This window comes from Eretmochelys imbricata, chromosome 20, assembly GCF_965152235.1.
Source record: "Eretmochelys imbricata isolate rEreImb1 chromosome 20, rEreImb1.hap1, whole genome shotgun sequence".
Lineage (NCBI taxonomy): Eukaryota > Metazoa > Chordata > Testudines > Cheloniidae > Eretmochelys > Eretmochelys imbricata.
The window spans coordinates 19,118,535-19,186,082 of record NC_135591.1 but is presented as its reverse complement, the minus strand read 5'-3'; the positions used below and the strand labels follow the sequence as shown (position 1 = coordinate 19,186,082).

At 60.8% G+C, this 67,548-nt stretch overlaps 4 protein-coding genes across 4 annotated transcripts; all 4 read right to left on the bottom strand.

The window, feature by feature from the left end:
* Positions 1-10,301: 10,301 nt before the first annotated feature.
* ZSWIM4 (zinc finger SWIM-type containing 4) lies at positions 10,302-33,080 on the bottom strand. The gene is made up of 14 exons (XM_077838772.1): positions 32,916-33,080; positions 29,264-29,465; positions 20,146-20,502; positions 19,156-19,304; positions 18,610-18,760; positions 17,854-18,033; positions 17,185-17,499; positions 16,749-16,886; positions 15,955-16,218; positions 15,680-15,815; positions 15,078-15,235; positions 14,201-14,364; positions 13,659-13,740; positions 10,302-13,255 (listed from the first exon to the last, which is right to left on the bottom strand). Exons 1-14 carry the CDS (start codon positions 33,078-33,080, stop codon positions 12,381-12,383), a joined length of 3,336 nt encoding a protein of 1,111 aa, XP_077694898.1. The 3' UTR covers positions 10,302-12,380.
* Positions 33,081-40,964: 7,884 nt separating this feature from the next.
* On the bottom strand, positions 40,965-48,936 carry C20H19orf53 (chromosome 20 C19orf53 homolog). Its single transcript, XM_077838645.1, has 3 exons — positions 48,798-48,936; positions 46,096-46,151; positions 40,965-41,942 (listed from the first exon to the last, which is right to left on the bottom strand). The coding sequence occupies exons 1-3, from the start codon at positions 48,886-48,888 to the stop codon at positions 41,799-41,801; spliced, it is 291 nt and encodes a 96-aa protein (XP_077694771.1). The 5' UTR covers positions 48,889-48,936; the 3' UTR covers positions 40,965-41,798.
* A 614-nt stretch (positions 48,937-49,550) lies between these two features.
* MRI1 (methylthioribose-1-phosphate isomerase 1) lies at positions 49,551-52,822 on the bottom strand. The gene is made up of 6 exons (XM_077838451.1): positions 52,536-52,822; positions 51,937-52,178; positions 51,690-51,859; positions 51,105-51,281; positions 50,005-50,229; positions 49,551-49,844 (listed from the first exon to the last, which is right to left on the bottom strand). Exons 1-6 carry the CDS (start codon positions 52,710-52,712, stop codon positions 49,711-49,713), a joined length of 1,125 nt encoding a protein of 374 aa, XP_077694577.1. The 5' UTR covers positions 52,713-52,822; the 3' UTR covers positions 49,551-49,710.
* Positions 52,823-54,002: 1,180 nt separating this feature from the next.
* On the bottom strand, positions 54,003-62,316 carry YJU2B (YJU2 splicing factor homolog B). Its single transcript, XM_077838777.1, has 10 exons — positions 62,253-62,316; positions 60,606-60,654; positions 60,205-60,258; positions 59,494-59,576; positions 58,935-58,990; positions 57,795-57,855; positions 56,738-56,880; positions 56,473-56,645; positions 55,789-55,927; positions 54,003-55,218 (listed from the first exon to the last, which is right to left on the bottom strand). The coding sequence occupies exons 2-10, from the start codon at positions 60,606-60,608 to the stop codon at positions 54,788-54,790; spliced, it is 1,143 nt and encodes a 380-aa protein (XP_077694903.1). The 5' UTR covers positions 60,609-60,654; positions 62,253-62,316; the 3' UTR covers positions 54,003-54,787.
* Positions 62,317-67,548: the final 5,232 nt, after the last annotated feature.

The following is a 67,548-nucleotide window of genomic DNA, read 5'->3' as shown; positions in this document are numbered from 1 at the left end:
GGCGCGTGGGGGCGGCTGGGATCTCTCTCGGGGTCGGCGGGTTTGGCTGGAGGCGCGTGGGGGCGGCTGGGATCTCTCGGGGTCGGCGGGTTTGGCTGGAGGCGCGTGGGGGCGGCTGGGATCTCTCGGGGTCGGCGGGTTTGGCTGGAGGCGCGTGGGGGCGGCTGGGATCTCTCGGGGTCGGCGGGTTTGGCTGGAGGTGCGTGGGGGCGGCTGGGATCTCTCGGGGTCGGCGGGTTTGGCTGGAGGCGCGTGGGGGCGGCTGGGATCTCTCGGGGGCGGTGGGTTTGGCTGGAGGCGCGTGGGGCAGTGTGAGGTGCGTGGGGGCAGCTGGGATCTCTCGGGGTCGGCGGGTTTGGCTGGAGGCGCGTGGGGGCGGCTGGGATCTCTCGGGGGCGGTGGGTTTGGCTGGAGGCGTGTGGGGCAGTGTGAGGCGCGTGGGGGCGGCTGGGATCTCTCGGGGTCGGCGGGTTTGGCTGGAGGCGCGTGGGGGCGGCTGGGATCTCTCGGGGTCGGCGGGTTTGGCTGGAGGCGTGTGGGGGCGGCTGGGATCTCTCGGGGTCGGCGGGTTTGGCGTGGGTGTGGTTTCGGTCTGAGTGTGCATGTCAGGAAGCGCAGGTGTGACGTGGTTTTGTGCCTACGAGGACGCACGCTGCAGTCACCTGCCAGCCGCCCGAGAGCCGTGGTGAGCAGCCGCGCCCCGTGTCCCAGGCCTGCAGCACTCGCTGCTCCGGGGCAGCTTGGTCGGGGCTCCTCCGAGCCCCCACTTCCCGCTCTCACCGACCCCAGCCGTTTCCCGCCTCCCTGGGGCTGCCTGGTGTCCGAGATCCGTTGCTCGCCCCGCCCCAGGACGCCCAGACACAGGCCCCCCCTTCTGCAGCGGGGGCTCAGAGGCCCAGATGGCGCAGGACCCAGCCAGATTTCACAGCTGCTGGAGTGGAAACCAGAAGCATCCTCCTCTTTACGCTCCTTGATCTCTCCTCTCCCCGCCCCCCAGCCCTAAGGCCATTCGGCATGTCAGGCACTGCAGTGGGGACATTGGGTCTGTGCTCCTGTGTGGGAGGGGCAGGGAGAAGGGGGCAATTTCCCAGCCAAGAGGGATGTGAACCTGGCCTGGGGCCTGACTGCAGCGAGTCCATTCTCGAGGCAGGAGGAGATGGGGAGGGAGAAACTTGGAGCCACCTTTTTACTCCCAGTATCCTGGGGGATCTTGCCCAGCCCCTGGTGTAAGTTAGAGCAGCCTTGGAGCTGCTGGAACTTACGTTCTGCCCCCCATGACCCCTGGGAGGTAGAGAATGGCCAGGGTTCACCAGCCTTGTCCCCAGGCCCCTCTGCAGCCAGAGTGGGGAGGCCCCCTGTCCAAAGGGATTCGCAGAGGGCTGTTTCCCCTGTGTCGAAGCTATAAGGAGAAGGCACGCTCCTCGCTGAGTCAGTGCAGGCCCCATTGGTGCACTAGGGGGCGCTGTGCTGCGTGCCAGGCGCGGGATCCCTGTATAAACAGCCCCCACCCCAGAGACAGCTGCATCTCCGCTCTGGGTGAGGGAACCCTGTGTAAACAGCCCTCATGCCCCATCTCACCGGCAGGCCAGGCGAGGGATCCCTGTATAAACAGTCCCCATGCCCCACCCCAGAGGGGACCGCAGCTGAGCACAGGGTGCAGCGCTGTGGGGCGGAAGGCGCCCTGGAACCGTGTATCCGACCTGCTCTTTGCTCCGCAATCGCAGGTGCCGGTGTAACGTTGACCGGAGACTCCAGGTCTCCTCCCCGGGTGCTGACTCCTTCCTCTCCTGTCTTTTCAGCGGCTGGATGGGGTGTGGGGTCCCCCCAGACTCTCCCACCCAGCAGGGACAGCAGCCATGCTGGCTTCTCCTGCCCCTGCCAGCTGGGGTTCCTGGTGATGCGATTTTTATCCTACCACCCAAAATCACATTGCCAGGGATTTCCAACGGGCAGCGGGCCGCAGCGCCCAGGAGACGGCTTGGCGAAGGGGGTGGGCCCGAGCCATCCCCTCCTTCTGCCGCCAGCAGCAGGCGCCCGGAGACGAAGAGGAACAGCCCAGCCCGTCACGGTAACAGCTCAGAGCCGGGCCTGGGGCAGCTGGGGGATTCCTCTACAGGAGGGGGAGCTGAGGGCAGGTAGGGGGGTCCAGGGCAAAGGAGGAGGAGCTGTGGGTGGGGAGGGGGATGCATGAGGGGCGCAGAAGCTGGGGAGGGAGCTGAGGCCGGGGGTGTAACCAATCCCTGAGCTGCCCCGTGCCCGTCCGACACCGGGGTGCAGGGCTTAGCTCACTTGTGAACAGAGTTCGCATCCGCATCGTGTTCACAGTGGCTAAGTTCCGCCCCCTGGGGTCCGTCTCCCGGGGCTCTGCACCCCCTCCACAGCTAGACAGAGGTGGGGTCTAGTGCTTAGCGTTGCCGGGGGCGCTCAGGACTCCTGGGTTCCGTTCCCAGCGCCACTGTTGTGTCCGGGGGCCCTGCGTGCCGCGCTCCCGGGCTCTGCCTCCCGTGCCTACTGAGCTGATACTCCGTTGCTTTGGTTAAACTGGCTCAGTTCAGCAGGAACAGGAGTCCGGCCCCAGCCTCGCGCCGGCCAGGAGCCCCCGCTGCCGCCGGGGGGGCACAGCACAGGGGAGCCCAGAGAGCCTCGTGGGCAAGCCAGGCGCCAGGCTGGGGATCAGCATCACCAGATGATTCCTCCACAGCCAAGGAGCTCCTCCTTCCTGGGGGTGGGGGGAATCCTGGGCCCCACCCCCTTCCCACCCCTCCTCTGCGCCTTCCCCAGTCCCTCCTTCCACCCCTCTTCCCAAGCTATTCCTCATTCCCTCCTTCCACCCCTCCTCTGCGCCTTCCCCGGTCCCTCCTTCCACCCCTCTTCCCAAGCTATTCCCCGGTCCCTCCTTCCACCCCTCCTCTGCACCTTCCCCATTCCCTCCTTCCACCCCTCTTCCCAAGCTATTCCCCGGTCCCTCCTTCCACTCCTCCTCTGCGCCTTCCCCGGTCCCTCCTTCCACCCCTCTTCCCAAGCTATTCCCCATTCCTTCCTTCCACCCCTCCTCTGCGCCTTCCCCGGTCCCTCCTTCCACCCCTCTTCCCAAGCTATTCCCCGGTCCCTCCTTCCACTCCTCCTCTGCGCCTTCCCCGGTCCCTCCTTCCACCCCTCTTCCCAAGCTATTGCCCGTTCCCTTCTTCCACCCCTCTTCCCAAGCTATTCCCCGGTCCCTCCTTCCACTCCTCCTCTGCGCCTTCCCCATTCCCTCCTTCCACTCCTCTTCCCAAGCTATTCCCCATTCCCTCCTTCCACCCCTTCTCTGCGCCTTCCCCGGTCCCTCCTTCCACCCCTCTTCCCAAGCTATTCCCCGTTCACTCCTTCCACCCCTCCTCTGCGCCTTCCCCGGTCCCTCCTTCCACCCCTCTTCCCAAGCTATTCCCCGTTCCCTCCTTCCACCCCTCCTCTGCGCCTTCCCCGGTCCCTCCTTCCACCCCTCTTCCCAAGCTATTCCCCGGTCCCTCCTTCCACCCCTCCTCTGCACCTTCCCCATTCCCTCCTTCCACCCCTCTTCCCAAGCTATTCCCCGGTCCCTCCTTCCACTCCTCCTCTGCGCCTTCCCCGGTCCCTCCTTCCACCCCTCTTCCCAAGCTATTCCCCATTCCTTCCTTCCACCCCTCCTCTGTGCCTTCCCCGGTCCCTCCTTCCACCCCTCTTCCCAAGCTATTCCCCGGTCCCTCCTTCCACTCCTCCTCTGCGCCTTCCCCGGTCCCTCCTTCCACCCCTCTTCCCAAGCTATTGCCCGTTCCCTTCTTCCACCCCTCTTCCCAAGCTATTCCCCGGTCCCTCCTTCCACTCCTCCTCTGCGCCTTCCCCATTCCCTCCTTCCACTCCTCTTCCCAAGCTATTCCCCATTCCCTCCTTCCACCCCTTCTCTGCGCCTTCCCCGGTCCCTCCTTCCACCCCTCTTCCCAAGCTATTCCCCGTTCCCTCCTTCCACTCCGCCTTTGCTCCCAGGGTGCCGGGGGGACCCCATGGAATTGGCGTCAGTGGGGCGAAGTGCCTGGAGCGCCCCCTGTGGCGGGGGTGGGGGGTGGGTGTTGCTGTCTGCACTGGGGGACGCTAAGAAGCTTTGAGCCCAGCCGGGTGCTCCTGGAATAAACGCTGCTGACCAGTCACAGCCTCCGAGCCATTTCTTGCGGGATGTCCGGGGGCTGGGGGGGGACAGTGGTGGAAGTGTCATGTGACCTCGTGGGAGGGGCTGGGAGCCAGGACTCCTGGGTTCTGGTCCCAGGAGGGGAGTAGGGCGTAGTGGTTAGAAGAGGGGTGGGGGATGGGAATCCTGGTTTCCGGGCCCATCTCAGGAAGGGGAGTAGGGACTAGTGGTTAGAACGGAGGGGGTGGGGGATAGGAGTCCGGCCACCTGGGTTCAGCAGAGCCATGGGGGGAAGGGCTCACGGCCCGACCAGCAGAATTTAAGTGGCTGGGGGGGGGGGCGGAGTTCCCCTCCCTGCCAGGCAGCTGGGGCCGGAGGGTTGGTGTTTACACGTTATTACAAACACTGGGGGCTCTCTGCTGTCAGGGGGATGGGACCCAGCTGGCCCCTGCCCAGAGTTGAGCACACGGCTCACCCCCCCCCCACCCCCGCCCTCAGCGGAACATTCCCCAAGCCAAACCGGGGCGGGCGCTGCCCTCCCCCCTGGCAGCCGGGGCCGGGCCCCAGTGCGGCGCTAGGGGGCGCTGTGCTGCCGGGAGCAGGGCGGGGGGGGTCTCCGTGGGGGGCGCTCTCCCCTTGCAATCCGTGCTGACCCCCACTGTGGTGCTATGGGGTGCTCTGCTGCGGGGGGGAGGGCAGGTGTCACTCAATATGGGGTGCTCTCCCCTCTGAGTCACCGGCTAACCCAGGTGCCCGACCACACATTTTACAGCAGGCATGAAAGAGTTAACAACGTGGCCGTTTAAATGATCAGCTGAGGCCACCTCTCCGGGAGCTGAAGGCGGCAGGTCCCACCTCTCCGGGCCAGGCTCAGGCTCTCTGCAAACTCAGGCAGCCCTGGGGGCCTTTCTGAGGCCGTCTCGCAAGCGTGGCGGTGGGAGGCTTCTTCCTGTCATTTATTTTGCGAGGAAAGCTTGAGGGTCTGGAGAACAAGCTGGCAGCTTGAGCTGGACACCGGCGGGCGCGGGGCCTCCCTGGGCTGAGCCAGTCGGAGCAGTGGGCCCAGACCTTGTCTGTGCAGCCGAGCCGCGTGGTTTCGGACTCCGATTCCCCACCTGAGCTCCAGGCCACCCAGCCGGGCCGCTGGTGCGCCCAGGGAGCCCCAGCTCTCACGTTGGGTGTTTCTCCAGCCTTCGCCCATGGATCTGTGCAAAGGGGACCCACAGAAGGGCTGGGTTCCCTCGACCCCGGGGCAGGAGCCCAGGTGTGGCCCACATACGCTGACGAACATCCCCGGAGGAGGGGAATGGCTGGGGATCCTGCTCTTCCTGGCTGCCCAGGATAATGAGAAGAAATTGAGGGGGTGGTTTCCCATGTTCCCCACAACCTTCCCCCCGCCCCCCAAAGCCTGCAGGCCCTCAGCGCCACAGCAAAGACCCAGCCCAGCAGTACGGCCTCAGCCCTGCATCCCAGGGGGTGGGGTGGGGTATCGCTTCCTCCTTTGCAGCTCTGTTAAGAAACCAAGTGGTGGGAGGAAATGTGCAGTGGCCATGTCCCTCGCCACCCGCCACATGGAGCCTGAGCCGAGGAGACGGTTGGGAGAACCACAGGCTTCCTGGCGTGGCCTCTTACGGGAACGCGGAGCCGCAGGGCTATTGTGACACAGGGAGTGGGGACGGGCAGCACCCATGGGATGGGGTTGGGGGGGGGCTCAACGTGGGTAGGGACCACTCGCCCAGCACCAAGACACAGCGGTCTCCGGGGTCAGGTACAGGGGCTCTTTATACAAGGGTTGCTCACCTGGCACTGAAATGCAGCCACCTCTGGGCAGTGGCATGGCACTGCACTGCTGCAGAGCTCTTTAGGACAGGAAGTGAAGGAAAAATCAGTCCCGTCATGAAAACAGGGAAATTTAGGGAGGCGGAGGAGCTGTTAGGAAAGGATGCTGCGGCTAACACACTGACCATGTGACCTTGGGGGGGCCAAGTCACCCCCCCTTTGGTGCCTCAGTTTCCCCCTCTCTGAAACAGGGGTGATGATTCTGCCCCCGCGCAGCTGGCGAGTGCTAGGGGCAGGGTGGCCACCACTCAAGTGCGGGAAGGCTCATCTCCCCGTGGGCTCTGACACTGAGCAACGTGAAGCCCATGATGGCAGGCGTGCGAAACAAGCCAGGACAAGGTGCGGAATTGAATGAGAAGTTCACAGCGCTGAGCCTGGTCCCCGCCCGCCCAGCTCAGCCCCGGCCCACGCAGTCCCTCCGGGGCAGCCCCATGGGCGAATTCCTGACCCAGCGCAGCTCAAAGGAACGTTTCTCAGCAAGTCGAGGCCTCGTGGGCAATTAGCGGATTAAGGGGATCCGCTCCCACCCACTCTGAGTCACTGGCTCCCTGGCTGGTTGGCGCCTAGACCCGTCTGGCCTGCCCCCCGCGCAAGGCAGGCGGTGGGGGGGCTGGAATGTTCATACACAGGATACGTTGCGGGGGGGGGGGCACATGCCAGGCTAGCAGGTGACCATGTGGCCTTGCCCGGTAACACATGGCGCTGTGGCTAGCTGAGGGGAGCGGGGTATGGAACCGGTTGCCTCTGGGTTGCTGGTTCAAAGCCTGGCCAAGTCCCAGGCTCACTAGCCCTGCCTGGCTGGTCACTGCCCCCTCTGCCCTGCATGGAGTGAGTTTCAGGGGGCTCAGCACAAGCCATAGCAGGACCCGTGTCCACATTACAGAGCCGACCCCAGCCAATGCCACGGTTTAGCGCCTTAGCTCCCCTCCCCCCATGCCTGGAGGGAGTGTGGCTGGGGCGGGGGGGCAGAGGGGGCACGCAGAGCTGTGCCTGACACACCCCCTCCAATTTGCTACAGCGGGCCCTGAATTCAACTGTGCTTGGGAGGAGGTAACAACCCCACAGACAGAGGGGAAACTGAGACATGGAGCGGGGAAGGGACTTTCCCAAGATGATACAAAGAGAACCCAGGCGTCCTGACTCCCACGCCCCTCCCAGAGCTGGGCTGGGACTAGAACCCAAGTGCCCGGACACTCGTGCTCCCCTGCTCGAAGTACGAGACCCAATGCCCAAAGCTGGGGCCAGACCCCAGGAGTCCTGCCTCTTAGACACCACACCCCTGCTCCCGCTCAAGCCCCCTCCCTCCCAAAGCTGTCACCCGAGGCCTCCACCATGCATCTGCACCCACCCACGTCCTGCCCCTGGGTTCCTTTCCCACCAGCCCTCCCCCGGCCCACCCACCGAGGGGGGGGCCACCAGTTTAAAAAGGGGTGTTTGATCTTGTGCAAAATATTAGAGACGGCTCACTGAGGAACACCACACGCGCGCCCAGGCCTGGGCAGCAGCGGGTAGGTTGGGGGTGCTGGGGGGCTGCAGGGGTCACTCGCCAGCAGCCTGTCAGGAAGTCGTCGTCTGTCTGGGCCGCTTTGATCTGAAATGTCAGCTAGAAATAGCAGCAAAGGAAATGGAGTTATCCTGAAACCGTATCCTGGTCAGCCCCCCGCGCCCGCCCGGGCTCCAATCCCAGTCAGTCACAGCTTGCGCCTGCCGAGAGCCAACAGCCTGGGGGATGAAGGAAGTGGGGGGGAGGCTGAGTGGCTGGCGTAGGGATGAGGCCGGACGCCTGGGTTCCAGGAGGGGCAGAGGGGCTAGTGGCTGGCGCACAGGATCTGGGAGTCAGGGCTCCGGGTGAGACGCTCTGGCCTGTGTCCACAGCAGGTCCGACTGGCTGAGCAGTATAATCCCGTTCTCACTTTCCCGGCTGTGAAACCTTCACCGGCGTCTCCCGGCACAGACAAGGCTGGAATAGCCAGTTGGGGGGGGTCGGGGGTCTGGGATGTGGCGAACTCAACAGCGCCCGCTTCCTCCCTGCATCAAAACCAGCCCCATCCCTGGTCGCACCCCAGCCCCCTCCCTCTCTTACCCCTCCTGCCCCCATGACATTTGGGGCCAGGCTGCTTTAGAGCTGTCCTAGCAGCATCTGCCAGAGCAGGCCCCACGGCGAGCCAGGCAAAGCCGAGCTCTGGTTTCAAGCCGCCGGGGAAAACCCTGGCGTGGCTATCGCTCCAGCAAGTGGCCCATTGGAGCCAGCCCCAGCCAGACATCTTCAGGCCACTCCCCACCCCCCACATCTAATCTATCTTCCCAGCCAGGGGAAGCTCAATGCCTGTTATTAGGTATATTACGGTAGCACAGAGCAGGACCCCCTCCCCAAGCAGTGCACAGACCCTGGTTGATGCGGCAGCGCGGGGGGGGCCCATTGTGTCCCTCCCGCACTCACACCAGCCACCGGCAGGCTCATTAGTGCCACTGAGCCGCTGGGGAAACTGAGGCACAGAGCGTGCGCGCGCCCGAGGACGTGAGGTGCACAGAGTCGCCCGCAGCCACACCCATGCGCCCCACACTCCCCTCCTCCCTCCCCAGCATTGACTCACCCGGACCCCAGGCGCCCAACCCCCCAGCACAGGGCCAGGCCCCCCCGGCCTGCATGTTCCTCGCTCGTTTTCCACCCCGTACGGGTCTGACCAGGCCCCCCCCAGCCCCGGCGATTGCAGGCAGGGCGGGGCACCCCGGGGCCCGCCGCGCTGGGTCACGCAGTGGAAAGGGTGAGTCTTGTTCCCATGATGCCGCCACAGGCATCGGTCACGTGACCCTCCCGCCCCCGCGTGGCTTTTCTGGCCTCTCACCGGCTCCCTGGGTTGGCAGCGGCCTCGCGTGGGCCAGAGGGGGAAACTGAGGCAGGGAGCCGGGGTGGGAAGGGCAGCGCGAGAACCCAGGCGTCCTGGCTCCCCCGGCCCGCAGGCCGGGGAGGAGGCCGGCAGGGCTGCGTGGGCCGGCGGTGCAGGCTCCGAGAACAGCCCCGGAGCGAAACCCAGCCGCCGCCGCACGTAGCGCACGGGACTGGGCGCTGCCGGGCGCCCGCGGGCTGGTCGGCGGGCGCCCCCTAGCGGGGCACGCGGGGCAGGAGCCGCTCGGCTTTGCGAGCGGGCGGGGCCCGGGCTGAGCCGAGGGCGGCGGCCAGGGCCGGGCTCACATGAGGGTACCCAGGCCGGAGCAGAACCCGGGCGTCCTGACTCCCCCACCACAGCTGGGCTTAGAACCCAGGCGTCCTGATTCCTACCCCCCCCCCCCCGCAGCTGGGTGTAGAACCCAGGTGTCCTGACTCCCCCCACCCCTGATCTAACCCCTACCCCTCACAGCTGGGCATAGAACCCAGGCGACCTGACTCCCAGGCCCCCCTTCCCCCCCCAGAGGTGGGCATAGAACCCAAGCATCCTGACTCTCACCCCCGCCCTAACCACTACTCCCCCCTCTTTCCACAGCTGGGCATAGAACCCAGGAGTCCTGACCACCCCCTCTCCGGAAACCACTGGGCCTTGGTACCCGACCTGGCCTCGGGCTGGAGTGAGGGCTACAGAGGGACACAGCTTGGCCCTGGGGGAAGGTCAGTGCGTCTCTGACAAGCTGGTTCTATCCCCAGCTCTGCCTGGGCACGTCCCTTCCTCTTCCAGTGTTCCCGGGGGTAGGTAATTAAGTTCTTTAGCACCGCAACTGTTAGTGACTCCCCCAGCACAATGCTCCCCCCATCTCACCCTGGGTCAGGGCAATGCCCGGCTCAAGTGGCAGCAGGTGCCCCAGGCGAATGACGCATGGGTGAGAATGTGTTTCCTTTGATCAGTTTTGAATTTGGCCCCCCTCCCCGTTTCCTTCACCAGCCCCACCTCGTAAGGAGGCCGGGACGCCCCACCTCGTAAGGAGGCCGGGACGCCCCGTGCCCAATGATCCCTGCAGGGGGCCCATGCCTCCTAGCAAACCGGGGAGGAGCTGCACGTCCCTGGCCTCCTGCCAAGCAGCCATGTGCGTAACCAGCCCCCCTGGGCTAAGGAGCTCAGGGCCTGGCCCCCGCTGCTCCCAGCAGAGGTTGTTCCACCTTCGTCCCCCTCTGCTAGAGAAAAACCTTCTACATTTCCATCCTCCAGCGAGCCCGGCCCGGCTTGGCGATGCCCCGAACAGACTCAGCCGCCCCCACCGCTGGCACCAAGAAGAAACCAAAAAAGTCGGTTTTTTTAAATGTTAAAACTTTTACAAAAAATACAATACAATAAACAATTCAATAAATAGAAAAAAATTACAAAATTACATGTTTTTTGTTGTTGTTGTAATATAGGCAAGGAAACAAACAAACCAACAAACAAACCCACAATGACCGGTAAGTAACAAACCAGATCAGGAGGGCTCCTCCCCAGAGCTGTGCAATATAGAATAGGATCGGCTGCTCCTCCTCGGCTATTAAGGGACATGGAGTATTAAAGTCAAACAGCCCCCCGCCCCCCAGTCACTTCAGACCCTCTCTTCATATATATTAATTTTTTTTAATTATCTCATCTTCACAATAATCGAGTCTGTAACGTGCCCGTGCGGGTCTTTCCTGAGTAGAATTTAGCCAGAGGAAAATGGAATTTTGGAGAGGGGGGAGGGCACCCCCTGGTGGACACTGAGAAGTTACCCCCCCCCCCACCAGGGTACAAAAAGAAACAAAAAACCCTCCTAGGAGTCTTGTTCTGGCCTGAAGCAGGGGGAGGGTTTGAGGTATGAGCTACGAACCAGGAAAGCATTCGGCCCCCTGCCCGGAGCCTTGTGCTGGGAGAGACCAGATTAGGACTCCTTCACTTGGGGGTGTCTGCAGAACCGATCGCACCCCCAGCCACACAGGGGCGCAATACAAGCTGGATCAGGGCTCCCCCCTTCTTTACTGGGATCGATTTAGCTTACCACCCCCTCAGAGCTGGGTCCTGGATTCATCTACATCTTCCTTCCCCCCGGGGTTGGAGCAGAAATGGGGGGGGGGGAAGAGAACAGGGGACAGACAGGACCAGAGATAACAGGGGGGGTGTTGGTCCCTAAATATTCAACTGGAAAGAACTGCCCCCCCAGCTGGAAAGGAACTGAAGAACTGCAGGAAATCCACCAGGCTGGCAGGCGGGCGATTGTCCCCCTCGGCCGGGTGCCCCATGCTGGGCAAGAGGCAGCCCAAGAGCTCGGAGGTTGCAGGTGCTGGGCCCAGGGCCGGAGCCACTGGTTCCTGGAGACATTTTTGGGAGGTAGGGCGGGAACGGCCAGGCTAGAACCAAGGGCAAACGGGCCCTGCAGCTTGGTCTCCCCTGGCCTCTCCCAGCTCTGGACGACGACTGGGCCGGCTCCCTTCTCGCCACAGAGCCAGATCTGACCCGCTCAGATACCACGGGGAGGGGCACTGCAGGAAAACCCAGGTCCCCTCTGGCTTCCTGGCTCCTGCTGGGCTGGTCCATCCCCCCTCAGAGACAGCAACCGGGGCCACCTCGCAAGGGGTCATTTAGCCCTTCAAAAGGCTGGGAACAGGTGGGGCTAAAGGAGCTGAGGGCCTGGCCCCTCCCCGGGGTTACAGCTTCGGCTCCTCGCACTTGCAAGACGCCAGCAGGGGAAACAAATCCGCTATTGGCGTGGCCCCTGCCCTGCTTCCCCCCACTTCACTGCTGGGGGGAGTGGGCGGGGCAGGTGTGGTCTTCTGCTGTCACGGGTTCAAATTCCAGAGGGGGAATTTATGGACAAAAATGTGCGGACGGAGGGAGAGCTGGGGAGGAGACAGGGCTGATTTCCAAGGATTACGGATCCCCCACCTGGCTCAAAAGTGGCAGGAAACCAGCAGTGCCGCCCAGGTGCTGGCTGAAATTGCACGCGTCTCGCAGCAGCTGCCGAGCCCAGCTCCAGGGCCCCAGCCACCCCCCATTCTGTGCATCACACCCAGGCCGGCCCCCACCCCCAGCCGCTTCTGCCCAGCTCCGACCCCCCGCTCGGCTCTCACAGATGATCCTTCAAGACAGACGGCTGGTAGCCACAGCCGTCCAGCGGTAATACTGAAATCTGCGACTCCTACAACCCCACCATGAGTCCGCCCCCCCCAATATAAATTGAACACTGGAGAGAAACGGGGTCCTTCAAATGGGTATAGAGTCCCCCCCATTGACCAGGTCCTGGCCTAGGGACCCCCGTTCAGATGGGGCCCCTGGCTAAGGGCTCCCCTGAACTGAATGATAGGGGGGCCCTATGTCAAACCAACTGTCACCCTCAGGGGGCAGCAATGTGGGGGTTCTCCAGCTGAATCCATAGACCCCCCCCACCTGAGCCACTCCTTTCCCAAGGCAGGGGGAGGATCAGCCTGTGGCCCCCCCAAGGGGGAGGGATCAGCCTGTGGCCCCACCCCCTAGCCAAATCGCTCCCGCACCAGGAGCATGAGTTTCTTCTTGCCCTTGTAGGTCTGCTTGAGGTTGTCGAGGAACTGGCCGAACTGCAGGTGCCCGTCGGGGGCAAGCAGGAAGGTCTCGCGGGCCTTGCACAGGAACTCGATGAACTCGCTGTAGTGGCGGGGGCTGATGTGGGTGAGGCGGGAGTGGGTGGTGCTGACGTAGGCGGCGATGGCCGCCTCCAGCAGCTGGCACAGGGGGGCTTTGTCCAGGCCGGGGGCGGCGGGGGGCTTGGCGGCGTGGCGGCGGCCCGAGAGGGCGGCCAGGCCGGGCGGGGGCAGGCTCCAGCGACGCAGGATGTCGGAGAGCATGGGGGCGCACTGCACGCTCTGGATGATGAGGGGCACGATGGCCGAGAGCTGGCTCTTGCCCAGCGAGTGGCTGAGCGAGCAGGCCCAGAGCACGTCGTTGACGGCCGGGTGCGTGTCCTGGTTGAAGGCGATGCTGAGGTGGGAGAAGGCCAGGGTGGCCAGTTTGTAGGCACGGAGGGGGAGCCCCCGGTGCTCCATGTACCGGGCCACGGTGAAGAGGTGGGAGTGGCCCATGCCCGCCGTGGCAGCCGAGTCCAGCACGATCTGGTAGGCGGCCTCGAAGGCAGCGTGGTCCTTCTCGCACAGGGTCAGGGCAGGCAGCGAGCAGTTCTGAGGGTCCTTCATGGCACACTGCAGGGCCACGGCCCGGGCCCGGGCCCACAGCTCGTCCCGCTGCCCGAAGGCCAGGTTGAGGCGCAGCAGGGTGGCCGGGGTGGTGCCCGTCACGGCCACGATGGTGGTGGCTTCGATGGGGGTGAAGAGGCTGTACCAATTCTGCATGATGTTCATCAGAGCCTGCACACCTGGGGGGGCAGGGGCGGGCTCAGTGCAGCTCACGGGTCTCCACCCGCCCGCCCAGCCTGCGAGAGCCCAGGGGAGGGGTCAGCTCAGGTCACAGGCCTCAATTCCCCCACCCAGCCTGCGAACGCTGCAGCGGGCAGGGATCGTCCCCATCAAAAGAGACTGCAACTTGCCCAACTCCAGCTGGGATGAGAACCCAGGAGTCCAGGGACCCTACCCCTCACCTGGTCTCACCCCTAGACCCCACTCTGCTGCCAGGGCTGGGATGAGAACCCAGGAGTCCTGGCTTCCATCCATGCTGGGTTGCCGGGAACACCAGGTGCCATGTCAGAGGGGTGGGGGTCAGTTGGGCAGAGGGCCATTCGTGGGGTATCCATGCCCCCCCCCCCCAGCTCACCCACTCACCGATCTCGGTGGCACAGCTCACCAGCCAGCGCACCATCTCTCTCCGGCGCCAGGTCATGGTGTTCAGAGTCATCCGCATCACCTGTGGGGTGGGGGACGACACAGCTCATGAGAGTGGCCGGGGCACGGCCCCAACAAGACAGAGCCTCCACGGCGGGAAACCCATCTACAGTTGCCGTGCGCTCGGATTATAGCTCTTACAGAGCCTTTCACCAGAGGGGCTGAGGGCACATGGGGTGGGGTCATGGCACAATGGGAAACTGGGGCACATCAGGGGAAGGGACTGGCCCAAGGTCTCACAGTAAAACTGTGGTAGAGCTGGGAGTAGAACCCAGGTGTCCTGACTCCTAGCCCACCCCTACTCTAACCACTAGATGCCACCCCCTTCCCACTGTGTGCTGTTAAGCAGCTGCTGCGCCCCACCCCAGAGGTGGCTGCATGTCAGTGCTGGGCAAGCGACCATAGCAACAGGGTCTGTCAAGATCTTCGCACTCCTCCCGTCAGGAAGCAGCCGTCCCCCCACCCCCCTCCGCCCCACATACCTGCAGGCCGAGCTCCAGGGAGATGTTGAGCAGCGTGGAGTCTGGCGGGGCGCTGGCCGGTGTTGCAGTCTTACAGGCATCCTGGGCCAGTTTGAACAGGAGGGCGGGGGAGTGGATGTTCTGCTGGATGGACCCCAGGACCGTGTGTAGCCACTTGGGGTCTCCTAGACCAGGGATGGGGGGCAGGGATTAGCCCCAGGGGTGGCTGGGACACCCAGGGGGAAAAGATCTGCAAGCTGCAGGGCTAGGAACGGGGAGGGGGGACGACGACTCGAGCCCCCTTGGGGCTGGCTCCCAGTGGGGCTGATGCCCACAGCTCCCAGCGATCACAGGGGCCCAGCTTCTGAGCCTCAGGAAGGGGCTACAAAGACTTCCCCCTCCAGGGGGCGCTGGCTCTGATCTGGCCCCAGGGTGGGGACTGGCTGGCTCAGGGGGGTGGGGAATGGGACACAGGGCCTGTCCCCTCTAGGGGGCACCGGCTCTGATCCGGCCCCAGGCTGAGATCTTGCGTCCTTTCCCATGTGAAGGGGATCCGGGGGCCCTGCCTGGCCCAGAGGAACAAGTGTCTATCACAGAAGCTTAGGGCTCTGTGGTCCCCTCGTCCTCCCATGGGATCAGCATGGGGCCGTGTGAGGGACTTGACTTGGGCACTCAGTCAGTGGCAGAGGAGGGAGTAGATCTCAGGAGACCTAGTGCCCAACTCTACCCCTCTGCACTGTAATGATTAGAGCCCACTCCCTTCCCAGCGCTTGGACAGAACCCAGGAGTCCTGGCTCCCAGCCCCCCTCTAACCACAGGGCCCCACTCCCCTCCCAGAGCTGGGGACGGAACCCAGGAGTCCTGGCTCCCAGGCCCGTGCTTCAGTGTCTGGCTTCACCTTTGGCTGCGGTGAGCATGGCCGATGCCAGCTCGCACTGGCGCGTCTCCAGGTGGCCCAGGATGAACCAGCGGGGGAAGCGATTGGCCATCATGGAGTCCAGCGGGTTCTGGTGCAGGATGTCCCCGGCCGGCATCACCGTCTCCAGCACGGGGAGCCTGTGGATGGGAAAAGGGGGCTGGTCAGGGCAGGTCCCAGCATCCCCAACCCCGGGCTCAGCAGGATAGCCAGCAAAAGAACCAGGAGTCCTGGCTCCCAGCCGCCGCCCCCCAGCTCTAACCACTAGACCCCACGCCCCTCCCAGAGCCAGGGAGAGAACCCAGGAGTCCCAGCCCCTCCCTGGTCCCAAAGGCGACAGGAGGGGAGATACACTGGATATCGCCCCCCCACATCCCCCATGGGAGCAGCTCGTTCCATGGCAGTTGGCGGGGGGTAGGGGGGTAGGGGTGTGGATCGGCCCCTCCCCATGCAGCCTCACCAGGTATCCCTGTGCCCCCCTGGCACAGCTGGGTGACATGGGGGGGGGGGAAGCGGCTAGGGGTACCCAGGCTGCGCGGCAGGGTGGGGGGTGAGGTAGCCGGGGCCGGTGGGTGGGCACATACCTCATGGCTCTCAGGGCCAGGCGATAGGCCAGGTCGGCGTCGTGGGGCAGCAGGGCGGCGAAGAGGTAGCGAGCGAAGGTGTGCATGGGCACGCTCTCCCGGAACACCACCTCCCCGAAGCCGCTGAACGGGCCGCCTGGCAGGGAACAGACGCCAGGGTGAGGGGCTGGCCGGGCCGGGCGCCCTCCCCCCACCCCACCGGAACCCCAGAGCCCAGCTGGGCCCCCACCCCGGAGCAGGGAGGGAAGCCCGCCCGGGGGGACGCAGCCCGGTACCTGCCAGGAGCAGCGCGGCCTGCTTGCGCAGAACCTGCACCAGCCTCTCGTCCAGCTCCATCTCGTCCAGCAGGGCGATGAGCTGCTCCTCGCTCCGCACCACCTTGTCCTGGGCGTGGAGCCCCTCGGGCAGGGCCCGCTGCTGCCCCAGCCCCGCCACCGCCATCTCCAGCGCCAGCGTCAGGTACGACGTGCCCGAGCCGGGGCTGCAGGGGATGGGCACATGCTGGTACAGCACCTTCTTCTTCCCCTCCGCCGCCACGTCTGCCAAGGGGGGGGGGGGGGCGTCAGCCACGGCCGGCGTGCCCCGCCTCCCCCGTGCGGGAGGAGACGGGGGGGGGGGCGTCAGCCACGGCCGGCGTGCCCCGCCTCCCCCGTGCGGGAGGAGACGGGGGGGGGGGGGCGTCAGCCACGGCCGGCGTGCCCCGCCTCCCCCGTGCGGGAGGAGACGGGGGGGGGGGGGGCGTCAGCCACGGCCGGCGTGCCCTGCCTCCCCCGTGCGGGAGCGTCAGCCACGGCCGGCGTGCCCCCCCTCCCCCGTGCGGGAGGAGACGGGGGGGGGCATCAGCCACGGCCGGCGTGCCCCCCTCCCCCATGCGGGAGGAGACGGGGGAGCCCTGGACTGAGCCGGAAGTACAGACACCGATGCCAACCCCCCCCCCACCCCAGTCTGTTCCAGCACTGCCCCCGCCCCACCGGTCCCCATTGCCGAAGGGGGAGGGAGGGGGGTCGACGGGATCTCTGCTTGCGACCCACCCCCCGGCCACAGAGCGTGGTACACCCCCCCCCCGTACCTGGATAGAGCGACAGCCCCTCGTGGTCCGTGCGGCAGGGCTCCAGGAGGGTCCGACACAGGCAGCCGATGGGGTCCAGGGGGTGGCCCACCCAGCCCTCCAGGTTGGTGATGGACGTGCTGCCCTTCTGCAATATCTCTGCGGGGGGGGTGGGGAGGGCCCGTGAGACACTGGCTCTCCCCCCGCTCCCCGCCAGCTGAGACTGGCCACGCTCGCTGCACGGGGGCCCCTCCCGGCCCAGAGCCCCCTGCTCCTCCACACCTGAGTCAGGGAGCCCCCCAGCTGGCGCTGGCAGGTCCACCTCCCACTTCCGTGAGCAGAGCGAGCAACCCAGGCGTCCTGGCTTCCAGCTGGCTCCACCCACTAGACCGTCCCCTCCCCCGCCCCAGGACTGGGAATAGAACCTAGGCATCCTGCCCCCCAGGACCCCCCCCACCTTTCTTCTGCTGCTCGTAGCTCTCCAGCTGGTGGTGCCGTTGGAGGTGCATGGTGGTGCCGAGGGCGGTGGCCAGGCGCAGGGCCTCTCGGGGGTAGCCGTGGGAGCGCAGGGCGTCCACGCGGGCGCAGGCTGTGGGGAAGGGGTCGCCCAGCCAGAGCGGGCGGCCCTGGGGGTCGAAGCAGAGCTTGTCGCCTCCCGTCTTCATGCCCAGGCCGTAGCCCTCGCTGCTGAGGATCTTCTGCAGGTGGCAGTCGCCCCAGCGCAGCTCCCCGGCCTTGATGGCGCGGCCGAAGACGGTCTGGCGGGCGGCCGCTGCCGGGGAAAAGCCGGACTCAGGGCAGGGCAGCAAGACCCAGGGCCTGGCCCCTCTGGGGGGCACCAGCTCCCATCCAGCCCCAGGGCAGGGGCCTGGCTGCCTGGCGAGGCAGGGGGAATGGGGCTCAGGGCCTTTCCCCTGTAGGGAGCGCCAAGATCTGAGCCATGGGGAGCAAACACTCCCCACGCTGCCTTGGGGTCCAGGGAATGGGGAACTGCTCCCAGCTCCATCCATCCCTGCCCAAGGGTCCCTCCAGCGTGCCCCCCTCCCGGCGGGATGCCCTGTCTCTGCTCCGAGTTCCCACTCCTGTCCCCTCCCTGGGGCCCCCATTCTGTCCCCCCCCCCAGTACCTGCACTGGGGACCGAGGGGGGCTGCAGGGCCACGGTGGCTCCAGGCACATCGAAGGAATAGTTGCCCTCCTCCAAGGGGCAGACATCCAGCTTGTTCCACTTCTTCAGCAGTGCCAGCCACAGGGCACGCTCCTCCGGCTTGCAATGGGGGTTCAGGACCACACATACCCACAGGGCCCCTGCAGCGGGGAGAACAGGGTGATGCAGGCGCCAGCAAACCAAAAGTTCACCCAGGCTGCAGGGGCTGCGGGTCGGGAGCGAGGGGCACCGGCAGAGGTGGGGGGCCCAGGGCTGGGACAGCAGGGGGCTGCGGGTCGGGAGCGAGGGGCACCGGCAGAGGTGGGGGGCCCAGGCCTGGGACAGCGGGGGCTGCGCGTCGGGAGCGAGGGGCACCGGCAGAGGTGGGGGGCCCAGGGCTGGGACAGCAGGGGGCTGCGGGTCGGGAGCGAGGGGCACCGGCAGAGGTGGGGGGCCCAGGGCTGGGACAGCAGGGGGCTGCGGGTCGGGAGCGAGGGGCACCGGCAGAGGTGGGGGGCCCAGGGCTGGGACAGCAGGGGGCTGCGGGTCAGGAGCGAGGGGCACCGGCAGAGGTGGGGGGCCCAGGGCTGGGACAGCAGGGGGCTGCGCGTCGGGAGCGAGGGGCACCGGCAGAGGTGGGGGGCCCAGGGCTGGGACAGCGGGGGCTGCGGGTCGGGAGCGAGGGGCACCGGCAGATTAGCCTGGGAGGTGCTAGTCTAAGAGGCTCCCTCCTTTACCCAGCTCGTCCCACAGCTGCCGGCACTTGTCCGTCATGCCGGCTCCCTGCTGCCTCCACAGGGCCAGGCGCGGGTCCTCCAGGAACTGCTCCGTCATCAGGATCAGCATGCGGGCGCCGTTGGAGTCCCGCATCCGCAGCATCTCACGCACCTGGGGGGTGGGGGGGTGCGACTCAGGGGGGGCTGGCGACCGCTGCAGCCCAAGGCAGATGGTGCGGGGAGCCCAGGAGGCCTCCAGCCCAGGGTTGCTCCCCCCCAGCTCCAGCAGAGACCCCCGCACTGCAGGGCAAAAGGGGGCAGGCAGCAACACGCCCCCCCTCCCGCCCCCCAGGAAGAGGGGCCTGAGCCAGCTCCAGCCAAGGGGCTGAGGTGGGACATGGCATGGGGGCAGGAGTGATCAGCAGGGAGCCCTGTTCTGGGGGAAGCCATGGGGGGGGACGGGACCCCAACGTGGAGGGGGGAGGGAGGGGACACAGGCCAGGCCAGGGGGCAGGGCGGTTGTGGCCCTGCTGAGGCTGGGGAGCCCTTGGCGGGGGCAGGAGTTACCTTGTTGAACATGGACTGCAGCTGCTTGCTGGCCCCGTAGTAGCCGCCGTTGGACAGGAGCTGCCTGACCTGCTCCTGGATCTGCTCCTCGTCCAGGTGCCAGCAATTGGCGTCCTCGATGCCGGCGCCAGCCGTGGGGTCTGGGGCGCCTGGCGGGGGGGAACGGGGGTGGGAGACAGAGTCAGCAGGGCAGAACCCCACCCCCGCCCCCGGGACTCCACCTCCCTTCTTGGGCACCGGGTGGGGGAGGGAGCGACAGAGGCCCCTGCTCTGCTCCCAGTCAGGAGGCAGATCCCAGATTCCAGCCACCCACGGGTCCCCCCACTCCGTAGCCAATGGGAGGCGGACCCCAGGGCCGAGAGCGACCCCCCCCACGGGTCCCCCCACTCCGTAGCCAATGGGAGGCGGACCCCAGGGCCGAGAGCGACCCCCCCCCCCACGGGTCCCCCCACTCCGTAGCCAATGGGAGGCGGACCCCAGGGCCGAGAGCGACCCCCCCCCACGGGTCCCCCCACTCCGTAGCCAATGGGAGGCGGACCCCAGGGCCGAGAGCGACCCCCCCCCCACGGGTCCCCCCACTCCGTAGCCAATGGGAGGCGGACCCCAGGGCCGAGAGCGACCCCCCCCCCACGGGTCCCCCCACTCCGTAGCCAATGGGAGGCGGACCCCAGGGCCGAGAGCGACCCCCCCCCCCACGGGTCCCCCCACTCCGTAGCCAATGGGCGGCGGACCCCAGGGCCGAGAGCGACCCCCCCCCCCCACGGGTCCCCCCACTCCGTAGCCAATGGGAGGCGGACCCCAGGGCCGAGAGCGACCCCCCCCACGGGTCCCCCCACTCCGTAGCCAATGGGAGGCGGATCCCAGGGCCGAGAGCGACCCCCCCCACGGGTCCCCCCACTCCGTAGCCAATGGGAGGCGGATCCCAGGGCCGAGAGCGACCCCCCCCACGGGTCCCCCCACTCCGTAGCCAATGGGCGGCGCCCCCCGTACCGTGCACGCGGTTGATCTCGGAGCCCAGCAGGAGGATCTCGTCGGCCAGCCGCTGGGCGGTGGGCAGCACCTCGGTGTGGTGGGCGCTGATCAGGTACTGCACGAACTTCTGCAGCTGGTCGCGGTTCATCTGGGAGAGGGTCTCGGAGATGGGCAGACGCAGTTCCACCTGCCGGGCGTTGCGGATGCGGCAGAGCGAAAGCGCCACCACGTGGGCGCAGTAGAAGATGTCCCGGCTGCCGCAGGCGCAGCTCACCGACGTGATCTTGCACCGGTCAAAGCTGATGGAGACGTGGAAGCTCCGCTCCGGCTCGCTGGGGCCGGCCGGCTCCGTGACATTCCCACTCAGGTGGAAGCCTGGGGATGGGAGGGGACAGGGTTGCTGCGGGGAGGGGGAGGCGGCCCCCCTGCTCCAGCCACTAGTCCCCGCTCCCCTCTGAGAGCTGGGGTAGAGCCCAGGAGTCCTGGCTCCCAGCCCCCTGCTCTAACCACGAGACCCCTCCTGCCCACTGCCTATGGAGCCTGGGAGCTCTCTGGGGGAGGGACCATCTCTCCCCGTGGGTCTGGGCAGCACCCGGCGCAATGGGGCCCCTGATCTCGGTCAGAGCCTGCGCAGGACCTGGCCCAACAGGGGGCCCTGATCCTGGGCGGTGGAGCAGGCGTGGGGAATCTGTGCAGCGCTTGGCCCAACAGAGACCCCAGCGGAGATTGGGGCCTTCAGGTGCTGTCAGAGTCCAGATCCCGCTGCCAGGGAGTTGGCCCCAGGCTTCCCCCTCAGCTTCTCGGTCACAGAATCACCAGGTCAGTCGGGAAGGTGCCTCGCGAGGTCACCACCTCCAGCCCCCTGCGCCGAGGCAGGGCCAAGAAAACCTCGACCACCTCTTAAACACTCCAGTGTCCGGGATCCTACAGCCCACCGCGGACACCCAGACCGGAGCTGCCCTGCCCCGAGAGTTAGACGGTTCCCCTAATATCCAGCCAAAATCTGCCCTGCTGCAGAGGAAGCCCAGGGCTTCTTGTCCTGCCTCCAGCAGCCACGATGCCCCAGCCCTGTCCCAGCCACGATGCCCCAGCCCTGTCCTCTGGCTGACCAAGTTTCCAGCCTGCAGGAGGCCAGGAGCGCCAGGGCACATGACAAATCCACACCGGCAATTCCCCCGTGCCCGACGTTATCCCCTATCCTCGCAGGCCAACACTTGCCTCCGGACTCTCCCCGACTTCCCCGCGTCTTCCCTCCACCGCGGCCCCCGGAGCCGGCCGAGGCCTTCCCAGCACCGAGCGGAGCCCAGCACCGACCTCCCAGGCCTGACACCCCCCGCCTGCCTCTGCACCTCACTTCTGTACGACCGCATCCCATTGTCAGCCCATGTTCAATTTGTGACCCATGGTCACCCCAGGCCCCTTTCGGCAGCATTGCGGCCAAGCCACTTATTCCCCCTTCAGAGCCATCCCTTGAGTTCGGCGAAGTGGGACGACTGCCCTGGGCCCCATGCTCTGGGGGGCCCTGGGCTTCTATAAAACCGTGAGGAGGCGGGCGGGAAGGTGAGGCGAGCGGCAGACGGGCGGGGGGGGGGGGGGGGCGCGAAGAGGAGCCCCCCTACCAGATCCTCCCCCACCAGCAGGCCCTGCCCAGCGCCTCCCACAGATCAGCTGTTTCCTGCCGCAGGGAGGGGACAGGAGTGAGGGCTCAGAGCACTTGGGGGAAGAGCCGGGGCAGGGGCAGGGCCTTGGGGGGAAGGGGTTGATTGGGGGCGGGGCCCAGGCAGAGCCTGGGGGAGGGGCAGGGAGCAACCCCTGGCAGATTAGAAACAGTGCGCCTACGTCCCAGGCCCCGCACACCCCTAGTGATGGCCCGGTCCCCGGCCTGTAGCTGGGCCTTTGCATTTCCCTTCCTCCGCGCGGGACTTTGCGCTTCTCTTGCAGATTTCAGACCAATTCTCTGACCTGTCGCGGTTGTCCTGAATTCTAATCCTGCCTCCAAAGCGGGGCCAGCCCCTTGCAGCTCGGAGCCACCTGCATCCCCTCCATCATCCGAGTCATTAACGAACACAGCAAACGGTGCCAGACCCAGGGCTCAGCCCTGCAGGACCCCACCGGATCTGTCCTCCGCGTTGGAGGGCAAACCCGGGTAACTATTCAGAGTACAGTCATTCAAGCACCCACCTTATCGTAATTCCATCTAGACCACGCACCCCTAGTCCGCTCATGAGAGCGCCATGTGGGACTGCATCAAAAGCCTGCCTAAAATCAAGCTACATCACGTCTACTGCCCACGCCCCCCAGGCCAGGAACGCGGTCGAACGAGGACATTGGGTTGGCTTGGTACGGTCTGTCCAGTACCAGGGTCAGGCTGACTGGTCTATAGCTCCCAGGCCTCTTCCTTCCCCTTCTTAAAAACACGGTTGCCCGGCTCTGGTCCTCTGGGCCCTCCCCCGTCCCCCAGGAGTTCTCCAAGACGATTGCGGACGGGTCTGAGCTTGCTGTGGCCAGCTCCATCAGTACCTAGGGCGAGTTCGCCGGGCCTGCCGCCATGCGTGCAGCTAACTCATCTCCGTCTCCTAGCACCGGTTCTTCCCCCTTCCTGTTAGTATCACCGGTGCCGAGGACCCGGTCGCCATTAACCGCTGAGGTGATGACTGAAGCAAATCAGGCATTAAACACCTCAGCCCTCGTGAGGTCGTCAGTTATGAGCTCTGCGGCCCCGCTGAGTAGTGGCCCGGCTCTTCCCTTCCCCTTTCTCTTGCTCCTGTCACATTTAAGGAATTGCTTGGTATTGCGGCTTGTGTCCCCCGCCGGGGGCAACTCGTTTTGTGCCTTAGCCATTCTCCGTTTGTCCCCACCGGCCTGGGCTGTTCTTTTGTGCTCCTCCGTAGTACTGGTTTCCACTTTTGGCAGGAGCCCTTTCGGAGTTTCAAGGCATTAAAAGCCCTCCTCCCCCCGCCCCCGGGTCACCTGCAGCCCCTCCCCCCGGCCGGAAGGAGCAGGCGTTTGCAGGTGAATCCCCGGGAGGCTGGGCTGATGAGAGCCGGCTTGCCCGGAGGAAGGGGCAGGGGAGGCCAGCCTGCCTGGCACACACCCAGCACCGGGGTGAATCACACGGGTGAGACGGGTATTGGGGAGGTGGGGACACAGACACCCTGATGGAACCAGTCCGCCAGCAGCGCCCCGCCCCCGGCTGCGTCACAGCCCAGCATGGGTGGCAGGTGCTGACGTCTGACCGAGACTGGCCCGGGGCCAGGCGGTGACTCACGGTGGCACAGCTCGGGGTGGAACCCGTGGCTGCCGGCTCACGTCACCGCACGCCGCAGGCTGGACCGGAGCCAGCGGCAAACGCGGGAGGGGCTAGAAATAGAAAGAGGAAGAGACTGTGGGTGCCGGGAACGGGGCCGCGCTGCAGCTGGGGCCTGCCCGGACGGGGTCAGAGACACAGCAGGCCCCAGGCCACCCTCCCCTGACTGAGACTGCAGGGAGTAAAACAGAGAGTTACCGCCCGGGCACAGTGCTTCAGCCCAGCTGGAGTCCCCACGACCCAGAGGGGCCCCGTCACCCCCAAGGCCAGAGAGAAATCCAGGCACTTCACCCCGCCCCCCGACTTCCCATGGAGAAAGGGAGACACCACCCAAAGACCTGGGCTGGGGTCCCGCGCGGCCGGCTTGGAAGGACGGGCATGGGCTCGGGGAGATCCATACTCAGTTCCCAGCTCTGCCAGACTCTGGGTGTTGTCCAGCAAGTCACTGGCAATCTGTGCCTCAGTTTCCACCCCACCCCCCAATCTACAATACGGGGATAATAATCCTCTACCCAGAGCGTGAGCTCTGTGGGGCAGGGACCGTCTCTCACTAAGAGAGCTCTAAGGCGTTGGGGGGCGGGGGGCGGGAGTTGCAGCACCCAGAACCCAAGGGATCCCTAGCACTGGGACAGAGAACCAAAATCCACAGTGGGGAACAAGCTTATAACCTTCACTCGAATGCAGGATTCTTCACTTCCGGTCTTAAACAAGGGTGTGGCTTGTACACAGCTGCTGCCCCCCCCCCCCCCAAAGTGGTGGCTGCATTTCAGTGCTGGGTGAGGAATCCCTGTACAAACAGCCCTGCAGCTGCTGCACCCTGCCCCAGCAGTGGCTGCATTTCAGTGCTGGGTGAGGACTCCCTGTACAAACAGCCCTGCAGCTGCTGCACCCTGCCCCAGCGGTGGCTGCATTTCAGTGCTGGGTGAGGACTCCCTGTACAAACAGCCCCTGCATTCCACCCCAGAGGCAGCTGCAGCTTGGCCAAGGTCCTCTAACCATTGCCATTACATAAATAAATGCTAAACTTTCTAGAGCTGTTCAACAATCCCTCACTGGTCCTCAGCTCCACCAGCAAGCACCCGTTAATAAAGCTCCTTCCTCGACGAGGGCAGCGTGAACCCCAGCTCCGTTTGGGACGGATTCGGACAGGCAGCTGCACTGCGGTGTCCACTCTAGTGCTGTTTGAGTATGACCCCCCCCCCCCATCCTGACCTGTTGAGCAGCGCTGCTGGGCGCCGCCCCAGAAGTGGCTGCATCTCAGGGGCAGGTGAGATTTAGATTGTGGGGTCCTTAGAGGCGAAATACACAAACAGACCCGAGAAGCTTCCAGCCTGAATACGGAAACTCCATTAAATGTCTCACTCCCCCAGAGCCTGTGACCCGGGACACTGGATTTGTGTTACAAACCCTGTAAAAGCCACGGCCCTTGCTCGGAGATCTCGGGGAGGAGGAGAGCACAAAGGGGGTTATAAATACACAGTCCTGGCCGTAGGGGCCAGCCAAACTGAGCTACAACCAGGCTGATTTCAGCAAGCACTATTAGGGAAACTGAGGCGCGGGGCAGGGATGTGCCCAAGCTCATATGGCAGAGCCAGGAAAAGAACCGCGGCGTCCTGCCTCCCAGCTTGGTGCCTGGGCCAAGCTGCCTCTGGTTCTACTCCAGACACTGCATCAAATCAGCAGTGGGAGTCGCATCTCGGCTCCAGTCGCACTCGAAGCTGCCCTGCCTCCGACTTGGAGCAGGGAAGTGGGACAAGCTGAGTCCTGGTTTTCACCCCGTGGGTCCCGCCCACTCCACTCGCACGAGGTGAGCATCCGGGGGCTGCTCCCCCCCACTCCGGGACAGCACGCCCAGAGATCCCCAGCACCCACGGGAGCTCTGGGGCAGAGGGGCTGGGGACAAGCAGCCGACTGAGGCTATCCTCCATCCCCACCCCTGCACACACAACCCGGCGCTCCTGCCCACAGCCCCCCTCGGAAATCGGCCACCTTTCCCCTCCCAGCCCCGGGGGGAGCCGCTCACCCCTTTGCTCCATAGCCACCTTCGCACTTCCACGAGCGCCCGGTGCCACCCCAAACCAGACCTGCGTTTATCGCCCCGGGGACAAGCGCCCGAGGGGCCCGGCAGCTGTGCCAGCCCTGGCCCGGCAGCTGTGCCAGCCCTGGCCCTTTCTGGCCCGAGAGCGGGCGGGTTTCTAACCGAGCGGCACGAGGAACCACGCAGGAGGGCAGGCACCAGGACGTCTGGCCTGGGACCCTGCGCTCCCCAGGGCGTCGCCAGCCTGCTCAGGCGGCAAAGGGCCAGGATCTCGAGGCAGCTGATTTCAAACTCGTCAACGTTGCTGCTCAGCCCTTCGGCGCTGGAACGAGAGGGGCACGGGGACTGCCTGCCCGGAGCGGAGACCCAGCTCCACGCCTCCCTGTGCTTCCGGGGACAGTGCACCAACCCCGCAGCAGCCCCCGAGGGATACCCCACCCCCTGCATGAGGTCTCCCCAAGGGCGTGTCTCCACCGCCCACTAAGCTGGAGGACCCAGGCTCAGGGACGCCGATTCCACACTGCAGCGCAAGCCTGGGTTTACAACGGCTGGACCCGGGCGTCACAGCCGTGCTGACGCTCCACTCTGTGCCGATCTTCTGCCTTGGATCTGCACCTCGCCCTGCGTCCACACTGCGAAACGACAGGGCTTGGACCGGAGTCACAGCAGGACTTGGGCTGAGACCCCCCACAGCAGGGTCCCAGGACCCAGGTCTGGTGCCTGACCAGAGTCAGACTGAGGTGTGCTGGGCCCAGTGCCGAGAGTCAGACCCCAGGCTTAGGCTGTAGTGTACACAACAGTCAGAGCTTGGCTTCGGCTCTGAAGAAAGAAGTCATCCATCCCTTCCTAGATGGCTGCTAGCACTAACTGCGTCTGTCGTTGTTAACCATGTAAAACATCCAATCCCTCGGACCCTTGCTAAATTCTCAGCCCCGAGGCCATCCAGTGGCCGTGGGTTCCGCAGGCTAACGCAATGGTCAGACAAAGCCTTTCCTTTGAGCAGTTTGAAGAAGATACCTTTTCATTTCACCAACGTCCCCTTGATCTGGTGCTGCAAGACAGAGTCCCCACAGCCAAACGCTTTTCAGCTCAGACATCCGCTAACAGACCTGGGTGACGCTTTCTGGCCCTGATCTTTTACACCAAGAACACATGAGCTTAAGCCACCCCACTGGCCCCAGCAGTAACTGCATTACGAGGACACAGCAGCGTCTTAGACAGGCAGGATGGAGCCGGCCCCAGCTCTGCCAATTCCGCTAGCGGGAAAGGTGCTGGGTCCGGCACCCACCTGGCTATTTCACATCAGCAATCCTGTCTTGAATGCAGGCACGGGCAGGTCAGAAGAGCTGGGAATCAAGGCCATGCGGCCCTGCAGGTCCAGCTGCATGCAAGTAACTGGCTCCACATGGCTTTCCAGACACAGCTCTGTAATAGCACACAGGCAGGCCCCATCTCTAAGTGTCCCTGGGCAGACCTGGGCTGGAGCACAGCCCAGAGACATGGCTAGGACCGGTCTACACTCAAAATCGCAACCGGGGGACTGGAAATGGGTCCTCTGCCAAGGTGGCTGCATTGGCCTGTGTTTCTACAGCGTGTGAACAGCAAACCCCCAGCTTAGCAACTCTCAGTGCCATGTCGCAAAGCACTTCACGAACAAGGTCGGAATTATTAGCCCCATTTTACATATGGGGAAACTGAGGCACAGAGACAGGACCTGACTTGCCCATTGTTATGCAGCAGGCCAATGGCAGAGCTGGGAACAGAACCCAGAACTCCTGCGTCCTGGTCCAGTGCTCTAGCCACGAGGTCACACTGCCACCCCATTCAGCACCTTCCACACTGCATTCCCACGTGTACAACACTGACCAAATAAATTGGCCTTTCCATTAGTAGCTCAGGGATGCTGGACACACAATTGGGTCCTAATACAAAGCAGTATTAGGAGCTGATTCCTTCCACGCAGCTGCACGTACAGGCTCACAAGGCCTTAATTCCCAGGTCTGCCTGGGCCTTTCCCCAACAGAGGATTGCTGGCGTGAAATAGCCACGCAGGTGCCAGACCCAACACCTTCCTGGGAGCAGAATTTGCAAAGCTGGGTGTTGGAGATGCTGCTGTGTCCTCGCTCCCTGGAGTTACTACTGAGGACAACAAGCGTGGGGGCGAAAGCTTGCAGCCTCGTGGCACGCAATCCCCCAGAGAGACGCGGCCGGAGCTGCTAGCAGACGTCAGCGCAAGACAGAGAGCCTTATGTCCGTGGGGTCTCTCACTGCAGGAGCCCCAGAGGGCATCCACTTCTACAACAATGGGACTCTGTTGAGCACTTTCAGACCCTCTGAGATTCAGTGAGGAGCAAATTTCAAACCCACCCCCGGAAAAATCCCACAGGAGCATCTGATTCTCAATACACACAAAGCAAAGCCATGCTGCGGGTGCCCTCACCCAGTTCTGAGAGTTTATTCCCAGACAATTTCCCCCGGGGCAAGGGGAAACATTTGGAGTGATTTTCCCCACTGGGGTGAAGGGGATCAGACTTTCCACCAAGGTGGGGGAGAAGAACCAGATTTCACACCACACCAGCCCCAAATGGAACCACATTTGAAAAAGACAAACAGACTTTTGTTGCCGAAATGAGAAGGGGACGGGAAGCCCTGGAAGTTGGTTGAGGAGTTGCTAGTGCAGACACACAGGCACCCCCCCCCAGCTGCCTACAGTTTCTCCTGAAGGGCCTGGAACAGCCCTTGTGGGGTGGGACAGAGTCGGATGGGGAGAGAACTCAGACAAAGGCAAAGCATGTGTTTTGGGCTAAGCAGCCTGCCGTTCACAGGCCCAGGAAGACAACCTGATGCCACACTAGAGACAGGGAGTGGCCGGTCCGCAGCAGGGCAGATGAGGCCAGGACATGGGGCTTCTCCCAGGGACCTGGCCGGTGCCGATCTGAAGGTGCTAGTGTTGGGACGGCAAAGGGCTTGGGATGTTTCAAGCCGGACGGGACCGAGCCCCTGGGGAACGGGACCGAGCCCCTGGGGAACGGGACCGAGCCCCTGGGGAACGGGACCGAGCGAGCAATACTGGCCGGGTTAAAGGACTGGATCCCAGGGTGTGGGCCCGTCCCATCTCAGCAGCTGAGACTTCGCCTGGTCCTTAGGGCAGCAATCGTCCATGTCACAAACCCCAGCAGCGACCAGTCCCTGGAGTCCCCGTTCCTCCCCCGTCCCCGACCGATTGGGGTCTCTGTCGTACCAGGCGCTGCACACGGGCATGCACAATCCTTGATCACAATTAGGGGCCTGGGATGGGTGCTGCACAGACACCCCCGACATGGGGGTCCCTGTGGTTCTGGGTGCCACATGGGGCCCCCTGTCATGCCAGATGCCGCACAGGTGTGCCCCCAACCATGATCCAGACCCCCTCATGCCTGGCACCACACAGATCCTCCCCCTCCAGCTAGCAGGGGCTGCACGGACACAGAGCGACAGCTAAATAGAGAAGACAGAGGAAGGATCAGACCCTGTTTTAGATCTGGGGAAACTGAGGCCCAGAGAGACGCAGTGACTTGCCCAAGAAGTCCATGGCAGAGCCGGCAGTGGAACTTGGGTCCCAATCCTGTGCCAATCCCTCTCTCTGGGGCAGGCTCAGCAGAGGGACCGAGTGGCAGGGCAAGCGTAGGGGCTCCCTGCAGATGCCCTCCCAGTGAGGATCTACCTATGCAGCAGCTTTTGCCAGCCCCAACTGCCCTCTGCCCCGGCCCCCACCCTGCCCTGCTCCCAAGCCCCCAGCGGGCGACACTCACCCACTTGCAGCACCCGGTCGACAGCCCCAGATTGCAGCAGGTGCAGGCCGCGGTTGAAGGGCACCCGGGAGTCGCGCTCGCCTTCCGGGGGGTGGCAGCCGAGGGACGAGTACATGCAGATCTCACGCTCGCTGCGTGGGAAGGACCAGAACACGATGCGCTTCTGCACAGGCTCCGGGACGCGGGAGAATCGTTCCTCCACCTGCAGGACACGGGGGCAGGGGAGGAAGGGACACGGCATCAGCCACCCACCTGGGCTCAGCCAGCGACTAGCTCTTCCTCACCTGGGCGCACAAAGGCCGGTGGAAACTTATAGGCCAACATCTTCCAAGTGCCACCGGAGTAGCAGGGATGCTCCAGTCACTGGGCCATCCCTGGCCGCTGGCTAGGATGAGCCTGCACCTGGGAGCCAAGGCTGAAGAGATGCCCTCCCCCCCCCCCCCCCGCCCCCGGAAGCCGGTTTGGTGGAGCAGGGAGGCAGATCAGCCGCTGTTTCTAGACACACACACACACCCCCGAGCACAGACCCCTCCGGAGCGAGGGGCATGTGGGGGATCTCTGAAGCGTTCTCCCCTAAGCATGGCAGGAGGGAAGCGGGATCTAGTGGCTAGAGCAGGGGAAGACTCATAGATCCTGTGTAATGCTCTCCATCACTAAAAGTCCGACCCAGCGGCCGCTGGCTAAAACAGCCACCGGGGCTCTGCTGGCTTGGAAGACTCAAAGGGGAACGGAGCCAAGGCGTGTGGGGAGCAAGGACCATGACACGAACCCAGGCCCCAGAGAGACACCAGGCGAGGGAATAAAACAGCAACGAACCATCAGTTTCCCCTCGGTGAGATTTTCAAACCTGACCATTGTTCTCATGGCTGGGCTGACGCCAGTGCCCCACCGCACCCGGCGCTGCACAGCCCCAGGCCGAAGGCCCGCCCCACACCATGGAACAGAGACACAAGGGAAGGATCATGCCCGCCCCCCCACACTTCACAGAGGAGGAAAACAGAACCGCAGAGAGGGGCAGCAACTTGCCTGAGGTCACACAGGGGAGGCTGGGTCCAGCACGTTCGCAAGCCCCTAGACTCAACACCCTGCCCCCGTGATGAGCTCATTTCTCATGGTGGGCCTGTTGCCTTCATCAGGCAAAGCTCCTGGGAGATCCCCCCAGAGAGGGGTGCAGGATCAGGGCTCCTTGCGACCAGCCCTCCGTCCGTTAACTGGAAGGCAGGGCTACTGCATTACACTAAAGCCCCATAGTGTGTTATTTTCAAGGACACCCACGGTCTATTCCCCCCCTACCAAGGAAATGTCAGGGGGTCAGAAACTAATGACAGACAATGTTCTAAAAGGGCAGATTTAGGTCTCCATGACGCAGGGGCTCAGAGCAAAGAGAAAAAGAAAAAAGCCACTGTCAGTTTCACCACAGAAAAAAACAGGCCGCCCTGGTTTGCATGTTTTCCTCTGTCAACCCCCTCAAAGCGGAGGATCAGTGACTGGGCGGGGGGGGGGGCAGCGGGGGGGCTGGATTCAGCTAAGCAGCCCTGCAAACAAGGAGCCAGCCAGTGTTAAGAAGCAGAGACTTGAACAAGAAAGTGCTTGCAACTTAAAAATAAACCACTTTACAGAACTGGGGAGCTGCCTGGCCAACAGACAAGAGCCCCGACAGATTCATTAGACACCAGCACGGATACGCGAGGTGTGAAATATACCCTGGAGAAGGGGTGGGGGGGGGGAGAAGAGAGTCTATTGTACATGAGGGCCTAGCAATCTTTACTGTATTTATCCTCACACCTCCCCTGTGAGACAGGGCAGAGCTATCACCCCCAAGGGACAGAGGGGAAACTGAGGCATGGAGCAACAATGGGACTTGCTCCCGGCAATGGGCGTCTGTGGCAGAACAAGGAATTGACCCCAGCTCTCAGCTCGTGCACGAAGCACCTTCCTCTCCCTCAGCACGCAGACCCCAAGCTGGGTGGGCCCCCATGGTCCGGGGCAAGAGGCGCATTTAGGATCTCGCAGTCAGGTGTGGACTCTTCATTTGCAGCTGGACCCTTGGAATCAAAAAAATGACTAGGGCACCGTCTGCCACTAGAGGATTGCTCCTGTCCAGGGATGTCCCAGTGCTGATATTCTCTGACACCAGGATCTCTCTCTACCTCCGCAACCAGCCAGGGGCCACCCCCAGCCCTGCATCCAGCAATGGGGAAGGGCACGACATGACAGCTAGGTCAAGAACGGATGACCTAAGGGTCAGAGGGACCAATTCTCAGCAGGGCAAAATCTCACACCCTTGTGGGTCTTTACACCCGGCCCTCAGCTCAGCCCATCTCGCGCAGAAGAGTAAAACCAAGAACACAGCTGAGGGCTGAGCAGCCTGCATTTTTAACTGGTCCTATCAGCCCCCTGCCAACTGCGTCTCTGGGGCTGATCCTTGGATGGAAGGAAGCTGCCCTTTCTAAAGCCACCTCTCTCACCTGTTCCAGAGCACAAAGACTCAGCATGCTCTGGTGGTGGGGGCTAGCGGGGAAGGGTTCATTCCTCTCGGGGAGGGGTGTCATGACAGGAGACTCCCGTCTGACAAGTTTCCCAGCCTGACTTGAAACCAAATCCCTTCCCTGGGAGAGGATCGTCCCAGCAGCCTGGATTCTCGGGGGACAGGGGGGTTTAAATACTGGTTTGGAGGGTGGGGGGAGTCAGGCCCACATACAGATAAGCAGGGAGATGGGGAGACAAGTCTGCTCCCCACCCTGCTGCACAGCTGTTTGTCAAGGCTCCCTCCGGGGGTCACGTCTCCGGGGTTTTGCCCGGACTAGTTTTTGAAGTCCCAAGCAATGAGGAGGGTGCCCGCCAGCTCTCAGCACAGATTTCCCTGGTACCCAGCTTGAAGGCAGGAATCTAGGGCGGGCAGGGGCCTCCTGGCTCATTGCCTCCAGTCCCGGAGACAACCCCTGAAATTCCCCTTTGCTCAGCTTCCATCCTCCCCAATAACTGAACACCTCCTCCCCACCAGTGCTCCCCGCTGGGGCAGCCAAGCTGGGGAACCCGGAGGAGGGGGCTGAGCCGGGCCCGTCACCCCAAAAGGAGGTCAAAGAGCCACCCAGCAATTTACAGAGGGCTGGTCTGGCCCGGGCGTGAGTAACCACTTCCTCTGACCCCAGCCAGTGTCACCCTGCCCGCAGGCAGGCACCTGCCACGGGGCAGGGGAGGAGGAGTGGGCGGCAAGAGGCCGCTCAGCCGGTGGGGTGCGGGGCCTGATCCTGGCTCAGAGGCCGTGGGGGGCGAGAAGGTCAGAAGGTGGGTTGCCGACACCTGCTGTAGGAGCATCCCACAGGGGCGGTGGGGGGGTTCTCAAAAGGGACCGGGGGCTGGGGAAGAGGATGAGGTGGGGCCACCCCAAGGGAAGAGATTGGGGGAAATGCCCCAGTGGGGTTATAGGGGCAGCCCTCAGAACCCGGAGGGGGGGAGCTGAAGGCAGAAGTGTGGGTGGGTGATGGGGGGATAACGGATAGAAAAATGGGCAGACACGAGGGTACCCCCAGAAGAGCCGACAGGGGGACACCCCCGGGGCTCCCCCCCAGAAGGGCTGACACGGGGGGGGCACCCCCGGGGCTCCCCCCCAGGAGGGCCGGGGATCCCCGCCGGGGTTGGCCCCCCTCACCTGCTCGAAGGCCCACGTCTCCGCCACCCGCTTGGCGCTGAGATCCAGCAGCGTCTCGGGCCGGCCGCCGCCGCCGCCCTCCGCGGCGTCCCCGAGTCCGGGCCCCTCGGGCCGCCCCCCGCCCCCGGGGGGGCCGCAGCGCCGCTTGGCGGCCGGGTGCTCCATGGGCTCGGGCGGGCTCGGGCTCCCCGCGGCCCAGCGCTCGGGCTCGATCCCCGGGCTCGCCCGGGCGCCTCGCCGGGGCCCCGCCCGCCGGGTCCGGAGCTCGGCGGGTCCCGCCCTGGGGGGCCGGGGGAGGGTCTCCTCGGGCCCGGGCCGCTCTCGCTGCGCAGATCCCCCGCCGCTGCCTCCAGGCCGGCCCCGCGATGCGGCCCCTTTAAGACGCTCCACAACAATGAGCTCGACGGCTGCTTGATCCCCGGCTTCCCCGCCCCCTGCCCGACCCCCATTGGCCGCCGGGAGGCAGTCCCCGCTTGCCAATGGCTGACCTCTCTGTCAATCAGTGGCTGGGCCCCCTCCCCCACGTGGGAAGTCTGGGGAGAGCCGTCAATCAGGGCGAGTGGTTCACCAATCAGGGAGCGCGGGACCGGGAGGCTGTGCCCATATATGGGGAAGGTGGGTGTGGCCGCTGAGCTTTCATTCACAACATTCGAAAGAGGCTGGAAATGGCAACAATATAGCAACCGGGAGGTTGCGGTGGGTTCCGGCCTAGGACGCAGGCTCCTCCCCCTCCCCGCCCAGGTACCCCCCGCGGCTCCTCCCCCTTCATCTCTCAGTCCCTTCCAGGGACCCCCCCAGCTCTCCTTCCGCCCCTGCGTCTTCCAACCAGGGACGCCCACCCCCAGCTCTTCCCCCTTCATCTCTCAGTCCTTTCGAGGGAACCCCCTAGCTCTGCCCCCCCGCGTCTCCCAGCCCAGGGACCCCCCCCAGCTCTCCTCCCCCCCTGCGTCTCCCAGCCAGGGACCCCCACCCCCAGCTCGCCCCCCCTGCGTCTCCCAGCCAGGGACCCCCACCCCCAGCTCGCCCCCCCTGCGTCTCCCAGCCAGGGACCCCCACCCCCAGCTCGCCCCCCCTGCGTCTTCCAACCAGGGACCCCCACCCCCAGCTCTTCCCCCTTCGTCTCTCAGTCCTTTCGAGGGACCCCCACCCCCAGCTCTCCTCCCCCCCCCGCGTCTCCCAGCCCAGGGACCCCCACCCCCAGCTCTCTTCCCCCCGCGTCTCCCAGCCCAGGGACCCCCACCCCCAGCTCTACCCCCCTGCGTCTTCCAACCAGGGACCCCCACCCCCAGCTCTTCTCCCTTCATCTCTCAGTCTCTTCGAGGGACCCCTCCCCCAGTTCTGCCCCGCTCCGTGTCTCCCAGCCCAGGGACCCCCCCAGCTCTCCCCCCCCACGTCTCCCAGCCCAGGGACCCCTCAGCTCCAACTCCTGCATGTCCCATACCATCGACATCCCCCTGGCTCTTCCTCCTCCCCCTTCCTCTTCCAGACTAAGGGATCCCTCGGCCCAGGAATCCTCCTTTTGCTGCAGTTCCCACTTCCAGCTCCAACACCTCCCCTATTCCTCCTGCTGCAAGCAGATCACCCACTCCATGTGCAGGTTCCACCCAGGACTATGTACCCACCCCAGGGTTGCATGTTCCCATCTGTCTCCCATCCCATGCAAACCAGCGTGATGTATGCAAATCTCCTTCCCCTGTGGAAGGACCCAAAAGGCTGCTGTTTATAAAGGGCTCCAGTTAATTTTATGGGACTTGGCGGGGGGGAGGGATGGATAATATCCAGAGCCCATGAAGGCAAAAGATGGAGGGATGCTAATCAATGAGGCAGGACAGCATCCCTAAGAGCAGAGGTTTGCCCAAGTGTCCCTCCCTTTCTCTGTTACTATCCGCTGTCACCCCCCTCCCCAGAGGTGGCTGCATTTCAGTAGCCCTGAGCATACAGCATTTGAAGTGCCTTTGGGGGGCCTCGGCTCATCCAGCCTTATCAACCATCACTGCACGGGCCACCAGAGAGGCTGGCTGCACGCTGGACTTACCCATCCCCCTGCACAGTGTTTGGACTCGGGGAGAGTTCCTGCACCCAGATCATCTATTAATTCTTTACCGCCAGGGTGCGACTCCAGGGTCACACCAGAAGTAGCTGGGAGATCAAAGCTTCCCAGGCCTCCCTCAGCCTGCTCTGCTACCCCCCTGCCTCCTGCCCCTGTCTCCCCCGGCTCTCCAGCTGTTCCACCTGCTCTCGGCTACCACCGGCTTCATCCTCTGCCGGAATCGACTCAGGAATTGAGGGGTTAAAGCGGAGTGATCCTTCAGGGCCACCCTAGCAAACCACTGGAAGGAAGGCAGCACGCCACCCACAAGACATCTGAGCTCTGCCTCTTCCTGGAGAGAGGGTACAAATGGCCAGTTCCACACCACGCTCATTGGTGGGGGTAACAGTTGGGGGGTCCGTTGGGTACAGGTGTTGGTTATCCCACCCTTTCCATACCTTACCAGGGGAGGTATGGAAAGTTAGAAGATAGGGATCACTGATATAATAATAACTGGCTTCTCATCAGATCTTCCTGCTTTGTAGAGAAGGCCAGTATCATTATCACCTTTTGTAGATGGGGAAACTGAGGTACAGAGGAGGTGTGATTTACTCAAGGTCATGAGTCAGAGCTAAGAATAGAACCAAGTCTCCTGGTCCCGTGCTCTGGCTTCCTTCACTTGTGTGGTGCTCCTGAATGAACAGGACAAGTGATGAGTGTGGAACTGTCAGCCTATGTGATGGCTTCAGTTCAGACCTGGATTACTTAATGATGATTAATGATTGCTCGCAGGAGAGTAGCCAACTGCAATACAGTTCTGCATTGTATTAAACATCTCATTTTGCATTTTCTAAGACCCAGTCAGAAGCCAGATAATCAGGAACCCTGTTCAAAGGAGTTCTTGCTAAAACTTGTTTCAAATCCCAGCGCTTGTTGGGTCTGAGCCTGTTAAGAAACCACAGTGCAGCCTAGATTCAAGGTAGGAGTTCGAAGCATCAGTGCCTTTCTTGGACAAGCAGGTACTTGCGTAAAGGGAACAATGGCAATGATGTGATTGTCCCACTGACTCCTCTCTTCCCCCCTCCCCCCCAAAAAAATGATTAAAAGGCAACTTGGTTTCTCTTCAGAGCCATGTGGTCTAGCGGATAAAGAACTGGACAGGGACTTGGGAGACCAGCGTTTTATTCCTAGCTCTGCTACTGGGTGATGTTGGGCAAGTCACTTTGCCTTTCTGTGCCTCAGTTTCCCCCTCTGTAAAATGGAGATAATGATACCGACCTCCTTAGTAAAGTGCTTTGAGAGCCGCTGATGAAAAGCTGTAGATCAGAACTAGGGATTGTTATTAATTTATTGCAGTGCAGATGCAGCTAAGGTGTGTGCTCTGGAATGAGTTGGAAACCCAGGCCTGATGCAGAGGTGAGGAGTAGCTGTTGCACGTTCTCTCCCATTCTACGAGCTAGGGGTGTGCTCCTGCAGTGACGCAGCTGGCAATCTCTGCCGGGATGCCAAGAAGGGATCCAGGCACCCTTCATTCCAATGGCAGCTCTCCCCAAAGTGCAATAATGAGAGTACCTTGGTGTGTCCCCAGCTCTCTTGGGGAATCTCATTACGAATGGAGCCTCACCGCCCACTGCTTTGCAGGATTGTAACATTAGCCCCATTTTACAGGAAGGGAAAGTGAGGCACGAGGGAAAGTGACTTGCTCAAGGTCACCCAGCAAGTCAGTGGCAGTGCTGGGAATAGAACCCAGAAGTCCTGGTCTCCCCATCCCCATTAACCACTAGAGCAGAGACCTTCTAGAGCCGGGAGCAGATTCCAGAATGCCTGGTTCTCATCCTTTTGCTTTGACCACTCGACCATTCTTCAAGCAGGGGGCAGGGAAGCAGATAAGGTTGCAGTGAAGGGGCAGGGGCCTGGGAGAGGAGAGATGCCCCGCTGCAGACAGATTGTCTCCAGGGCTGGAAGGCCGGAGTCTCTCACCAACATGAAACATCTTGCACACAAATGTCTCCTTGAGCAGCCCTTTTTGCATTTGAGGTGTCCAGCAATCCTGGTCACACCCGCACCCCCTCCAACCCCCACTTCCTTCCCTGTTCAGCATCTGGGGAGCTGGGGTTCCAGCCTGCTAAGCGCTCTGACCTCAACCAAATCCACCAACCCCCTTGCTGCTGCTGTGGGCAGGGGCTCCTAGGAGCTGGGAGGAACTAACACCCTAGCATGAAGCGAGGTGCATAAGGAGGCAGAATCGGGGCTAGAGTAACCCTGACAGCCTTTTCCCCTTCTCTGGCCCCTTGGGATCTCAAAGCACTTGGTGAACATTGATCCCCCAACCCTGGAGGCACAGGCCTGCGTTAGCTCTGCTTTACACAATGAGAAGCTGAGGCCCAGACGGAGGAAGTGATTGGGTCTGAGGTCACAGAATCAGGCAGCAATAGAGCCAGGAGTAGAATCCAGATCCCCCCAATCTGCTGCTTTCGCCACTAGACCCCATCCCCCTGCCAGAGCTCAGAATAGAACCCAGGAGCCCTGGACAAAGGTCTCTGCTGCAGCCATGAGGCCCCATTCCCCTCCTGAAGCCAGGAATAGAACCCAGGAGTCCTGGCTCCAGTGTCCCTCTTCTACCCACTAGCCTGAGCTTTCCCCCAGGGCTAAATCCACTGTATAAATAAAGCCCCTGAAAGAGGTTTAAGCTGCTTCCCCCAGCTGTGAGGTCTGGGAGCTGGGTTAGCAGTGCAAAGCCTGCATGGGGGGGTCCCTCCTTTCGGTTGCGTCCAGTGTTCAGAACAGCCTTGAACCAGCCCCTGCGGAATCCCCATTGTTCCCTGCAGACAACTGAGGGGGTTCCCCTTCCCTTTGGAGGGCTATAGTTTTCCGGGCAGCCCATTGCTGGGGGTGGGGTGTCTTACTTCAAACAGAGCGGGCTTTGGAGATAACTTGGAATCCACATCCCCACCACACAGGAAAGATGGGACCTTGCTGAATGCCCCACAGCCTTGGCATGGGTGGGGAATTGTCTATGCTAAATGATGGAGCATAAAGAATTAACTGAGTGGGGCTCAGTGGTTAGAGCAGGGCTGGGTGAAGGACTCCTGGGTTCTATCCCCAGCTCTGGGAGGGGAGTGGGGACTAGTGGGTTAGAGCAGGGGAGGCTAGGTGCAGGACTCCTGGGTTCTATCCCTAACTCCCCTCCCCCCGCCATGTGTCTTTGCTCAATTTGCTTCTAATCTCTGTTCCTCAGTTTCCTCCTCTGCTCCTCAGAGAACTGGGCTGGGAGCCATCAAATACTTTGCCGCCAGGCCACTGGAGACGTATCAGGAGGAGGGGATCAGAATTTCAGCTCCTGATGCAAAGGGCTCCATCCCCATCACCCCTCCCGCCCACCCCAGATGCCAATGGCTGCCCCATCTGATTAGAAACCAGGCCTGGGCTTAGCAGAGCTGATTATCCACAGGGAAGGGGGCTGACCCGGCTCCAACAGATCAAAGACCAACTCAGGTCCAGCAGGAGCAGATGAAAACCTCCTTCCGTCCCCGTGCTGGGCTGTTAGCACATGCAAGTGACAAAGGCTGGCTGGGGTGACGGATCCATCGCACTGGGACCCAGTGTTTTTAGTCTCCATTCATTCTGCCCCCTTCTAATCCCTCTGTCCCACTTCCTGGGAAGATGCTTTGATCTATTTCCCTCAATTCCCCACGCCCCTGCCCCCACGGTTCACTACACCTCCCCCCATGACCTCCAGCAGCCAGGATTATCTCCCCCACGCCCCTGAAATGCCACCTCGATGGGAGTTAATCAGGTTAAGGAGCAGAGCTGGGCCTTGGAGAGTGATAACGGGCCAGGCTAGCACATGGGTGGGGGAACCAGCACCACAAAATGCACGAGCAGGCTCTCAGACCACATCCACACTGCAGACTTCTGACAGCTCTGGCCAGCGGGGGTGCGAAGAGGTGCGATCCCCGTCTGACAGCCAGCGGAAGAGCCCCGTATAGCTACAGCCATTGCATTTTTGGCACGGTAGCTGGTTTCGCTCCTAAGCCAGACCCGCACACAGCACAGCTCGGCCAGTGCCCACACTCGGCTGGTTCTCCTGGCGTCGCATCACCGGGACAGCGCTCGGCGACGTGGACCAGTTAAATCAACACGGGTGTGAAAATCCCCCCGCCTGCAAAGCGCCAGGGGCGTGCGGACAGAACTCCCAATGCACACACAGATACGTCAATGGCAAAGCATTTTCTCATCGCTTGGGGCGGTGGCATTCCTACACCAGTGGAGAAACAGGTTCCTCGCTCGGGGTCAGGCGGGCAGAGCCATGGCAAGCTAGCTCCTCCGGTATCCAGTGTCGTGTAGACACATCCTTAGTGTGGACCAGGCCTCAGTAGGGCAGAAACCGAGCCCCAAAGTTTGAGGACATTCACCTGGGAGCATAGTCATCATTTAAGGCTGAAGGGGCCATTGTGATCATCCAGCCCAGGCTCCTCCAGAACGCAAGCTGGAGAGCTGCCCCCCAGCCCAGCCACCTGCACGTTGGAGAACCCCCCTCCCTTAGCCCAGAGCTCATGGCTGAGCCACAGCACGGCCTTACCCAAAGACACGCCCCTTGATGGAGACTCTACCGTACCCTTAACACCCCCTGTGGGGGGACGGCCCAGTGGTTAGGGCAGTAACCTGGGACTTGGGATCCCTGGGGTCCATTCCCAGCTCTGCTACAGGGCTCCCTGGGTGACCTGAGCCAAGTCACTTAGGCCCAGCTCCTCCAAGGCATTAGACACCCACTGATTTCCCTGGGAGTTCGGTGCCTAACTGCTGTGAGGGTCTGGATCTTGGCCCCCTTGCTTCTGAAGTGGGGTATTAGCCTCACCCTACCTGACAGAGAGATAGCCTCTAAGGTGCCCAGACATCATGGTGATGGGGCCACATGAGATAGAGCCACACAGGGAGTCACACACGCAGACCCCACGCAGGGTGGAAGTCCTGCAGGGACCAGATTTCACACAATGCAGGCTTTTTCACAACACACAGTTAACCTGTGGAACTCCTTGCCAGAGGATGTTGTGAAGGCTAAAACTATAACAGGGTTCAAAAAAGAACTAGATAAGTTCATGGAGGACCAGTTCATCAATGGCTATTGGGCAGGGATGGTGTCCCTAACCTCTGTTTGCCAGAAGCTGGGAAGGGGCAACCAGGGATGGATCACTTGATGATTCCCTGTTCTGCTCATTCCCTCTGGGGCACCTGGCATTGGCCACTGTTGGAAGACAGGCTACTTGGCTAGATCAGGGGTGGGCAAACTTTTTGGCCTGAGGACATCAGGGTTCCAAATCTGTAGGGAGGGCTGTGCCTCCCCAAACAGCCTGGCCCCTGCGCCCTATCCAGCCCCTCCCACTTCCCCCCCTCAGAAACCTCCCTCATCTCCTTGTCCCCTGACCGCCCCCTCCCGGGACCCCACCCTGCTCCCTGTCCCGACTGCCCCGCCCCCATCCACACCCATGTCCCCTGACAGGCCCCCCCAGGATTCCCACACCTATCTAACCCCCCCCATCCAACTGCCCCGACTACCCCCTGGGACCCCCTGCCCCATATCCAACCCCCCACTCTCCCCCCTTACCATGCTGCTCAGAGCAGCCATGCCGCCTGACTGGAGCCAGCCAGAGTGCTGGCGACACAGCGAGCTGCGGGTGGGGATGGGGATGGACAGCAGGGGCGGGGCTGGGGGCTAGCCTCCCTGGCCAGGAGCTCAAGGGCTGGGCAGGACGGCCACCTCTGGGCTAGATGGACCTTTGGTCTGACCCACTATGGCTGTTCTTATGTTCAGATCCACATGTCTAATCACATCCACCATAGACCCCCTGCTAGCCAAGCCAAGCGGAACCTTCCCCAGGCTGTCCTGAGCACAGAAGGCTCTGGGGGTGGTTAGCTCACAAGGACCATGTGGCTCCTGTATCCAAGCCCCAGGGCAGGGGCCTTCAGCTATCCTAATTTTACAGTCCCCAAGGAGGCAGAACAGAGGAGTTACAGGAGAGGACATTCCCACCCAGTACATTTTATTAAAGCACGAGAGGACAGTCAGGGCAGGGAGTCACCCCGGCAACACACCACTTCCCCCGGGCGTTTGCGGAGACCAATCTGCGCGGCTGGAGTCAGTCGATCCAGCTGGTAAGAGAACATGAGATTTAGCATCTCTGCTCCACTGACCCAAGCTGCTCCCCTTCCACTCACAGCAATGAGTTTAGCCTCAGGTGCGTAATTCACACAGGCATGTTTTCCAAGGTGCTCCACCGGGGCTCCCAGGTGTGGAGGACCCACAGCCAGCAATTCACCAGCAGAACAAAAGCCTTGAGATGCTCTCACTCACTCTTCCCTGGCTGCACCAGCTCCCGCCAGAGGAAACACCCTCCCTGACTCTGCAGTGGGAGACCTCTGACAGCAGAGGGGGCCCAGGCCCCAGTTACTTTCCTGCCATAGGGAAGGGACAGAGAATCCCTCACATAGGGCCTGGCTGAGAACTACCAAGTTGCCCTGCCCCGTTCAGCCTCAGCATCCTTCCAGGTGACAAGACAGGCTTCGCTTGTGCCATTTGTGGCACGAGGCAGGTTAACCACATAGGGTTAAGCCACCCCTCATCCCCAGCTACAGGGCATGGAACAGGCCATGGGGGAATATGCACCACGGGAGACATTAGAGGAGGAGGAAAAAGTCCAAGGAGGTAGCTGCAAAAGCACTTTTGTTCAGGGGGACACAGCTGCCCCCATACCTCTTCAGGGCTCCCAGCTGAGTGGGATGGTTGTTTTTTGTCCAGTCACGGGCTATGGGAGGCCCCAGGAGCGCAAGGATGGTGGCAGCCCCCCACGCTCAGGTTACAGGGGAGACTTGCTGGACTGGCCCTTCTTCTTGGCTCCCTTCTCTGGTGCTTTGACCACAGTCAGCTTCTTGGCCATGCTGGTGCTGGCTTTCATCATCACCTCGTGTTCAATCTTCTTCCGGATGCCGACTTCCAAGTTCTGGGGAAGAAGAAGGCCGTGAGGCAAATTAACCCAGCAGCAGCCATCTAAGCAGGGGCCTCCTGGGGAGGAGTCAGGGGCTAAATGGGAGCCCTCTAGTCCCTGCCCAGCCCACGCCTCTCATCTCTCTCCACCACTCTACCAACGAGTGCAACTGACCAGGTCTCTTTGGAAGTTATAGAATCATAGAACTGGAAGGGACCTCGAGAAATATTTAGTCCAGTCCCCTGCATGCATGACAGGACTAAGTATTATCTAGATCATCCTGATAGGTATTTCTCTAATCTGCTCTTAAAAATCTCCAATGATGGAGATTCCACAACCACTGTCCGCACACGGAGGGCAGGACTCGCATTGTTCCCTCGCAGGGTTCCAGGCTAACATTACACATGTCCATGTCTAGAATGGTTCCAGTCATGTTTTTGTTAGGGCTGTCAAGCGATTAAAACAATCAATCAGCAGCATGGAAGCATGTCCTGTGGAATGGTGGCCAAAGCATATGAATGTTTAGCATATCTGGCACGTAAATACCTTGCGATGCAGGCTACAAAGGTGCCATGCAGACGCCTGTTCTCACTTTCAGGTGATATTGTAAATAAGAAGCTGGCAGCATTATCTCCCACCAATGTAAACAAACTTGTTTGTCTTAACGATTGGCTGAACAAGAAGTAGGACTGAGTGGACTTGTAGGCTCTAAAGTTTTACATTGTTTTGTTATTGAGTGCAGTTATATAAAAAAAATTAAAAAGCCTACATTTGTAAGATGCGCATTGCGATAAAGAGATTGCACTACAGTACTTGTATGAGGTGAATTCAAAAATACTATTTATTTTGTCATTTTTACAATGCAAATATTTGTAATAAAAAGTAATATAAAGTGAGCACTGTACACTTTGTATTCTGTGTTGTAATTGAAATCAGTATATTTGAAAATGTAAAAAAAATCCAAAATATTTACATAAATGGCATTCTATTATTGTTTAACAGTGTGATTAAAACTGATTAATTTTTTAATCGCAATTAATGAGTTAATCACAGGAGTTAACTGCGATTAAATCGACAGCCCTAGTTTTTATTGGTTAGCTGTATTAGAGTAGTGGCTAGCAGCTCCTGTGGCAGACCAGGACTCCACTGTGCTAAGTGACGTACAAACACAGAAGAGAGTTTTCACCCTTGCAGAATTTACAATCAAAGGCAAGAGACTACAGATGATACAGACAGGCCAACTGAAAGGGGAGCACAAGGAAACAATGAGACAATATTGGTCACCACGATATGTTCAGGTAGCAGCCCATGTGGAGAGGATAAAGCAGATTGGAGTGAGTTACAGCTTTGATTTACAACCCAGAATTTAAATCCAGTCTATTCTCCACAGGTTCTTATCCTGCTCTTCTTCACCTCCCAGTCACACATCATACAACACAACTGACACCTGTCACATGTGGCTCATTCTCTCTCTCTCTCTCTCACTGAACGTGGAGATGGAAGGGACCCTGCCCTGCAAGACATCCAGTCTAGCTCCTGCTGGCCCAGGCCACCCCCTCATACCACTCTGTTCACAGCCCTTACCAAGCTCCATCTTGAAGCTAGTTCTGGTGTTATCCTCACTGTGCTGACTGAGAGGCTGATCCAGAACCTCCCTCCTCTGATGGTTAGGGACCTGCTTCCAATTTCCAAGCTCAATTGATTCATGTGCAGTGTCTCCTGGTGCGAGCAGTGGTGCGGTCTGTTTGGTAGATGTACACGCTGCTCTGTGTTTATACTGGAGGATCAGGTTGGGGCTTTGTAAAACTGACAAGCAGCCACCCTATTACTCCTGGAGAGGAGCCTCTACACCCCGGGTGGCCAAACTTACTGACCCTCTGAGCCACGTACAATAATATTCAGAAGCTCGAGAGCCGCACAACCTTTACACATGCATTTTTTAAAATATTAACACCCTACTTACTGTATCTTGGCTAATTACTGCTAGAGCTAGAGGCCTTTTGGGTCTCCATCCTGGCTGTAAGTCTTTGGAAATCCGGCTGATATGCTGTCAGGGCAATACAGAGGCGGTCTGTCAGACGTCGATCTGTAAGAGCTGCAGGACATTTCGATTTTACCAACTCCATCACGGAGTACAGCGACTCACAGCAATATGTTGGGGCAGAAATTGAAATGAGTCGCACGCGAGTCTTCCTGAGTTGAGGACACATCGTTCCTGGTGCTTGCTTGCGAAACTTGATTGCAGACCGTGATTTATGCACCCTCTTTAAAGCATGGTCCTCCTGGAGTTCCAATAGTTCCATTTCCATGGTGAGTGTTTGGGGAACTGGACAGCCATCGTTGATTGCATCAACCATGAATGGGGTTTACACGAAAGGCGAAGCAGGGTCTCCACTTCTGCAAGTCTTCAAACCTGGCCAGAAAGTCATCAAGCAGACCTTGTACTTTACCTCTGTATTCCTCGAGTTTGTGATCCTCTACTTCGATTTCTGGGAACGTGTTTACCCTATTCTTGAGATGGGGAAAGTGGTTGAAGTCTCTTGACACGATGTCTCTTTGCAGAAGCTTTAACTTGTTCTGGAACCTGAAGATTGTCTGAGTAAGGTCAGAAATAAATCTGCGGAAACATAGCCAACAAATATCGCTAGTTGGGGTTTACCTTGTACGTCTGTGGATTTGTCGAGAGCTAGGCTGAATGCTAGAGAATTCTTTAGATTATTTTGCATCTTGCTTGCAACATCAGCACTGATCTGGGAGATACGCCTCTCTGTAGTGTGGCACGAAATTGGAATGTGTTTTATTAGTCGTTGAAGTTGTGTTATTTGGATCTAAAACTACAACCACTTTTGCAATATTCTTCTTAACAAATTCATCAGAATATGGACCTTTAGCAGGAGCGATGTTCCATGACATAACAAAACTAGCTTCGGTCATGTCAGCTTCCTTACTGAATGCCGAAAGCAGCGTCTGTTGACTGTTTAGGCGTAATTTTAATGCGGTTAACTTGTTTTTCCTTAATTCTGATTCAGGAGGGTATTTAGATGAAAAGTTATTATTTGTTTCACAGTGATGTTTCAAGTTGCTCGCTTCGTAGCGAATGAGCAATGCATTGCAGATAAGGCACAGAGGTTTACCACCTTTAACAGTGAATGCAAACTCTTCCTCCCATTCTGGCTTAAAACTTCAGTTTTCCTCTTCATACTTGCATTTCTTACAATTTGAAGTTATCATTGTCATCCATGAAATTAACGTACGGTTAACACTTAAATCTAAAACTATTCAAATGCAACTTATGAACCGTAAATACAGCCTGTATTCTGCAGAATTCAGGGAGATCGCGAGCACACCAGGTCCACACAGAACAAAGTCTGAATATAGAAAGACAAAATTTCCTGAAATTTCTCCACAAGCCCTGCACTTTAACTTTAAAAGGACCACACTGTGGTTCACAAGCTGCAGTTTGGCCACGCCTGCTCTATAACTAAGTCTCTACCAAATTCATGGTCCCTTTTGGTTAATTTCATGGCTATAGGATTTTAAAAAGAATAAATGTCATGATTTCAGCGATTTAAATCTGAAATTTCACAGTGTTATAATTGTAGGGGTCCTGACCCAAAAAGGAGTCGTGGGGGGGGGTTGCAAGGGGAGGGGTTGCGATACCGCTACCCTTACTTCTGCATTGCTGTCGCCGGTGGTGCTGCCTTCAGAGCTGGGCAGTTGGAGAGTGGTGGCTGTCGGCTGGGACCCCAGCGCTGAAGGCCGAGTCGTCGCCAGCAGTGGCGCAGAAGCAAGGATGGTATGATATGGTGTTGCGGCGGCTCTGCCTTCAGAGCTGGGTACCCGGCCAACAGCTGCTGCTCTCTGGCCGCCCAGCTCTGAAGGCAGCGTAAAAGTAAGGATGGCAATACCACAACCCCCCCTAAAATAAACTTTGCCACCCTCCTTTAACTCCCTTTTGGATCAGGACCTCCAATTTGAGAAAAGCTGGTCTCCCCTGTGAAATCTGCCTGGTATAGGGTAAAGGGATACAAAAGACAAGATTTCATTGGGGAGGGGGAGGATGCGTTTTTCATGGCCATGAATTTGGTAGGGCCCGATCTGTAACAAACTGAGCTATAGATGCTGCCACTGCTGCTGGGGGCTGTTTGTTCTCCTCACCCCACCTCACCTTTTTCAGTTTCTGCTGCTGGATCACCCGAGCTTTCTTGGGAGCAATTATCCGGCCTGGGGGAGAGACATGGGGGAGGGGAGGTAAGCGTTTGGCTCCCTGGAAGCAGAACTCAATGCCAGCAGCTGAACTGCCCCAGCCTGGGGAACCCCAGCCTGTGGCCAGAGAGCCCCGTGACGGTCCTGGGGGAGAAGAGTAGGGAGGCAACAGCCGCTCTCTGGGGACTGCAGAGGGATGGGGCTTCGGGGGCCCTCTGGAGCGTGGAGGGAAAACAGGTGGCTTACCCCCCCCGCCCCGCCCGGGGGCCAAGGCCCTGCTACACCCCCCCCGCCCCGCCCGGGGGCCAAGGCCCTGCTACACCCCCCCCGCCCAGCCCAGCCCGGGGGCCAAGGCCCTGCTACACCCCCCCCCGCCCCGCCCGGGGGCCAAGGCCCTGCTACACCCCCCCCGCCCAGCCCAGCCCGGGGGCCAAGGCCCTGCTACACCCCCCCCCCGCCCCGCCCCGCCCAGCCCAGCCCAGCCCAGGGGCCAAGGCCCTGCTACACCCCCCCCGCCCCGCCCAGCCCAGCCCAGCCCGGGGGCCAAGGCCCTGCTACACCCCCCCCGCCCCGCCCAGCCCAGCCCGGGGGCCAAGGCCCTGCTACACCCCCCCCGCCCCGCCCAGCCCAGCCCGGGGGCCACGGCCCTGCTACACCCCCCCCGCCCCGCCCGGGGGCCAAGGCCCTGCTACACCCCCCCCGCCCCGCCCCGCCCGGGGGCCAAGGCCCTGCTACACCCCCCCCGCCCAGCCCAGCCCGGGGGCCAAGGCCCTGCTACACCCCCCCCGCCCAGCCCAGCCCGGGGGCCAAGGCCCTGCTACACCCCCCCCGCCCAGCCCAGCCCGGGGGCCAAGGCCCTGCTACACCCCCCCCGCCCAGCCCAGCCCGGGGGCCAAGGCCCTGCTACACCCCCCCCGCCCAGCCCAGCCCGGGGGCCAAGGCCCTGCTACACCCCCCCCGCCCAGCCCAGCCCGGGGGCCAAGGCCCTGCTACACCCCCCCCGCCCAGCCCAGCCCGGGGGCCAAGGCCCTGCTACACCCCCCCCCGCCCCGCCCCGCCCAGCCCAGCCCGGGGGCCAAGGCCCTGCTACACCCCCCCCCCGCCCCGCCCCGCCCAGCCCGGGGGCCAAGGCCCTGCTACACCCCCCCCCCGCCCCGCCCAGCCCAGCCCGGGGGCCAAGGCCCTGCTACACCCCCCCCCCGCCCCGCCCAGCCCAGCCCGGGGGCCAAGGCCCTGCTACACCCCCCCCCCGCCCCGCCCAGCCCAGCCCGGGGGCCAAGGCCCTGCTACACCCCCCCCCCGCCCCGCCCAGCCCAGCCCGGGGGCCAAGGCCCTGCTACACCCCCCCCCGCCCCGCCCAGCCCAGCCCGGGGGCCAAGGCCCTGCTACCCCCCCCCCCGCCCCGCCCCGCCCAGCCCGGGGGCCAAGGCCCTGCTACCCCCCCCCCCCGCCCCGCCCAGCCCAGCCCGGGGGCCAAGGCCCTGCTACCCCCCCCCCCCGCCCCGCCCAGCCCAGCCCGGGGGCCAAGGCCCTGCTACACCCCCCCCCGCCCCGCCCAGCCCAGCCCGGGGGCCAAGGCCCTGCTACACCCCCCCCGCCCAGCCCAGCCCGGGGGCCAAGGCCCTGCTACACCCCCCCCGCCCAGCCCAGCCCGGGGGCCAAGGCCCTGCTACACCCCCCCCGCCCAGCCCAGCCCGGGGGCCAAGGCCCTGCTACACCCCCCCCGCCCAGCCCAGCCCGGGGGCCAAGGCCCTGCTACACCCCCCCCCGCCCAGCCCAGCCCGGGGGCCAAGGCCCTGCTACACCCCCCCCGCCCAGCCCAGCCCGGGGGCCAAGGCCCTGCTACACCCCCCCCGCCCAGCCCAGCCCGGGGGCCAAGGCCCTGCTACACCCCCCCCGCCCAGCCCAGCCCGGGGGCCAAGGCCCTGCTACACCCCCCCCGCCCCGCCCCGCCCCGCCCAGCCCGGGGGCCAAGGCCCTGCTACACCCCCCCCCCGCCCAGCCCAGCCCGGGGGCCAAGGCCCTGCTACACCCCCCCCCGCCCAGCCCAGCCCGGGGGCCAAGGCCCTGCTACACCCCCCCCCGCCCCGCCCCGCCCCGCCCGGGGGCCAAGGCCCTGCTACACCCCCCCCCCGCCCCGCCCAGCCCAGCCCGGGGGCCAAGGCCCTGCTACACCCCCCCCCCGCCCCGCCCAGCCCAGCCCGGGGGCCAAGGCCCTGCTACACCCCCCCCGCCCCGCCCCGCCCAGCCCAGCCCAGCCCGGGGGCCAAGGCCCTGCTACACCCCCCCCCGCCCCGCCCCGCCCAGCCCAGCCCGGGGGCCAAGGCCCTGCTACACCCCCCCCGCCCCGCCCCGCCCAGCCCAGCCCAGCCCGGGGGCCAAGGCCCTGCTACACCCCCCCACCCCACCCCACCCCACCCCGCCCAGCCCGGGGGCCAAGGCCCTGCTACACCCCCCCACCCCACCCCACCCCGCCCAGCCCGGGGGCCAAGGCCCTGCTACACCCCCCCACCCCACCCCACCCCGCCCAGCCCGGGGGCCAAGGCCCTGCTACACCCCCCCACCCCGCCCCGCCCAGCCCGGGGGCCAAGGCCCTGCTCCCCCCCCCCACCGCCCCATAGTCTCGGGACCCGCGGGGCCTAGCCCCGCCCCCAGGCCGCTCACCTCCCTTCCGGGGTCCCCGGACCCCCTGGGCCGCCGGCTTCTTTCCCCCGCCCGGCTTCTGGGCCTGGAACTTCTGCTTCCCCTGAGCCATGAGGCGGCCTCCACTTCCGGCAGAGCCCCAGTGCACGCCGGGACACAGAGCAGCAAACCACGCCCCCCAGCGCGCGCCGGGACACAGAGCGGCAAACCACGCCCCCCAGCGCGCGCCGGGACACAGAGCGGCAAACCACGCCCCCCAGCGCGCGCCGGGACACAGAGCGGCAAACCACGCCCCCCAGCGCGCGCCGGGACACAGAGCGGCAAACCACGCCCCCCAGCGCGCGCCGGGACACAGAGCGGCAAACCACGCCCCCCAGTGCGCGCCGGGACACAGAGCGGCAAACCACGCCCCCCAGCGCGCGCCGGGGGAAAAAAAGTCACTTCCGCTGCATGCCAGGATAGAGAGGGGCAAACCACGCCCCAGTGCATGCCGGGATAGAGACGGTCCTGGGGGGCCAGTGAGTTCACCCCCCCCGCCCCCTGCAATGCTCTGAGGGCGCTGGGGGAAGCTCCCTCTACCCCCGTTTGCTCTGGTATCAGTGAGCCCAGAGCCCAGCCCCAGGGAGCTGAGGGAGACTCTCCTGCGGCAGCAGAGGGGCTATGACACACGGGGAGGGGGGTGGTCCGACTCCATCCAGCAGAGGACACGCAGCCCGCACACTGAAGCCCTGCTAATTTAGCCAGCTACAGGCATCACCCCACGCGGAAAAGTGGTGGTGGTCAAAGGCGATGGGGATTTATTAACAGCGTGTAAACCAGAGCCAGGCACAGGGTGTATTACCCCCACCCACAGTCTTCGTCTCTGCGGAGGGAGAGTCGGGCCTCTCTCCGCCCCTTCGCAGCATGAGGCAGAGCAGTTATTGGCCCCAGGGGTTCACTCCCCTTTCACGGCCCCGGGGAGGGCCGCTCGGAGCTCTTCAGGGCAGAAGACACCAAGCTCCGTGATGATGCCCCCAGTGATGAGCTCGTGCGGCGTGATGTCGAAGGCCGGGTTCCAAACGCCGATCCCTTGGCAGGAGAAAAACAGAGACACCGTGAGCCACTCAGCAACGTGACATGAATATCCAACCAAGAATTCCCCCACCGGCCCAATATCGCTGCCTCCTCTTGCACCAGGATAGCCCACTGGTCCACAATACTGTTCGGGGATACACCCCCACTGCAGTACCTGGGGCTGCAATCCTCACTCCATTGACATCTGTCAGCTCCTGGCTCGGCCGCTCCTCGATCACGATTTCAGCCCCTTCTGCCAAGCTCAGGTCGCATGAGGTGCTAGGGGCCGCCACGTAGAAGGGGATCTCATGATGCTTTGCAGCGATGGCCAGCTGGTAGGTGCCCACTTTGTTGGCGGTGTCGCCGTTGGCCACCACCCGGTCGGCTCCCACGACGACAGCTGGGTGGGAATGCAATGCTTAAAGTCCTGGTGGGGCGATTCCTGCGTCACATGACCACCAAGGAGTCAGCAACGAGATGGCCACCTTAGTATACGTGTCCCATCGCGGTCCCCTCCTCCCGCCCCCTCTCTACTGCTGGTCAGCCCGGTGACTGGCAGATCCCAATCCTCCTGCACCCTCCAGGGACTGCAGAGGGCCCCAACCAAGCAGCTCTGTGGAGCACCCAGCATGATTCTCTGAGAGGCAGTGATGTCCAGGGGAAAGGGCACCGTGCTGGGAGAATACCGTGATTCTATTCCTGGCTACGACCAGCGATACCCAGCAGAGCAGTTGCAAGCCATCACCCCTCTCTAGGACTCAGTGTGTCCATCCCCCTCATAAACGGGGGACAATGCTACAAATACACCGGACTGTGTGTAAAGTGCTGCGAGCTCCATGAACGAGGTGCCCTACATACAGAAATAGGGGTTACTGTGTCAGCCATGTGCAAGACAGGCTGAAGCAAGCTGGTGCTGGCTCTGGTTGGTGTCATGATACTGGATTAGATGGATCCACTGAGGTATTGATTCCTGTGAGCGTGCACCTCAAAAACTCAACCAAGATGGGTCCCCATGACACTGGGCACGGCGCAGACGTCCCCCCTCTGACTGAGACCGGGCCCCATCGTGCGTGATGCCGCACAGACCCGGGCCGAGATCGGGGCATCATCATGCCTCTTTGCAGATGCCCACCCTTGACTGAGATCAGGGCTCTATCATGCCAGACTCCAGGACAGCCCCTGCCTTGCATTGCTCATCAGCTGAACAAGCCCTAGGATCCACATCTCCTCCTAACAAGGCCAGGGGGTTCAGGCTGCAGCTTGTCTCCCACTCACCCGACACACCCTTCTCCTTCATGGCCACAGAGACCATGCTGTCTGCGATGAGCGTGGCCGGGATGTGATCGTACACCAGCTCGTAGGCTGTCAGCCGCGCCCCCTGGTTGTACGGCCGTGTCTCTGTGCAGTAGACGTGCTCCAGATGGCCCAGGGCGTGCAGAGAGCGGATGACACCTGCAAGGAAGAGGAGAATTGTGAACGGTAGTAGGGGGAGTGCAAGAGGTTAGTAAGTTGGAGAGCGTGGGCTTGTGGTCAGAGCAGGGTAGCAGGAGCTCTGGGGTGAACTCCCCTGACCTGGGAGGGGAATGGGGTCTAGTGGTTAGAGCAAAGGTTGGGAGTCAGGACTCCTGGGTTCTACTCCCTGGGTCTAAGTAGGAGGGTGGGCTAGTGGTTAAAGCAGAGGGAACTGGAAGTCAAGACTTCTGGGTTCTCTGGCTCTGGGAGGGGAGAGGAGTCTAGTGGTAAGACCCAACTCTACTTTGCAGTCCTGTCAGACCCCCCTCCCCTTTCCTCCAACCCAATCTTTACAGGCAATGTGGCTCCCCCCCGGTGTGGGCAGATGCCCCCTCCAGCCCCACTTACCCAGCGCGGTGCCGTAGCCGGCGGTGGCCAGGGAGCCGGTGTTGCAGTGGGTCAGCACCGTCACCTTGTCCTGCGGTGAGGCCTGGAGCAGGTGGCGTGCCCCGTGCTCCCCGATGCTCCTGTTGTCCTGCAGATCCTTCTCCAGCATGGCCTCTGCCCACTGGATCACGCTGCGGGGTGGGGAGAAGGTTAGGGCATGGCTCCCTCGACCCCAAGGAAGAGAAGGGGCTGCGGGCCTGGCTCTCACCTCTCCCGCAGGCTCTCGGCTGTGGCCTCCTCACGCTGGGCCTCCTGGGAAGCAAAAGCCCCCAGCTCCTCGGCCGCCCTAGCCATGTTCACAGCTGTGGGCCGCGCAGTCACCAGGTAGCGGAGGGAGTCACGGATGAAGGTTTCCAGGCCGGTCTTGTCCTGCCCCATGCCAGCCCCACCATGCAGCTCCACCGCCAGGCTCAGGCACCCCACGATGGCAATGGCAGGGGCACCCCGCACCTGGGGGACAAGGGGCACGGTCAGGGTGCAGTGGGATCCAAGGACGACATGGGCGGCTTTAGGGGCTGGGGTGGAAACACTGCAGGGGAGGAGTTGCCACCCCAGGTCAGAGCAATAGTCCAGCTAGGCCAGTCCCCAGGGCAGCCCGGACCCAGTGCCTACAGCCCACCACGTCCCCATGCCCATACTCAGCCCTGGGCCCCCCTCTCCACCCCTCTGTGCCCAGCCCCAGCCCTGTAGCCACTGCGCCCTTCCGTGACCTGCCGCACCCCCCTGCCCTCTCCAGGCTGCAACCCCAGACCCCCTTTCTCCCCACGGGTGCAGCCCGCCCCCAGCACCCCGAGGTGCAGCCCCCACCTTCATGGCCCGGATGGCCTCCCAGCCCTGGCGCACGCCGCCGATCTCCTCATAGCAGCTCCGCTGGGGCAGCAGCAGCTGGTTGAGGACGCGCAGCGAGCCGCGGCGGTAGCGCAGGGCCTCCAGGCTCATGGCCCCGCGGGCGGCGCGGCTCGGCCCGGGCCGGACCTGGGCCATGCGGCTCCGCAAAGGGGCGGGCTGGGTCCGAAAGGGAGAGACCCGCGCTGCGCCGCGGCCCTAGCGCCGCCGGTCCCAGCCTGGGCTCTGCCTCTGTGAAAGCGGGAGCATGCTCCGGCAGGACCTGCCTGAGACCCCAGGCCTCCCGGCCACCCCCTGCTCTACCCACTAGACGCCCCGCCCTCCCCAAGCTAGGGAAGAGAACCCAGGCGTCCTGGCCACCCTGTGCTCTCACCACTAGACCCCCCCGCCCTCCCAGAGCGAGGGAGAGAACCCAGGCGTCCTGGCCCACCCACTCTAACCACTAAACCCCCCTGCCCTCCCCGAGTTGGCGATGGAACTAGGGTTGCCAATGCTCCAGGACTGTCTTGTAGTTTCCAGGAACTAAAAATTAATCTTTAATTAAAGATTAGTCATATGATGAAACCTTCAGGAATACGTCCAACCCAAACTGACAACCCTAGATAGAAGCCAAGTGCTGATCCCTCCCCCACTCTAATCACTAGCCCCCACTATTCTCCCTGACCTAGGGATAGAACCTAGGGGTCCTGATTCCCAACCCCAGTCTGCTGACCATGCTGACTCTAGAACCTAGTGGACATAAGAATGGCCACACTGGGTCAGACCAACGGTCCATCTAGCCCAGGATACCCCGGCAGTGGCTGGGCCAGATGCTTCAGATGGAATGAACAGAACAGGGTAATTATTGAGCGACCCATCCCCTGTAGTCCAGTCCCAGCTTCTGACAATCAGAACAACCACAGCATGGGGCTGCATCCCTGCCCATCTTGGCCAACAGCTACTGAGGGACCTATCCTCCATGAACTTATCTAGTTCTTTTTTGAACCCAGTTATACTTTTGGCCTTCACACATCACATGGCAAGGAGTTCCACAGGTTGATTGTGCATTGTGTGACAAAAGTACAACCTTAGGTTTGTTTTAAACTTGTTGCCTATTGATGTCACTGGGTGACCCCTGGTTCTTGTGTTGTGCGAGGAGGTAAATAACACTTCCTTAGTCACTTTCTCCACCCCAGTCATGATTCTACAGACTTTTCTATAAACATTCTCCCCCCAGCCCCCCGCTGTTATGCTGATATAAAAGGTGCCTTCTACAGTGTATTCCCCTGCCCAGATAGGAATAGTTACACTGTACCTTTATCCTGAAACAACACTGTCAAGCCCGGGGGAGGGAGCGGTGTGCCAGTTTTAACTAGCCCAGTGTAGTTAAAAGTGGTACAATTTGTGTGTGTTTAGACAAGGTCTTAGTCTCACTGAAAATCAACAGGGCGAGTTCTATGGTTTTAATTATTTCAGTAGAGAAATGGCAGTCCTGGCTGACAGTTACACCAGCACACGATCTGTACCTAAAGCAGACCTGAGGGTCTAGGTCATTTCTGAAAATGGGATATAGGGTCTCAGGTCACGCCTGCGTTTGAAAATGTCACCTGGAGACAAGTCCCTTGGCAGCCCTACATTTAGCAGGTTTAATATATCAGCAGCTTGCGAGGGTTTCCATTTTAGCTATTCCCTTCCCTGCAAAGTCCCTGCTAACTGCCCGTCTCCAGTCCTGTTGCTATGCAGCAGGAGAGACTCGAAGGTTCATCACAACCATCCAGGTGCGTGCTGCCAGCGAACCACATGGTTAATCAGCTGCGGCCAGCATTTAATGGAGGACAGACTAAAATAAGCCCTGCCTTTACTATGTACAGTGGAATAATGGATCAGATACAGGGGACGAGGGGCGGGACACAAGGGTGAGGGGCACTGTATAAATATCACAGGGGCAGATGTGAATCCACACTAGAGGAGCCTGCCTGCGATCCTGGGGGGAGGAATCTCATAGACACAGGGTACAGGCTCTGCCTTTCCAGGGTTATATCAGGAAGGGTATCAACAGCGCTGCTCCGGGTGTTTGAAGGGCTGGCTGGCTGGGAGCTCTGTGGAGAAGGACAGATCACTGCTGTGGCTTGGAGGAGCCAGATTTCTGGCTGGGTCTATGGCTTAGAGTCATTGAAAAAATACGGGCCCCCTAAGTCCAGCCCTAACCGGGGTGGGGCGGGGGCAGGGGGGTGTCAGTCCACTTCAGAATCAGAGCTGGAGTTTGAATAGTCTGCCACGAGAGAGGAGCTGAGCCCGGCGGAGCAGGAGGTGCTGGAAGTGCCCGCTGCAGGGAGGACGTCGCCGCTGGCCATGGGGGAGCTCTGCTGGGGCGTCCCATGGGCTGCGCTATCGCGGCTCTGCCCGCCAGTTCGTGCCCCGTGCTCTGTGCTCTCTCCCAGGCTGCACAGGCTCTCGGGCCCCTCCCGGGATTTGCGGCGCACAATGCCCAAGTGGCTGATTGTGATGTGTGAGCCGCCAGCGAGCGCCTTCGGGGACATGACTTTCCCAGCGAGCCCCAGCTTCTTAAGCGTGTCGGTGGCTTTGCCACCTGCAGCCTGAGCAGGGGGGAACCAGGAGCGGCCAGAGATCTCTGTTCGCTTCAGCTTCTGTTTGTCCTCATAAGCTGGAAGGAGAGGGAGGGGCAGCAGGGTAGTGACAGGCATCCATAGAGGGCACGCGTAGGAGCACAGGGGCACCTGAAAGCTTCAATGGCATTGGGAGCATTGGCTCAGGGCTCCTGCCCTGGGACCAGCACGATGCACCTGTGCTGAGCAGCACACTGATTTATGGGGCTCGTAGCCCCCTAGCTCGAACGCCACTCTCCTCAGAGCCCACCCCCAAATCACACATCTGTAAGCAGCAAAGCCAGGACGAGAACCCAGGAGTCCTGGCTCCCACTCCCCCCGGCCCGCAACGCTGGGAACAGAACCCAGGAGTCCTGGTTCCCTCGCCTCCTGCTCTAACCACTAGACCCTACCCCTCCAAAGGCATGAGTAGAACCCAGGAGTCCTGGCTCCCTCGATTTGTTCGTCCCCAATGTAAACCACATCCAACTGACAGTATCAGTGGTGACCTTAACCCTATGCTGCCCACATCCCTCAGGCCAAGACAGGGCCCTGAATCCCTCTGTGCCAAGGGCCACCCAGAAGACCCGAGGCAGCCCCCACCCACAGCCCCAGAAGGCAGCACGTACAGTCCAAGCTGTGGTACTTGAGCAGGGCTGCCAGGCGCCGGTCTTCCTCCGTCTCCTGCACCAGGGGAATGCTCAGGTTGGCCTTGGTCTGCAGAGCCAGGTCCTTCTCCTCTTCCTCCTGGAGAATCTTCTTCTCCTCCTAAACAGGGGAGGGACAGGACAGTGAGAGAAAGGGCCCAGCCAGCATCATCTATGTAAGCCATTGAAGCTCAGCCCTGGTGTAAGGAGAGGGGGTAAATCCCATTGGCTTCAGCAGAGCTTACGCCAGGGCTAGACTTGGCCCCTGACCTAGTGCCCAGGAGAGCGATGCTACAAGGAGTGTCCAAGAGAGAGAATCATGGACACGCATCACTGAACTGCCACAATGTCTAGTCCAAAGGGCAGTCTCAGCAAGTCCTTCCTCCAGCCCAGCACCACCCCCCGGCTCTCTCTCCTCTAGTACCTTCCATCCACAGATGGGAAAGCGCCGTACAAAGGAGGTCAATAGCATTATCCCCATTTTACAGATGGGGAAACTGAGGAACGGGGAAGGGAGGGGACCTGTCCAAAATCACCCAGCAGAGCCCAGGTCTCCCGAGTCCCAGTCCTGTGCTCCATCCACGAGGTCAGGCTGCCTCCCAAAAGGCCAGGAGGGTCCCAGCTAGGAGCAATGCGCAGTCCCCATGGCTCTGAGTCCCTGCTCACCCGGAACTTCCTGCGCAACATGCTGTTGATGGCGAAGTCGTCCTTCCAGGCGCTCTGGGCCTCCTGGATGTTGGACAAGGTGGGGATGGCTCTCTGCAGCTTGCTCTGGTCCATGGCACCATGCTCTAGCCGGTACATGGCATCTGTCTCCAGCTGCTTCTTCTCCTCGTGTTCTGGAGGCAGAGGGACAGACACACTGACTCACCGGTGGGCTCTGTCCTGCCAGCCGCTGGAAGGAGCAGGGCCCGCTGCCCCCTGGACTCACCTGTGGTCAGGATCTGCTCGTTGTCCTGCATGTCCCAGCGCTCCTCCTTGCGCTGGGCCCCGCTCACGATGACATAGTCACAGTTGGCCGGGTCCGTCTGCATCTCGATGTAATTGACACACAGGTGACACTTCATCCGAAACCTGGCACCAAGGGGACAGGCTGGGGGGTTATTTCCTGGCCACCTCCTTGCAGCCCCAGCCAGACTCCAGCTCCCCAGTCTTTGCTCCTGTCCCGCTAGAGGGATCTTATGCCAGCTCCTGAAGTCTCTGGCACGCGGTCCCACCAGAGACAGGATATTGTGCTAGCTGGACCCCAGGCTGAGCTGCTGTGGCTGCATGGGGCATAAGAAATCCCAGGAGCTGCTAGTTTTATTCACCTTCCCTTTAGCCACGGGGAGGTGGGAAGCTTCTGCTCTACCACCATAGGCCGCGCACTTGTGGAGCCAGATCATCCCAGCCACACATTGCCACGTGCTCCACAGGCAATCACCTCGCCTCTCCGTATTATCCACCCGGTAGGTGTGTGTGTGCAGGGGGGAAATCGAGCATGGGAGGGGGAGAGAAAGGACTCATCCAATTCAGTGGCAAAGCCGGGAATAGTCTCCCCTGCTCTAACCACTAGACCCCACTCCCCTCCCAGAGCTGGGAGGAGATCCCAGGAGTCCTGGCTCCCAGCCCTGTGCTCTAACCACAGGCCCATCCCTAGGGGAGCAGGTGGCTCAGGAGGCGGCGATGGCACACAGAGCCCAGAGGACGTTGCTTTAAATCCAGCTCAGCTCAGCAGCAGCTTCCTCATCTCTGTCCTGCCACGTTCGTCGCTGGGGCGCTGCTGGCTGTTCTGGGGGCAGCTTCCCGCCCCTTCTGGGAAAGGGGAAGGCGGGGCCTCTGGGGCCCATTCTAACCCTGACTGTTTTGCTGGGGGAGGCCGTTTGGCTTCAGCGACAATGGTGGGATTCTGCAATGTGGCCTGGTGGCTCCCCAGACTCAGTTCACACAGGTCACCGCTCTGCATAGGCTCAGAGCCCAGGAGAGGAGCCCGCGCTTCCCGCACCCACCTGTAGATGGGGGTAGTGTAGTAATTCCCAACTTTCTTCTTCTCCGCGTTGTACCGGACACCTGTGACAGACAGAGCTGGGAGCTGAAGAGCCAACTCCACCCTGACCCCACATCTCCCTCAAGCAGGAGCAAGGATGTCATGTCTACCTGGGCTCCCAAGCTGTGCTGGGAATAGGACCCAGGAGTCCTGGCTCTCAATCCCAGGGTTCAGAGACACTCCACATTGTCAGTAGCAAGACTTCACACTTTTGGACAAGTCCAGGTCACACAGCAAGTTGAGGTATGAGCTGGCAAGAGAACCCAGGAGTCCTGGCTCCCAAACCCACCCCCCAGTGCCCTCCCACAGCTGGCAAGAAAACCCAGAAGTCCTAACTCCCCTGCTGCTCTAATCGCTATCACTCTGCCCTCCCAGAGCTGGGACCAGAACCCACGAAGAGTCCTGTCACTCTGTCTCTTGCTTTGACCCCACTCAGAACTGGGAATAGGACCCAGGCATCCTCTCCTCCTAGTCCCTCTATGCTGACCACTAGACTTTACTGACTCGGAACAAGCGGCTGTTCCCTTCTCTCCCCAATCTCGCTTTCCTGCCTCATCATAGATTCCATCCTTTCAGCACCCTGACATGGAGGGATGTATTATCACCCCTATTTCACAGATGGGAAACTGAGGCATGGGGTATATCAAGTGACTTGCCCAAGGTCTCACAGGAAGCCTGTGTCTGAGCTGGGAATGGTCTCCCAAGTCTGAGTCCCGTGCCCTACCCACCAGGCCACCTTCCCCACAGCTGCTGCTGGTCGAGCCATCGCCCCAGATAGTGCACGGGACATGGGGGGGGAAAAGGGTGTGTGTGTGTGGGGTGGGGGGGTTGCTATTCAGCCAGGGCCCAGAGGCAGCAGAGGGGACAGCACAATAGCAACCATCAGAGAGAGTAGATTAAAGCTGGGTTTGGTCCCTCCCCTAAAGTCAAGGAGCCAACCCCTAAGGCACCATCTCTCTCCCCGCCCCGGGACATCCCCGCTCCATCTTCTCAATCCTGTCCTGGCTTAGCTCCCACCACTGCAAGGAGCACAACTGCCTGGCCATGGCACTGAGTGCCAAGCATCCAGAGGATCCCAGGTGCTAGGCGAGCGGGCGCTTACCCATTCCAATGTGATTTTTGCAGCCATCGCACCAGATGTTATAGGGCATCTCGAACCTAGGAGAGAGCAGCCAAGACGGTGCCGGTCACCCTGATGCCAGAACCCCACGTCCTCCCCAGCCAACAACCGCTGAGCTGGAGCGAAGGGTCTAAGCGCAGCTAGGAGCAGTGCCCCATTCTGAGTCAAGAGTCCACAAACAACCTGAATTCTGCCTCAGGCTGCACCGGGGAGCAGAGAGGACCTGGCTCCTTTAACCACAGGCAGTCAAGCATTGCCAACACAGGCATATCAAAAGAGAGTTTGTCCCCTTTACTTCTAGGGGAGGTGACTGCACTGACCTCACCTGGGGGCTTGTGAGAATAGAACCCAGGAGTCCTGGCCCCAGAAGCCCCCTGCTCAAAGCACTAGACCCCATTCTTAACCCAAAGCTGGGTTAGAATAGAACCCAGGAGTCCTGGCTTCCCAGTCCCCTGCTCTACCTACAGGGCAGCAACCCACAGGTTTCCTCGAGATGCATTCAGGGGTCCTGAGGGATGGTAAAGGGAGCACAAGCTCTTACCTGATGATAAGGATGCCCTGGGAGAGCTTGCGGGCTCTCTCTCGCAGTGGGTGGCTGTTCCGGTATTTATTAAGGGAGACATGCTGTGCGGGAAAGAACAGAAAGGCAGCCCTTAACCCATAACAAGAGGCCAACATCAGTTTGGTTCCTAGAACTGGAGCACCAGATCAGACTGACAGTCCTTCCAGCCCAGTATCCCATCCATGGCAGCAGCCAATTTTGGATGGTTCAGAGGGAGGTGTAAACCCACCACAATATCCCACGGAGGAAACTCCATCCTGACCCCCAGCTGGAAGGCAGCTCACACCAGGAAGAATGCAGACCTATAGGCCTTGTGATCCTAGCCATGGTGGACTTTGTTCTTACCAATATCACCATCTAATCCTGCTTTGAAATTTACTAAAATACTGTAGCAGGGAGCTCCACAGTTCCTTATAAAGTAAGTTACCCTTTATCCACTTAAAATCTGTTGCCTTTGAATTTAATCAGCTGCCCTCCTGTTGCTTTCTCACAGGAAATGGGACAAAGTGAGGACCGACTGGCTTAATTCCCAGTTACTGGTTTCATTCCCAACTCCAGCCACAGGCTCAGAACTTTGTCCATGAAGCTGACTGGTAAACACAGTGTTCAGGCTGGCAAGAGCAAACCTGGACACCAAGCATCAGCTGATGTGTCTATGACCAGGCCTTGCTGTTCAATCCCTGCTCTTACCTTTGCTGGATCGAAGTCAGGAGGGTAATACTTATTCACGCCTTTTCTTTCACCCTATAAAGAAACAAGCAAAAAAATAATAATCAAACTCCTGCGTCAGGATGCAAGACTCAAGCAGCTGATTATTTATCTCGGGTGAGGTTCAATTCCTCTTATCTGTCTGTCTCAGCGATTTCATGAGACTCTCGGCTTTCATTAAAAACAAAAAAGGCAGGTTCCTGCCCCTGCAGCCATGAAGGAAAGCTTAGAAACGTGGGCTGAGTGATCTGAACAGCGCAGGAGGCAAAGAAAAGGAACTAATGAAATCTCACGATTTTAAAAACAATCTCATGACTTTTTGAGGCCTGACTTGCAATTTTTGAATACCCCAGGATGGCAAGATTGGGATCAGCTCCACTCACCATTGTGAAAAGTCTATAGCTTCAAGCAAGCACCTGGAACACACACAGTCTATGGGAAAGATAAGGAGAGAGGGTCATTTCTGGGGCTTGAAATATTAACAACTTGCTTTTATAAAGCACTTTTCATCCGTAGATCTCAATGCACTTTACAAAGGACGTCAGTACCCTTATCCCCATATTACAGATGGGGAAACCGAGGCACACGGCAGGAAGGGATTTGCCCAAGATCACCCAGAAGACCCGGGGCATCCCTCCTAAGTCCCAGTCCACTCAGCCACACTGTCTCTCTGGCTCTTTCTTTGCCTGTTAAACTGATCCCACAAGGGCAACCGCAAGCCTCTCCTACTGCCTGGCTCAGCTCCCAGTTCCTATCATCCTGGCGAGGGACGGGAGACTGGTTATAGCCCGGTTGACCCCACCGCCCACCCTCAACATAGTCAGAATGAGTTTTGGCTTAGTAGTGTAGACAGGCCCCATCTGTGTGCTAAGCATGTCCCCAAGCAGCACACTAGTCTCCGAGGCGACCAGACAGAGCTATGATGGGGGCAAGGGGAAGGGGTGTTGCTGCAGCCCCCGTCTCCCCCCACCCCCTTTGCAGAGACAAGGCCAAAGGGGTCTGAACGAGTCAGCACCAGGGCAGTTCAGCCGGGATCTCTTGGGAACACCAAGGCCCAGCTGTAACCAGCACAAGCCCAAGGGTGGGGCTGGCAACACTGGAAACAACCCTCCCCCCCCAGTAACCGACATCAGTGTGTGTGTGTGGGGGGGGGGTGAGGCTTCTCCCCTGTTTACATGGTGGTAGGGGGACAATAAGGGGCCTTCCTGGGAGTTGGGGACACCTGAATGGAACCCTGTTCCTCCCCATCCCCCCCAGCTAAGAGAACAGGGGGAGGGAGGGAGACACACAGAGAGGGGCCCCTCCCCAGTGCGTGTGTGCTGTGTGGGCCTGGGGGGGGCCGAGGGAGGGGGGCAGAGAGGGAGCCCCCCAGTATAGGGGTGTGGGGGGGGGGGAGAGGGGGCAGAGTTACACCCCCCAATGTGGGGGGCAGAGAGGGAGCCCCCCAGAATAGGGGTGTGTGGGGGAGAGGGGCCAGTTACACCCCCCAATGTGGGGGGTAGAGAGGGAGCCCCCCAGTATAGGGGTGTGGAGGGGAGGGGGCAGAGAGGGAGCCCTCCAGTATAGAGGTGTGGGGGAGGAGAGGGGGCAGAGTTACACCCCCAATGTGGGGGGCAGAGAGGGAGCCCCCCAGTATAGGGGTGTGGAGGGGAGGGGGCAGAGAGGGAGCCCTTCAGTATAGAGGTGTGGGGGAGGAGAGGGGGCAGAGTTACACCCCCAATGTGGGGGGCAGAGAGGGAGCCCCCCAGTATAGGGGTGTGGGGGGGAGAGGGGGCAGAGTTACACCCCCCAATGTGGGGGGCAGAGAGGGAGCCCCCCAGTATAGGGGTGTGGGGGGGAGGGGGCAGAGAGGGAGCCCCCCAGGATGGGGGTGGGGGCAGAGAGCCCCCCCCCCCCCCAGTATATGGGGACAGAGGGGGACGGTGTGTGGGGATGAGGGGGAGGGGACAGACAGGAAACCCCCCATAAGTATCTGGTCGGGGGGGGGGGGGCTGAGGTTTCCCTCCCCCAACGCAAGCCCGATCACTAACCTCTTCCTCCTCTACCTCCTCCTCTTCCTCCCTGTCATCAACAGTCGCCTTAGCTCGGCCCCTCCCCCGCCCGTGTGGCCCCGCCCCCGGGCCCCGCCCCCCGCCAGCTGCCGCGGTACCCACGTGGCGGGCGCGGGCTGGGCGGGGGCGGGGCTCGCGATGGGGAGGTGGGGGCTGCCACCTAGCTGGAGTCCGGAGTAGGGCCCGCAAGCCCCAGCAGCCCCCCTGCCCGGCGGCGGGGGAGTCCCTCCCTCCCGTCATCCTAAACAGCAAGGCGTTGGGTTGCCAAGCTTGGGTGGAGGGATGCCTGGGGATTGCCTCGCCTGACATGATCTTTAATTAAAGATTGATCTGTAAGTCTTGGAGACTGCAGGACCATCCTGGAGCGTTGGCAACCCTAAGCAACCCAAAACTCCGCTGCCCTGTCTGCACACCCCCCCCCCCAAAAAATGGGAGAGAAGAACCCGGTCTTGGCACTGGGGGGACGGGATCGAGGGGGAGCGGGAGGCCATGAATACTTCAGGCCCATGCCCTCCCCTGCAGGATTGGGGAATAACCCCCCGGCCCCTCTCCAAGGGCTGGCTCAGCGGACAGAGGCGTTGAAACCTGCTTTGGGATCAAGGGGTGATTCGCAGAATTGTAGGGGTAGTGAAATGCCCTCCCAAGCGCCCGAGCCTTTGCCAGGGCTCCCCCTGCATGTTGGGACTTGGGAGTCCTGGGCTCAATTCCCACCTCAGGGAGGGGAGCCTTAGCACATGGCTAAACTGCTGGTTGAGAGGCAGGACACCTGGTTTCTTTTCCCAGGTCTGACACCACTGGTGGGACCTAAGGGCTAGAGGAGGTGATGAGGCAGAACTCCTGGGTTGGGACACCAGATCTGGGCTGGGGGTGGAGTCCAGTGGCCACAGCTCGTAGTTGGGTTGCAGGACTCCTGGGTTCTACCCCTGACTCCTCCAACGAATCAGTACATAATTTTGGGCACGTCACGTCCCCTTTCTATGCCTCAGTTTCCTCACCAGTAAACCAGGGGTAACAATGCAGGTACATATTAATTAGGTAATCCTTAACACAGAGGATGAGGCATGCTTCCTCCCCTCCCCCCCAACAGTAGGCAGGTATTATATACCCCATTATCAAGGGGGGAACCACACAGATAGCAGGAAATGGGACTAGCACCATGGACCTGAAGCCAAATTTGATTGGAGCTTTTAGCTACTGTTGAAATACAAAGAATACTGTGTCTTGCCTGAGCTGACCTAGTGCATCACGGTACAGATGGCAATGGAACCCAGGAGTCTTGATCCGAAACCCCCTTGCTCTAGCCCCTGGACCACACTGCCTCTCTTCAAAGCAGTTGCTGAGGAACAAAGCAAGCAGATTCTGACAAATAAGGACATTTGTAAGTGACTAGAACAGTGGGAAGGGAAAATGCAGATGCAGGGATATTAACATAATCCCACTGGGGCAGCAATACAGCTGAGAGCCCATTTTAAATGGGATAGGCATGCAGGGAAGGGATTTAGGGTTATGACTCAGTGGCTGGCCACATTTATAAAAGAAACATGGCAAACCCAAGATTAATGGGAATCAGCAGCAGAGAGTGAGGCAGAATATTTTCACTGCAACAGGCTTAGATCCGTGTATAATCAGGCTTGCGGGTAGGGTATCTTTCCAAGTAATAGGAAGAGGCTGCAAGTGCCTGCGTGAAGCTGGGTACCAGGATCCCCAGCTCTGGCAGGTGAGGGTGGCTGGCGTGGGGTGGGGAACTGAGAGGGAGCACGCCTTGGTTTTTGTTCCAGCTTGGCTAACTTACTGTGACATCTTTAGGGCAAGTCCCTCCCCCCCCACACTTTTCCCTATTGCAAATCAAGGATTACAAGAGTTCCCCAGCCTTTGTAAAGCACTTTGAGATGAAGGGAGGAAAGTGGAAAGGTTGTATTATTATTCCTCATTAAAAGAGAGCAAGTTCAGCTAGAATTGTTCCATTTCAGAAAACTTGGTATTGAACATCTGTCTAAGGGGGCCACTGCTGAGCAGGTGATGGTGGGGGGCACGCAGGACTCCTAAATTCTAGTCCTGGCTCCCTATTCTTTGTTCCAGGGCCCCTATTCATGCATGAGGAGCACCTCATAATCTTTATCATATTTATCCTCACAATCTCCCGAGGAGGTAGGGAAGTATCAACTCCACTTTGTAGTTGGGAGGTACAGAGACACTGAGCCCCAGATCCATGAAGGTATCGAGTCTCCTAACTAACAGCAGTCTAAATATTTTTGTGGATCTGGGCTTTAGAGCTAGATTTTTAAAGGTATTTAGGTGTCTAAAGATGTAGATAGGAACCGAAGTGGGATGTTCAAAAGTGCCCAGGTCTAAATGTACCTTTAGGCACCTAAATACATTTAAAAAATTTGGGCCTAAGTGACTTGCACAAGGCCACACAGTGAGGACACAGTGGAGCTGGGGAGTGACCTCACCCCTGGCCCACTCTTCCTCTTGTCTGCAATCACAGCCCAAGAGGGGACAGATTTAGAAAGGCAGAACACCACTGAGAGCAACTCAAAGAAGGCAGGGGTGCCAAGCACGGGTCTCTCGTTTATGCAGTTGCTGAAGCTCTAAGACACTTCAGAGAAAACTGAGGTTTAAGTGCTGATTGCCTTTAAATAGGGCATGCTTTCTCGGCTATATTTAGGCTGCCTAATCCGCACCTGTGATTTAGCCTACATTTTTCACACGCTGCCGTTGCAAAGAAAAAAATGCAGCCCAGAGCTGTGTAATTAGCTGAAGGCAAATGGGCTATTCATCTCCAACTAGCTCTGCTTTAAGGATTGCTCTCAGTGCAGCTGCAGGGCATAGAGTAGCATGGAAGGTTGTGGATTCTAATCCAGGCTCTGCTGCTGACTTGCTGCATGACTTTGATCAAGCCAGGGCTCTGTGCCTCAATTTCCACAACTGTAAACCAGAGGGATGATGGGAAGCTTGATAAACAGTGCTCTGAACCAAGAGAGCACGCCAGGAGTTATATGTATTCATAGACTGTAAAGGCCAGAAGGGGCCGCTTTGATCATCTAATCGGAGGGCTTGTCTACACTTACAACGCTACAACAGCACCATGTTAATGTAGACACTACCTACGCCGACAGGAGGGGTTCTCCCTTTGGCATAGGTAATCCACCTCCCCAAGAGGCAGTAGCTATGTCAGATGAAACGGTGACAGAATTCTTCCATCAACCCAGCGCTGTCTACACGGGGAGTTAGGTTAGCTTAACAACGCTTGGATTTTTCACGCCTCCCCAACCGACGTCATTAAACCACACCTAATTTTCTAGTGTAGATCAGACCTGACCTTCTATACAACCCAGGCCATAGGACTTCCCTGAATTCATTCCCGTGTGAACTAGAGCAAATCTTTTAAAAAACCACCTAATCTTGATTTAAAAATTGCCCAGTTTTAACAAGCTGCTCTGCCCCAGAGAGACTAAAAAGCCGTTGTGTTTTGAAATAATGGAACAAGCACAACATTAACGCTAATGCCACTTCTTATTGCCAGGACATCTGCTGGCCGATTGTAGGATTCTGCTCACTTTAAAAAAATCACTGCAACCCATTGGCACTCGAAGTGAGGGCAGGGTTAGAAGGCACTGGGGCGGAGGGTGTTAGTGAATCCCAGGGGGTGGGGCTACAGAGCAGCATGGGATGGGGGTGCCGCATTTCCCTTAATGCTCCAGGTCCTGGAGTCACAAGATTAAGTAAGAAATGGTTGAATATCCCTCCCAGCTCCTGTCAAAAAAATTCTAGACCCCACAGCTGCACGGGAACTCCTGGAAACGTGCCTCTCTGCAATGGTTCTGAAACCAGCCAGCACATGGACAGAACCCAACTTCTTTGACATTTTAAGCCAGTCTCATGGTTGGTGGGGGGACAAAATCAGAGTGAGCTCGCTATAACATGTGCCATATTTTACCCAGGTGGATTTTGAGTCACAGTGACAGTAGAAGAGATCTCCCTCTTTGGCACTGCCCATCCACTCCCTCTGGCTTTGCTCTGGCCTCAGAGCCCGGGGAGCTTGACTCAAGGATAGGGTGTCACAGCCTTTTCTATGAGACACGTCAGAGCATTAAACCAGTTTGACAGCTTCTAAAATAGAAGGGGAGGGGGGAAGAGATTGCCAAGAGCTGGCTCTGGAATGGAGAAAGCCTTTGCCAGCTGGGCTGGGATTGCAAGAGAGCACAACAAGCCATGGAGTTCACAGCCTTGACTAGAAAGAGTCTTGGGCCATATCTTGGGAGACCAGAGAATTAGCTCAGGACTAACAGGGCAGGCTAGTAGATTATTCTTAAAGGGAGATCCCTAGAGCAGCTAATTGATAACTGGAGGCAACATGCTTTGTTGGCTAGTGCACAGGGCTTGGGCCAGGACTGCTGGACGCTATTCCCAGCTCTGTCCCTCTCTAGGTTCTTGTTACTCCCCCTGGTATCTGAGCAACTCACAGGATTATAAAGAAGGCATTTAATTTCTCTTGGCCCCAGCCTGTGACGGCTCAGCCAGCTCATGTCCCCTGTCGGTGTGCCACAGTCTCCCCATCTGAAAGTTAGGGATAAGAGGACCTGTCTTTGCACAGATCTCTCAAACCCTTGCACAAAGCGCTCTATAGGAAATATGATATATTATCAGAGCTCTCAATGATTTGACCAGGCTCTTATCAGATATAACCTGCAGTGCAAGTTGTAGCCATGGAAAACACTTGCAAAGCTCTTAATCTCTGCCCCCAGTTCCAAGACTGCTTTATTGCAGAGAGCAAGCTGCAGTAGACGTGCTGGATAGGGTGGGCGGGAGAGCCAGCCTGGCCCAGTGCTCCAGAGCAGGAGCTCTGCAGAACTTTACCCCACATCCACAAGAGAAGAGGCCCAGAACAGAACAGCTGTACTGGCCAGGGGCCCTGATCTCATTAAGATGCATCAAATCTTTTCTCTAGGCAGGCTCTTGCTGGAGGAGAGGGGAAATAAAACGCAGCCGGATTTGTTTAATCATCTTCTGTATGGAACAGCCAGTTAAGGAACTTGCTCAAGATCAAGGGCCCTAAGCAGAACAGCCAATCTGCTCCAATTCTCTGATAACAGCCTAGACAGGGACCAGTGAGTATACGTCAAAGGCTTGGACTGCCCAAGGCCTGTACTGTTTGCTGACCGATGGTGCAAATCCCATCTACATTAGAAAGCAGAACCAAGTAGTAACAAAGGGGCGGGGCAGGTTCAGAGCAGGCAGCTCCATTGCTAGCTGTATCCCCAACAAAGTCCTA

Coding starts and splice junctions, on each gene's coding strand:
- ZSWIM4 (XM_077838772.1), bottom strand. CDS start 33,080: ATGGAGCACCCGGCCGCCAAGCGGCGCTGCGGCCCCCCCGGGGGCGGG. Junction 16,887..17,184: donor CTACGAGCAGCAGAAGAAAG/GTGGGGGGGGTC, acceptor CCCCCCCCGCAG/AGATATTGCAGAAGGGCAGC. Junction 16,219..16,748: donor GGGGCTGTCGCTCTATCCAG/GTACGGGGGGGG, acceptor CCCCCTTGGCAG/ACGTGGCGGCGGAGGGGAAG.
- C20H19orf53 (XM_077838645.1), bottom strand. CDS start 48,888: ATGGCTCAGGGGAAGCAGAAGTTCCAGGCCCAGAAGCCGGGCGGGGGA. Junction 46,152..48,797: donor CCGGGGACCCCGGAAGGGAG/GTGAGCGGCCTG, acceptor TCTCTCCCCCAG/GCCGGATAATTGCTCCCAAG. Junction 41,943..46,095: donor AGCAGCAGAAACTGAAAAAG/GTGAGGTGGGGT, acceptor CTTCTTCCCCAG/AACTTGGAAGTCGGCATCCG.
- MRI1 (XM_077838451.1), bottom strand. CDS start 52,712: ATGGCCCAGGTCCGGCCCGGGCCGAGCCGCGCCGCCCGCGGGGCCATG. Junction 51,860..51,936: donor GCCGAGAGCCTGCGGGAGAG/GTGAGAGCCAGG, acceptor CCCACCCCGCAG/CGTGATCCAGTGGGCAGAGG. Junction 51,282..51,689: donor CGGCTACGGCACCGCGCTGG/GTAAGTGGGGCT, acceptor TCTTCCTTGCAG/GTGTCATCCGCTCTCTGCAC.
- YJU2B (XM_077838777.1), bottom strand. Junction 58,991..59,493: donor CAGGGCATCCTTATCATCAG/GTAAGAGCTTGT, acceptor GCTCTCTCCTAG/GTTCGAGATGCCCTATAACA. Junction 55,928..56,472: donor TGTTGCGCAGGAAGTTCCGG/GTGAGCAGGGAC, acceptor TCCCCTGTTTAG/GAGGAGAAGAAGATTCTCCA.